This window comes from Leucoraja erinacea, chromosome 2 (genome assembly GCF_028641065.1).
Source record: "Leucoraja erinacea ecotype New England chromosome 2, Leri_hhj_1, whole genome shotgun sequence".
Classification (NCBI taxonomy): domain Eukaryota; kingdom Metazoa; phylum Chordata; class Chondrichthyes; order Rajiformes; family Rajidae; genus Leucoraja; species Leucoraja erinaceus.
Window position 1 is genome coordinate 128,773,602 of NC_073378.1, and position 72,089 is coordinate 128,845,690.

Genomic DNA, 72,089 nt, shown 5'->3' on the forward strand with positions numbered 1-72,089 from the left:
TTCAATCATTCATCCATACATTCATTCATTCATTCAATCATTCATTCATAGTGGAAGTCAGAGAGAATAGGTATAATGAGTTTGAATCAGCTGAAGGTTATAAAATAGTGGATAGCACAGGGATTATGAAATCAGAAGGTGATAAATACAGGATATTGTAGCTTGAACAACAGTGGTGCAGCTCACAGCTCCAAGGACTAGGGTTTTTTATGTGTGCAACACCATGAGAGGAAAAAATCGGGTAAACTCACAGTCTTTTGCTCAGAGCAGGGGAAATGAGAACTAGAAGACATAGGTTTAAGGTGGGGGGGGGGGGGGGGGGGGGGGGGGGGGGGGGGGGGGGGGGGGGGGGGGGGGGGGGGGGTAAAGGTTTAAGAAGGTAAAGAGGTAAAGATTTACTTTTTAACACAAAGGTTGGTGGGTGTATGGAATAAGTTGTTGCAGGAATGCAGTTGAGGCAGCTGTCACTACACTTAAGAAACATTTAGACAGGTACTGTACATGGATAGGATCGTTTTAGATGGATACAAGACAAAATCAGGCAGATGGGGCATGTTGGTTGGCATGGGCACGTTGGGCCGATGGGCCTCTTTTCAAGCTGTATGACTGTGAGTTTATAATCCTGACTCTGAGTGTTGTGTGGAGCTTCCACTAATTGCTGGTTCTCTCCGTGAGCTGTATTGTCCAGGATGCTTCATAGTTTGAGGAGCATCCCCGGCTGGCTCCGTCGCTGTAACGCAGCAACACTACCGCTGCGCCACAGTGACCGCCCTGCTGAGAAAGCTTAGGTTGGTCAAACTTGCAGCACATCCTATCTGAGACCACCTCCCACAAATCTAACTTTGCCTCCAGGACAGAGCCAGCCTTCCTGGTGAGTTAATTAATCCTATTGGCGTCCGCAGCCTTCGCCCTGCTGCCCCAGCACACTGCAGTGAAGAAGATGGCACTGGCTACCACCGATTCATGGAACATCTGCAGCATCTTACTGCAGATGTTGAAGGAGCAGAGCCTTCTCAAAAAGTACAGCCGGCTCTGTCCCTTCTTGTTCAGGGCCTCAGTGTCCCTGGACCAGTCCAGTTTACTGTCCAGGTACACTCCAAGGTATTTGCACTCTCTGGTAAACTGCACATCCACACCATTGATGGAGACAGGATGGAGAGACTGTTCCTCTCCTCCGAAAGTTCACTATTAACTCCTTAGTCCTGTCGGTGATGAGCTGCAGGTTTTCATCCCACACCACTCAACAAAGTCAACATGTGTGCATGTGAGTTGCAAGATGTAATGCCAGATCTTCAATCGCTTTTATTAATATTTTTGGATGATTGGAGCAATCTGTACGGAGTTCTCTCCGTGAGCTGCGTGGGTTTTCTCCGGGCGCTCCTGTTTCCTCCCACATTCCAAAGACGTACAGGTTTGTAGAATAATTGGCTTCGGTAAAATTGTATATTGTCCCTTGTGTGTGAAAGATAGTGCTAGTGTGCAGGAATCGCTGATTGCTGCAGACTCGGTAGGCTGTTTCCACGCTGTATCTCCAAACTAAACAAAATTTCATCACAATCATTTTGTTGACACGTTATTGTTGGAAATTAGACAGATACTACATTTTAGTTTTTAGAGATACAGCACAGAAACAGGCCCTTTGGCCCACCAGGTCCGCGCCGACCAGCGATCCCCGCACATTAACATTATCCTACACCCACTAGGGACAGTTTTTACATTTACCAAGCCAGTTATCCTGCAAACCTGTACATCTTTGGAGTGTGAGAGAAAACCAAAGATCTCAGAAAAAACCCACGCGAGTCATGGGGAGAACGCACAAACTCCATATAGACAGCACCCGCAGTCAGGATCGAACCTGCATTCGCTGTAACGCAGCAACACTACCGCTGCGCCACAGTGACCGCCCTGCTGAGAAAGCTTAGGTTGGTCAAACTTGCAGCACATCCTATCTGAGTTTGACTCTGCTTTTGCTCGATGACAACAAACAATTTACACACACACAGATTCTTTCAAGTTAGACCAGTTGGTGTGGCCTTTTGAATGAATCCAAATTTTGTAGAACAAATCCTTATATTTTTATTAATATGTTTCGTTTGTCTTTTATTATATTTATTTTAATCTTAAAATGAACGTATTTAAAATACCAAAGAGTAGAAACATAGAAACATAGAAATTAGGTGCAGGAGTAGGCCATTCGGCCCTTCGAGCCTGCACCGCCATTCAATATGATCATGGCTGATCATCCAACTCAGTATCCCGTACCTGCCTTCTCTCCATACCCCCTGATCCCCTTAGCCACAAGGGCCACATCTAACTCCCTCTTAAATATAGCCAATGAACTGGCCTCAACTACCTTCTGTGGCAGAGAGTTCCAGAGATTCACCACTCTCTGCGTGAAAAAAAAAAGTTCTTCTCATCTCGGTTTTAAAGGATTTCCCCTTTATCCTTAAGCTGTGACCCCTTGTCCTGGACTTCCCCAACATCGGGAACAATCTTCCTGCATCTAGCCTGTCCAACCCCTTAAGAATTTTGTAAGTTTCTATAAGATCCCCTCTCAATCTTCTAAATTCTAGAGAGTATAAACCAAGTCTATCCAGTCTTTCTTCATAAGACAGTCCTGACATCCCAGGAATCAGTCTGGTGAACCGTCTCTGCACTCCCTCTATGGCAATAATGTCCTTCCTCAGATTTGGAGACCAAAAACTGTACGCAATACTCCAGGTGTGGTCTCACCAAGACCCTGTACAACTGCAGTAGAACCTCTCTGCTCCTATACTCAAATCCTTTTGCAATGAAAGCTAACATACCATTCGCTTTCTTTACTGCCTGCTGCACCTGCATGCCTACCTTTAATGACTGGTGTACCATGACACCCAGGTCTCGCTGCATCTCCCCCTTTCCCAATCGGCCACCATTTAGATAATAGTCTGCTTTCCTAAAAGAAGACTCAACTAAATAATCCTCCCCGACTTACGGCCACAATTAAAACATCAGTAAGTCATGAGGGCTATTTTAACAAAATAATCTCATTTTGAAGTATATCTAATTGAAGTTTCTTGGAAACGGCCTTATTATATTACAGCTAACTTAATGCGGCATTCCAACATGAAAGGGTTCCCCACCCCTGCGTTACAGTGTATCTCAGAGCACTAAAGGTTCTGTGCAAGGGAAACTATACCTAAGAGAATAAATGGACAACTGAAGAGATGGGGTTTTAAGGTAGCGATTTTAAAACGTGTGCAAAATAACTGATGATTCCTGACACAAGATTACCCATGATGCTAGATTATTGAACAATGTGTAGGCTAAGTTAGGAGTTTCTGGTTTGTGAATATTCCTCACATAAACAACAGAGTTAGACAAAATCTGCCTCTTTAGTCTTTAGTCGGTGAGTGCAGGCAGAGGCAAAGGCAGGTCACAGATCCCAGGGCTGCTTGTCAATTCTTAAATGGACCAAACAAAGCATTTTGACAGGGAGAAACTGAGGATGCTGGTTTAAACCGAAGATAGACACAATATGCTGGAGTAACGCAGCGGGACAGGCAGCATCTCTGGAGAGAAGAAATGGGTGGTGTTTCAGGGTTGAGACCCTTCTTCAGATTGAGAGTCAGTGGACTCTCAGACCCCCCTCTCCCCTGACTCGTCACCTATTCCTTTGCTCCAGAGATGCTGCCTGTCCTGCTGAGTTACTCCAGCTTTTGGTGACTGTCTGTGGCCTTTTGTCATGTTGGCCCTGAATCTAGACTATTATCTAAATGGTGGCCGACTAGGAAAAGGGGAGATGCAGCGAGACCTGGGTGTCATGGTACACCAGTCATTGAAAGTAGGCATGCAGGTGCAGCAGGCAGTGAAGAAAGCGAATGGTATGTTAGCTTTCATAGCAAAAGGATTTGAGTATAGGAGCAGGGAGGTTCTACTGCAGTTGTACAGGGTCTTGGTGAGACCACACCTGGAGTATTGCGTACAGTTTTGGTCTCCAAATCTGAGGAAGGACATTATTGCCAAAGAGGGAGTGCAGAGAAGGTTCACCAGACTGATTCCTGGGATGTCAGGACTGTCTTATGAAGAAAGACTAGATAGACTTGGTTTATACTCTGTAGAATTTAGGAGATTGAGAGGGGATCTTATAGAAACTTACAAAATTCTTAAGGGGTTGGACAGGCTAGATGCAGGAAGATTGCTCCCGATGTCGGGGAAGTCCAGGACAAGGGGTCACAGCTTAAGGATAAGGGGAAAATCCTTTAAAACCGAGATGAGAATAACTTTTTTCACACAGACAGTGGTGAATCTCTGGAACTCTCTGCCACAGAGGGTAGTCGAGGCCAGTTCATTGGCTATATTTAAGAGGGAGTTAGATGTGGCCCTTGTGCCTAAGGGGATCAGAGGGTATGGAGAGAAGGCAGGTACGGGATACTGAGTTGGATGATCAGCCATGATCATATTGAATGGCGGTGCAGACTCGAAGGGCCGAATGGCCTACTCCTGCACCTAATTTCTATGTTTCTATGTTTCTATGTTTCTATGAATCTATTCATCAATGTCCTCTTCTCATGAGGGAATGATGAAAAGTACCTAACCATTTTGTCAGCCTGAATAGAGTCTGCCTGTTTGGAATCTGCAATGTGCTTGGTAACTTTGTATTTTGACAAGACTGAGTTTCACCAGTTCACCAGTTCACAAGTTCACAAGTTATAGGAGTAATATTGGGCCATTCAGCCCATCGAGTCTACCCCGCCATTCAATCATGACTGATCTCTGCCTCCTAATCTTATTTCTCCCCATAACCCTTGACACCCATTCTAGTCAATAATTTATCAGCCTTGATCATATTGAATGGCGGTGCAGGCTCGAAGGGCCCAATGGCCTACTCCTGCACCTATTTTCTATGTTTCTATGTTTCTAAACGCTCATCATACGCTAACCCACTGATTCCTGGAATCATTCTTGTAAACCTCCTCTGGACCTTCTCCAGAGCCAGCACATCCTTCCTCAAATATGGGGCCCAAATTAGCTCACAGTACTACAAATGAGGCCTTATACAACCTCAGCGTCACATTTCCGTTTTTGTATTCCAGTCCTCTTGATATAAATGCGAGCACCAAATCTGGCTTCCTTACCACCAGGTTTCGGGACCATAAAGGCAGAACAACAATTGTCTTCCTCTCATGAGATTTTGAGCAGCCCTTAATTTAAATGTTAACGATGCATGTTTAATCTTTCTTCAGAAAACAATAAACAGCCTGTTGGTAATATTTTTTGTGTCAGCACTGTGTAAACAGAAGTTGCCCCGCAATTACTGCTTCACTTCCTTCATTATTGCTGGAATCCAAAATAATCAGGTGGAACGCCATTGTAGCCTCAAAAACAATGCACTTCCTTCAAGCTTTCCTGCTGAATAATTACTTCCTGTGCTTATCTGCTTTCTGTTTCCCGTGGCTTATTCCCACATGTTTCTGTTACATGGGCGGAGGGTTAAGAAACCCCAGCGACGCAAGAACCAGCCACATTTTCCGCCTTCATTGCCTGATTTGTGCCGTGGCCTCCAATTCCCTTCAAATAGCAAAACTAAAAGAGAAATATCTCCATCCCAGCGCAATACATCATTTCCTCTTCCTTCTTTCAGGAAGAAGAGAACATGGATTAACAAGGATTTCACCAGGACTGGACAATTTCAGCCATGAGCAAAGGTTGTTTTCTTTGGCAGAGGGGAGCCAGTGGAGGTGGCAGGGGGGAAAACCCTGGGGGGGTCAGGGGGGACACGCTCCTCCCCCCCCCCTTTTGAGAAGTGGGGGACGAACCCCCCCAATATTTGTTATCCAGATTTTAAAACCTTTGCTTTAAATCTCTGCTTTCTGCGAGACAGTGGGGTTGGGACTGATGATCGAGGGTGCCGATTGGATGAGAGAGATGTCGGGCAGCAGGCAATGGGGGCGGGACCATGATAATTTAGCGCGTGATTGGAGGAGGGAGGTGTTGGTCAGAGGCGGAAGTAGGGGGATGGGACTTAGGATAGAGCGCGGTGATTGGAGGAGGGAGACGTCATGGTGGAGCAAAGATCATAGAGCGGAGCTTGAATTGCACGACCTGGGTCACAAGCGAAAAACACACTCGGCAGCCCTGGACTCAGACCTGCGCCTCATCCGCAGCCAGGATCGATCCCGGGCGTCCGGCGCTGTAATCGTGCCGAACCGCCACTGGACCATCCCCGTCCCCACTCGAGTGCCTCCCCCCCCCCCACCCCCACATGCCCGGGGGTGGCCAGAGACGTCGTGTGTCAGACGGGAGCGGTGCCCCCAGGCCCACAGCCAGTGCAGAGAAGGAGGGCTAAATTCAGCTCAACTCTGCCTGTCCCGCCAGGTTAACCTACAGCCCTGCCTGGACTTACGGGAACGACGGCCCAGGTTTACAGCCAGCACGGAAAAGCAGCGCTAGCTCCACGGCTCTGAACTGGTGTCCCGTCAGCCCAGGCAGAGCTATCAGTTAACCCGGTGATAAAGGCAGAGTTGAGCTGGATTTAGCGCTGCTTCTCCGTGCTGGCCGTAAGCCTGGGCCGTCATTCCCGTAATTACCATCCACAGAGCCCACGGCTGAAGCCTCTGAAGCCTTGTGTGTGTGTGTGTGAGTGCGCGCGGCCGCCAAGAAATTGTGTGTGTCCCCGCTCGCATGATCCCCCCCATGTTTAGATAGCGATTTCCGTGCCTGGGAGGTGGGGAGCGAAGGGAAGATTTAACTGAGGTGGAATAAATTTATGAGAGGCCTGCAGAGAACGGAAAGGAAGGATCTAATTCACGTAGCAGGATAGTTAAAGACACGAGGAAATAAATTAAAAGTAATTAGATAAAGGATGCGGGGGAGGTGAAAGAATGACATATTTTGCACACTTTTCAAAAAGTCCCATTGCACTTTATACACAAAATATTTTCTCTGCTCACATTTCTCTTGTCACTGGGAAGAGGCCATGCAGTCTATTGAGGATATGTTGGCTCTCGGAGAAATCCCATCAGTCCCAATCCTCCACATATTTCCCTGTTACCTCTTCTCGCTCACAGGCCTACCAACTATGTTCTGACACTCCACCCACCCATCCCCACTAGACTCATTTACAGGAGACTGTGAACCTACTAACCAGCATGCCTTGAGGAGAGGATAGAAACCATTTTATCCGGATGCATCACAGCTTGGTTTGGGAACAGCTCCATCCAAGACCGCCAGAAAATGCAGCGAATTGTGGATGCGGCCCAGACCATCACACAAGCCAACCTCCCTTCCATTGACTCCATTGACTCCATTTATACCTCACGCTGCCTCGGCAAGGCCAGCAGGACGAATCGCATCCTGGCCACTCCGTCTTCTCCCCTCTCCCATCAGGCAAAAGGTATGGAAGTGCGAAAAAGCACACCTCCAGATTCAGGGACAGTTTCTTCCCAGCTGTTATCAGGCAACTGAATCATCCTACCACAACCAGAGAGCAGTGCTGAACTACTATCTTCCTCATTGGTGACCTTCAGACTATCGTTGATCGGACTTTACTGGCTTTACCTTGCACTAAACGTTATTCCCTTATCATGTATCGATACACTGTAACTGGCTCGATTGTAATCATGAATTGTCTTTCCGCTGACTGGATAGCACACAACAAAAAGCTTTTCACTGTACGTCATTACACATGGCAATAAACTAAACTGAATTGACCTAACAGGGTGAGCATGCAAACTTCATACTGGATGACAGCTTGGTTGCTTGGGCGACACAATGGGGCAGTTAGTAGAGCCATTATCTCACGTTGCAGAGAGACAAATTTATTGCTGACCTTGGATGCTGTCTGTGGAGTTCAAATGTTCTCCCTGTGGCTTTGTGGACCCCCCCCCCCCCACCCCTCGTCTCTGTGGCATGAGGGGTTGATAGCTAATTGGTCAATGTAAATTACCTCTCATGTGAATAAAAATCCATCTAGATTCTTGATTAGTACGGGTGTCAGAGGTAATGGGGAGAAGGCAGGTTGAATGGGGTTTGGAGGGAGAGATAGATCAGCCATGATTGAATGGCAGAGTAGCCTTGATGGGCTGAATGGCCTAATTCTACATTCTACTATTCCTCGTGACCTTATGACCTTAGATTTATAATTTACTAATTTAATTATTTTTACTATCATAGTTTAAAGAGCAAGAAAAATAATTGTTTAAAAGCAAGTCAAGAATCAAGAGACAAGAGTGTTTTATCGCCATTCCCAGACAGAACAATGAAATTCCCGTGAATGATAACGATGTTTGCAAAACCCGTTGCTTGGACAACTTTATCTCTCATTGAACCTGTGAGATCGAATCCCTCATTGAATCGTGCGTTAAAAATCTATTTAACATACGATTGGTGTAAGTGGGCGGACACAAAACGCTGAGGTAACTTAGCGAAACAAGTGTCCCGCTGAGTTACCCCAACATTTTGTGTCAACCTTCGATTTAAACCAGCATCTGCAGTTGTTTCCTACACATTTTGGCTGCTCCACTGTGAAATCTCCTCAAGGTTTGCCTACTTTGAAGAAGTTCTCCTCCTCTCTCTGACGAGAGTTCTGCAACACCCTCTCTCGCTGCTCCCCCTCTGTGATTCCCCCTGCTCTCCGACTCTAGGACCACATTTTAACCCAGACTCGCTACCACAGTCACCTGTGTTTTCTCGGTGCTTGCCGCGCCTCCATCTTTTTCCTTGTGGATTCCAGCTGCTGGATATGGGGAGAAGGCAGGAGCGGGGAACTGATTGTGGATGATCAGCCATGATCACAGTGAATGGCGGTGCTGGCTCAAAGGACTGAATGGCCTACTCCTGCACCTATTGTCTATTGTCTATTATTTCCAGTTCGGACCCAACCCGGATTACAGTTTCCCACAGTTGATTTGCCATTTTTCACAACAGTTCTCATTCCGTGCCCTGCGTTCTACACGGGCCGCGATGTGCCGGCACCAGCAGGCCCTCGCTCTGACTCTCCCACAGCTCTGGACCTCACTCAACCGTACCTGCAATGGACCCCAACTGCATGAAAGACCCATTCCTTGTTTCCAGAGATGCTGCCTGTCCTGCTGAGTTACTCCAGCATTTTGGGTCAACCTTTGATTTAAACCAGCATCTGCAGTTCTTTCCTACACATAGTTTAAGTGGGTGCTTAATGGCTGGCGTGGACCCGGGGAACTAAGAGGCCAGTTTCCATGTAGTATCTCCCTATGACTCTGATAGAGTCTTTTTTTTACACAGAGATTACACATACTTTTAAACAAGTACAAATGAATCCTTTATACTCTGGTTCCAATTGTTCGTAGGTTATTTATTTCCAGGATTTATAGATTTCCTTTACATTTTTGGCAGTAAACTTGGGGAGACAGGTTGACATTTCCAATTGTAGAATTACCCATATTGCTGGATCAAATTTCACTTCGGGAAGACTGTTATAATTTACCTATGCACACACATTACAGTACTTGACTGAAGGAGTGCTGCAGTGTGATTCTTCCATCAGTCTGCAGATAAAACCCTTATTGGCCTGTCCCACTTACATGATTTTTTCGGCGACTGCCGGCACCCAATTTAGTCGCAGCAGGTCTCCGATAATTTTCAACATGTTGAAAATTCAGCGGCGATCAGAACAAGGTACGAATCTTTGGGCGAATACTCACAGGCTTCACCCCACAGCATGTCGCCAGGGTATCGCCTGTATGGTCATGAGTAGTCTCTCAGTCACCCAAAGAGTCGTAGCATCGGCCAAGCTGGCCATCCGCGAGTCACGGCGCCAGGCGGTGGAGGGCTATACCCGAGCCGGCTGCCCGCCCAATTTCCGTGGTTACGTCCGCGCCCGGGTGGGGTTAGAAAGGGAATGCGCCCTGTCCACGGGCACCCTGAGGGATTTCTGGGACCGCTAGGCACCGCAGGGTGTTGAATGCATCCTCAATAAGGATTGTAACACAGTTTTATAGTAGTTTATTTAGGATATTTGTTTGTATTGTATTATGGTGGTGGGTTCTGGTTTGTTTTATTGTAGTGTAAATATTATTTTTAAATAATTGAATACATTTAAAAAAAGAAAAAAGAGTCGTAACGTCTTTCTGGTCGACACTGAATTTTCAACGTTCAAAAATTTTTGTCGACAGTCGGTGATAATGGGTTGACGCCAATGAGCGTAGCTTGACTTCTCCTGACGTAGGTGCTGTCATAGGTTGTTGCCAGGTGACGAAGGTTTTGACTTTGGTGAATTCCATTGGTGACTATCTACGTCAACCGGCGACAGGTACAGGTTTCTAGTCGCCGCTGAATTTTCAACATGTTGAAAGTTTTGGGCGACCTATGACGGGTGCCGGCAGTCGCCGAAAAAGTTGCGTAAGTGGGACAGACCTATGAAGCCCATTGGCTTGTTCTGGTTTGGCAGAGGCTCGATAAGGGATAAAGTTATCCAAGTGTCCATGCAACTAGTGTTTCAAACATCTTACTAATTCACGAGAATGTCATCGTTCTGCCTGGGACACATGACAATAAAACACTCTTGACTCTTGATGACTTATTTTACACAATTATTATTATCTTTGCAATTTAAAAATTGATAACAAAAATAATTAAATTATTAAATTATAAATATAGATGGAATAATATTTATTTCAGTTAGCATAAATGCGGAATGAGGGGACAAAATTAGTGGATATAGTGGGATAAAATACATTTGGACAGGTGCAGTATAGGTTTAGAAAAGATTTGGATGGGTACATGGATGGGACAGGTTTCGAAAGGATATGCGCCAAATGCATGCAAGGGGGAGTAGTGTAGATGGGGCATGTTGGTTGGCGTGGGCCAGTTGGGCCAAATCGCCTGTTTCCACACTGTGTGACCCTATGACTATGTTGGGTGGATGGGTGATGTTGGGATCAGTGTCCTATCATATAGCATCCTGGTAGCTACATGTACTGTATATTCTATTGACTGCAATATTACTGAATGTTCGCCAATCTTCTTCTTCTTGCGTATGGCGTGCACAGCCTACAGTTGTAGATCAAGATTAGACATCCAGGCCAGGACAGCATCAGTTACTGGGTGGATGGCTTTGATGACTCCAGGTAAAAGCCTCGGTGGGCAGTCATTCACGATGTGTGGGATGGTCTGGTCTGGATGTCCGCAGTCACAAGCAGGGCTGTCTGTCATCACCCACTTATGCAGGTGATGGGCTGTTCTTGCATAGAGGGTGCGGATTCTGTTCAGGGTTAGCCATTGCTTGCGAAGGAGGTCAAAACCCGGTTGTATCACTGTGGGGTCTGTGAGGACATCTGTGTTGGTGTTGGCATCGTTCCAGGCTTTGCTCCACTCAGTTTTGGAGTCAATGTCTCCCAGGGATTTAATGGAAGACCAGAGGGTTTGTGGGACTTCAGGCGCATGTTGGGCAGATTGTTCAAGTCAGCATGGATGGGAAGGTCAGGGCTAGCCTTGATGGTGCACCAATCTTTCAACATCCTCTCGATTTTGCATATGCTGGGAGGGGTGATATGAGAGAGGACAGGGAGCCACTGCAAAGGTGTTGACTTAAGCATCCCCTTTGATGACCCGCATGGCAGAGTTAAGGACAGTGTCAACTTGTTTGGTGTATACAGCACAGACAGTCTGATACAACTCACTTTGTGTCACTACATCAACCCCCTTACCTCCTATGGCTTCTTTGTAGAATACTGAAGAAGGTCATGGCATTATGCTCCACACAGACATTGTGGGCCGAAGGGCCTGTTCTTGCACTGCACTGTTCTATGTTCTATGTAACCCGCTGAAAACGATCATATCTTCAATAAAATCATGGACACATTTGACCTTGGAAGAGCAGCAGACACCGGATCCATAATTCACACTCCTCCTCATACAACCATTTAACAGCCTGTGTCGGAAGGAACTGCGGACGCTTGTTTACACCGAAATAGACTCAAAATTCTGGAGTAACTCAGCGGGACAGGTAGCATCTCCATAGAGAACGTCCGAAAAAGGGTCTCTACCCAAAACGTCTCCAATTCCCATTTGCACTTGTAGTCAGAGGATGTACTAAATGGACTTTGCAACTGCATTCACGAAGGAGAAGGACATGGAGGTTAGTGAGATCAGTGTGGAGAAGACCAATGTGCAAAGATAGTCTGAGGTTAAGAGGAGATGTTGAAGCTCGTAAAGAGCATTAAGGTGCATAAATCCCACGAGACGACGGGATCTGTCCCAGGTGACTGAGAGGCAAAGAAAGGAGATTTCAGCAGTAATGGTGACATTGTTTTGTGTCTTCTCTAACCAAAGATGGGCCATTCTTTGGAAATTGAACCAAAATGTCACACACGTTACCAAATGGCATTACATAAAGTAATGCATTAAAACATTATTGTAAGAGGTAATCTTATGCATTGCTATTTTCCGGCCTACAGAACTATAATGCATGTCTGCTAAAGATATGAACATTCTAGCTTTTTAAAATTCACAAGAGTTTGCAAGATAAAACTGAGTTATGAAAAAAATGCTTCCGTGCAAGGTCACACACGTGACCAGGCATATTTGACCTCTGACCTTAAATAAACATTGTCAGCACAACATAAATATTTTACTTGATAAACTTCGAAAAAAATATGAATCATATATACAGTACAAAACCAACATACTTGTAATGCTTTCAGAATTAGAAGAGATGTATTCCATAATTGTTCATATTATTGGTCACACACATGACTAAGAATGGGACAGATGAGGTCCCAGAGGACTGGAAAGTAGCCAATGTTGTTCCTTTGTTTAAGAAGAGAAATAGTGATAAACCAGGTTTATGCATCTGGCGAGCCTCATGTCAATGGTTGGTAAGCTATTGGAGTAGATTCTTCAGGATAGAATTTACTCATTTGCAAGAGAAAGGGATAATTAGTGACATTCCGTGGGTTTGAGGAAGGGTCCAGGACCGAAACGTTACCTATCCATGTTCTTCATAAATGCTGCCTGACCTGCTGATTTACTCCAGCAATTCGTGTCCTTTTGGTAAACCAGCATCTGCAATTCCTTGTTTCTACAGTCTACATGGCTTTGTTTGTGGCAGGTCTTGATTTACTAACTTTACTAAGGTTGTGCAGTGGATGATGTCCACATGGATGTTAGAAAGGCATTTGATGAATTCCCCCTTGGTGGACTGATTCAGAAGATTAAGATGCAATGGGACCCATGGTGACTTACTCATGGAAAGCAGAGGCATGTGGTGGAGATGCATTATTCTCGCTGAAGGTCTGTGGCCAGTGGAGTTCCGCAGGGATCTGTGTTTGGACCTCTGTTAGTTGAGATATATACAAATGACTTGGATGTAAATATAGATCGGTTAGTAAGTTTGCAAGTGACATCAAAATTGATGGAGTTGCAATCTGTGAGGACGATTGTCAATGTAGACAGCAACATACAGATCAGCTGCAGAAATAAGCAAAGAAATAAGAGTTGGATTTTAATCTAAGTGTGTGGTTTGCAAGTTGGGTCGAGGGTAAGGGAAAAGTATAACATCAGCACAGTGGTGCAACGGTAGAGTTGCTGTCTTACAGCAAATGCAGCGCCGGAGATCTGGGTTCGATCCCGACTACGGGTGCTGCCTGTAAGGAGTTTGTATATTCTCCCCGTGACCTGCGTGGGTTTTCTCCGAGATCTTCGGTTTCCTCCCACTCGCCAAAGACGTACAGGTATGTAGGTAAATTGGCTTGGTAAATGTAAAAATTGTCCCTGGTGGGTGTAGGATAGTGTTAATATGTGGGGATCGCTGGTCGGCGCGGAACCAGTGGGCCGAAGGACCTGTTTCCATGCTGTATCGCTAAACTAAACTAAACTATAGAATTTTACTTCGGAGTCACGTGAGTGATTCCGTGAAGACCCCAGCTCCAGTGCGCATGCGGCATAATCGCACAGCGTGCAGAACGCGGCAGCCAGCGGGAGTCGGGCTAGCTCCCGCATCCAAGGACGAGAGGTAAGTACTTACCTTAATCGGGCCTTGTGGTTTTTGCTCCAGGGGGAGCAAAGTGAGGCATGGTGAGCGGGCCCCGTTTCGACTCCAGCGTGGGGCCGACAGTGACGGGGACAAGGTGCCACCCGGACCGCTAACGCTGCGGACCAAAGGTGCCACCCGGACCGCTAACGCTGCGGACCGCTGCAAGGAGCTGCGCCAATGCCGGTCCGCTGAACAGCTGTTCCGTACAGCCGCGGACCGGCGGGAAATTTTAAAAAACCCGACCGGCAGCCCTGCAGACTCCTGACCAGGAGAATCACCGCCCGGGAACCGCCACAACGCCGCCTGGAAAACGGCAGGCAGCCTCTACTTACAGGTAAGGGGAAATCTTACCAATTTACAGGTTCTACAGGAGCCATCTTCCTCCAAGCTGGAACAGGTTGGAGACAGCAAAAATGAGTATGTCTGTCTCCCCAAGCCAGAGGAGGTCATGAAGTTCACCTCCAGGAGAAGGACTGCCTGCCCAACTCCACACGAGGGTCCTTATCTGGGAGGCAGCCACCGGTAGCGGTGGAGCTATTTCAATGCTCCCGCTCACTCGACACCGAGCCGCTCCCTGTGCCGCCGGTGTAAAGGGGCACTGGCTGAATGCCAAGGGAGCTGACTCTTACCCCAGTGCTATTGCACTAGCCATCTCCCTTGTCGAGGGATTGATGCAACAGCGGAGTGGAGTGCTTTGCCTCCTCCCATTTAGCGCATCCTTTATGCTCCTTTTTTAAGGGCTAAGGAGGCCAGGGCTGGGCTGGCTTAAGTGCTGGGCAGGCGGACGAGAACAGCAGTATGCCAGGGGAGCAGGATCAGGAAGAGCCACTGGGTGTCGTGGGCCACTACATGGCTCCTCCACGCGACCATCTTCCCAACATAAGCCCTGCAGGAACAGGCCTTTCCAGAGGCAAATCCGCAGGCAGCTGGGTCTCGTAGACTCACAGACAAGCAGCGAATTCTACAGAAGGTCAAGATGTTACCACCTTTGCTCGCCTTTGGTGCTGACGCCTAAGATGTTCCCATATTTGGGATACTCGACTGAACGATGGTGCATATAGACCTGCCCGCAACCCCGAATATATGGGGCTATGCAAACCGCTGCTGCGGGGAAGAGGGAGCGGCTATGGGACGAGCAGGACATCACATCCAACACCCAGCTGGCAGCACCCCTCGGCATCCACCAGCAATATCAAACAAGGACTGGTGAAAGCCTGGTGACCGCTGCAGATCCCCATAGTTCTTTTTAGACGGGGCCCAGAGCGGAGCCGTGGGAAGATGCGCCGCCCCACCGACAGCACCAGCATACCAGCAAACTACGCCTTCATGAAAAACAACAAGCATGGAGGTAGGTAGTCTGGTTCCTCCCAGTTTACACTAAAACAAGGGTGTTCTACTAAACTGCATGGGGAGTGGGCTAAGCATGGGATGCTGTCACAAATAACCAAAATATACTCAACAGCATTAGAGGATAAAAACGAATTCAAATTGGGCATTTTACTGCCAGTTCAGCAATGCGCCCAAAGGGCTGTTTCTCCCTCTAAGAAAAGAGAAGTGAGAAGGCAAGCTGAACTAAACAGGCACATTACTAAACGGATTGGAATTTGTATCGAATATATTCACCAAAACTATAAAAGATGATGAATGTAGCATCATCATTGATCTAATATCACTAAATAAATCTGTTGAGTATATCCACTTTAAGATGGAGGTGGAGTTTTGTCACTGCCAGACATCTGATCTCCCTAGGATACCTATGGGGAGCATTGATATGGGAGATGCTAACTATCTTATACCATACACTAGGATCATTATAGATACCTAAATATATTTACCTGGATCATGGATATCCCGGTTAGGGCAACCATGGGAGCATATAGCATTTCATATGGTCTAAACCTCCGCCCTAAACTATTAAAAATGGCCATGAAAATATTAAGAAAACAAGCATAATCATGGCACATATTGGATGATATCCTCATATTAGGGGAAACAAAGGAATTAGCTGTGGAGCAGTTCTAGCTACGAAACAGCTCCCTAAAGCTGAGGTTCATCCCACGCCCAGATAAACCAGAATTGAAGCGTTACTACCAAGGATTATCTGGGCTTCAATAACAATTCCGTCCATATGACTGTTACTTTGCCAAGACACTTGGGTCACTATAATCAAATCATGAATGTACCCACTGAAGCTATATCACAATTAAGGTGGTGGGCAGACATATATTTGGCATAGTTTTCAGCCCTATTATCATCACCAATCCCAACTTGGTTATTTTTAAAAACCAATGCCAGTACTTTAGGCTGGGGGCAACTAAACTCCATATCCAGCACAGGTAACAGATGGACCAAGTCACACAAACATCGTTACTACACATACCGGGCATCAACTTCTTGGGATTGGTGATCGCCTATTGGGCTAAAAAGCATATGCATTTCAAATGCAGCACGTACATATGTGGTTACGGATTGATAATACTATGGTGGTGGCTTATATCAACCATATGGGGAGCATAATAATCATTATTGTGCAACAAATTGGTCAAACAAATCTGTCAATGGTGTGTCAAAAGACATTTTAACTATCAGCTGCCTATGTCCTAGGAAGCTAGAACACAGTAGGAGACACCATGTCACGGGGTACAATTTATGATTACATTGAATAGATGTCATAACCCAAAATATCTGCTAAATTTATTAAGCAGTTTGAAAGCCAGATATCAATTTGGTTGCACAAGACGGAATCACCAGTAACCCATGTATGTGACTTAGGAACCAGATTAGAGGCAGCAGCGATAGATGCATATACGCTGGAAGGGGGAATTTCTGCTTTGCCTTCCTCCCTTCTGCCTCATCAGTCGGGCACTTCGCAATACAGATGGGATCTGTCTCCGAGATATTGAACGTGCCCGACCGGCCTACAGCCATGGTTCCCAGTTCATCACGACACGGTGGGCGAGTCACCTATGGATTTCCCTAGTGGACCATGGTTGCTGACTCAACCCAGTATCAGGTATAAGCCACCCATGCCAGGGAAACATCAAACTCCTGGGTGCAGGTTTTGAATAGACCTTACCAGGGACTGGGATTATCCAAAGGAACCATTACCACCATGTCGGCATCCCTGCGAACAGTCACTAAAAGCTAACATGGGTAAAATACTGCCACGACGCAGGGACAACGAACTATTCAACCACTGACGTATTGGAGTTCCTGGAACATCTACACCATGACTAAAAGGTGAGTTACAGTGCCGTAAATACAGCATGGAGCGCCTTATCTGCTTATCTAAAACCGCATGTCAGCAGAGCATGGGATCCCATCCACTGAAGGTAAACTTATGAAGGGCAACTATAATATAAGCCCCAAACACCTAGGTATATACCCATGTATGGGATATTGGTGTGATATTGACATACCTCAGAGAATGGCACCAGCCAGATCCCTCAGCTTGCTTAATCTATGTTTTTAAAAAAGGCTCATGCTTATGGCTCTCGTACACGCTCAAAGAGTCCGGTCACTCCATAAACTAGACTGGATACATGGTGATTACCCCAGACGCATCAAGTTCATATTTAGGTCTGGTAAAATCTAACTCGCAGGTATATGGATTCGGCACGAACTAGCAGGGTCGAGATCGCCTGTGTTTTCCGTGCTGTAGTCGTTATATGGCTATATGGACCAGGAACGCCCGATTCACTGGTGGGATTCCGGGCCTACCCACCAGAGTCCAGGTTGAGTGTGGTGACCCATCTACTACTATATATAGACACAACCCACTATCTTAGAGGGAGAGGAAAGCCTATGGGTCAACCACAGTAACCCAAAACGGGGTACGAGCCAAACCACTCCAAGGTGGCTCAAACAGGTACTGAAAGCTGCCGGAATAGATAATAATACATTTAATCCCATTCCACTAGGGCAGCATTGATATCAGCGGCTGAACGAATGGACATCCCGGTTGACCACATTTTCAATACAGCAGAATGGTCAAGGGAACCGCGTTCAGAACATTTTTTATTATAAACCGTTGATAAACCTGATTTAATTGCAGGAGAATATTACAAACTGCAATATTAATTTAAGCTCAGAGGAGCTCTGTTATGTTGTTATTGTTAACAAATACCTTTCTGTTTCTTTTGAAAGCAGATCCACTGGTTGATTACGATAACACTTCCTCCCTCATAAACTTCGGCAGTGAGTGAAATAAAAACTGTTACACGGTTTGAAATCACAGACCTTTGAAGTCTTCACGGAATCACTCACGTGACTCCGAAGTAAAATAGTAAGATTAAACGAGTACTTACCAGTACGAAGTTTGATCTGTATTTTATGAGGAGTTACGGTGAGGGATTAAGTGCCCGCCGCTCCCACCCTCATTATACAGATCAAGCTAATAAACTGATGTCTCGTGATCTTTACTATCTTACTTCAAATATTGTGTCTATTCTGTGATTTCACACCGCTGCTTCGAAGTATGCCGCATGCGCACTGGAGCTGGGGTCTTCACTTAATCCCTCACCGTAACTCCTCATAAAATACAGATCAAACTTCGTACTGGTAAGTACTCGTTTAATCTTACTATTAATGGTCTGACCCAGTTCAGTTTCAGTTCACTTTAGTTTATTGTCACATGTACCGAGATACAGTAAAAAGGTTTTTGTTGTGTGCTAACCAGTCAGCAGAAAGACAATACATGATTACAATCCATGATTACCATTGATCCATTTAAAGTGCATAGCTACATGATAAGGAATGTACAAAGGGCTTTTGTGGCCAAAGTCCACAACTACCTGAAAATGACAACACAATGAGATAGACTGGTATAGAAGGCATATGGTCTGCTTGCCTTCATAAGTCGGGTATTGAGTGTAAGAGTCAGGAAGTCATATTGCAGCTTTATAGGACTTTGGTTAGACCACATTGGACTATTGTGTGCAGTTCTGATTGCTCCAATGAAGGATGTGGTAATTTTGGAAAGGGTGCTGTGGAGGTTTACTAGAGCGCTTCCTGGATTAGAGGGGATTACCTAGGAGGAGACGTTGCAGAAGGTTGGGTTATTTTCTCTAGAGCTTTGGAGGTTGAGGGGGAGACCTGATGGACGTGTATACATTATGAGAGGCCGAGACAGGGTAGACAGTTGTAACGTTTTTGCCAAGGGATAGACATGCTAGCAATTAGACATTTAAGGTGAGTGGAGCAATGTTAATGAGAGATGTGCAGGGCAGGTTTTATTTATCATAATAATAATCACAATCATACGTTATTAGCCAAGTATGTTTTGCAACATACGAGGAATTTGATTTGCCATACAGACATTCCAATAAAACGCAACAGAACACACAAGATATATTGTAACATAAACATCCACCACAGTGACTCCTCCACATTCTTCACTGTGATGGAGGCGAAAAAGTTCAATTTCTCCCTTCTTTGTCCTCCAGCGGTCAGGGGCCTCTAACCTTCCGTTGACGGGATGATCTGACTCCCGTAGCTGGCGACGGGCCTCCTCGTCAGGGCGATTAAGCTGGGGGGGAATCTCAGCTCCCCCATGCTGGGTGATCTACCCTGGATCGGGGCTAGTCGATACGTCGTGCGGTTTTGGAGCTTCCCAACGTCGGTCTCAACCCGAAACTGCGAGCTCCTTGATGTTAAAGTCCACAGGCCGTGGTTGGAGCATCGATCCTGGGCAAGGAATCTGGAATCGGCTCCGATTGTAAGTCCATGCCCCGCAGTGGGGCTCAAAGTCAGTCCTGAGCAATGCCTCCAGCTCCACGATCACATCTCTGGCAAGGTAAGAGATTTTTAAAAGGTTTCCTCCGACATCCCCGCCCATCCCCCACATAAAACAAACCAGAGTACATTTATGGGCCTGTTCCACTTAGACTATTTATTTGGGCGACTACAGTCAACTGCCGCAAATGTTTCAATATATTGAAAAATATTTCAAAATATTTCAACATGTCGCCCCGTTCATGTGCTGTACTATAGTCTCATCCCAGCTGCTTCTGTGATATGGGGTTCCACATTCTTATCCCTCTGTGAGTGAAGAAGTTCTTCTTTAATCTCTGCACAGCGTAATGCTGACTATAGCAATGTTACAAAATTTTGAGATTTAAAAAATCAAGTCTGCAATTTATCCCATCAGATAAAGCATAACAATAAGTTTAATTTGACACCAAATTCACTTTCATATCTCAAGTATTAAAAAAGTTATGACCATTTTCATACTCGGAAATTAGCATCTTGTTCCCTATTGATTTTCAATGGACATTACAAAAAAGCTGTGATCTTGGATAGTCAACAGGCCATTTCTTAAGGAAAGATTAACATTTTTAAATAGCCTAAGTGTCCAAAGATTATTCACAAATAATTCACAATATAACATGATTTTTATATCTAATTTACATTAATTTATAGGCCAAATGGAAGGAATTTAGTGTTCAATTGCTGTAAATAAATGCCCATTTAAATCGGCTTTCTAGTGGGTTCATGTGGAACGCGCCGGTTTAGAACGTTGACGTAGCGCTGGATTAGTGCCCTCAAGTGCCGAGAAAAATACTGCGGGATATAAAAAGCCCAAAATGAGCTATTCGTTATAGATAATTTGATATATAGGGTTATATATATGCCCCATTTAATGTAAAAATAAGGTACATACCTTTAATTGTTTGCTCTATAAAACCCTGGGGCTGCGAGAGGTTGCGAGATGAAACAGTAATTTTAAATCTATTAGAACTATATTATCGAGGCCTATAAAACTAATAATACCTTTTGCGACCGGGTCTTGCAGCGATTTTTCGTTAATGATTTACTAGGCTGAACATGTGCGATTAGTACAGCCTAGTAAAAATCGCGTTTTAAACCCGCCCCCTCCAAACAGCGCCAAAATCGCGGGCCTGGCTGAGGGCAGATTCCCAATGGCGATTCAGGTAGGTTTTGTAACATACCTACTGACTAGTTTAATCTTGGGAAAATTTCACAAGTGTAAAGATATTGTCCAGAAATTCATCATTAGTGGGTAATACTAAACACACCATGTTAGCGTGTTGTACTCTGCCTTTGATATTCACTCCAAAAGAATCAATGGAAATTTATTTTGGAGGCTGTATCAGTTTATACCATTATGTAATGGCGAGTGGTGGTGCCATCGAGTGTGGCTGCCTAGCCTGCAGCTGTCTGTCATTTCATTCTTTTCGTTATTTTTAGACCGTTTTAAAGTTTGTTTCTGGAGATCTTTTAGACATTTTTATGTGGGGGAGGGGAGGGGGAAACTGTTTTCTTATTCACTTCCTGATCGAGGATGCAACTATTCTCCGAGCCGCATCTTCGCCCCCTTCCTCGCGGCCTACCACCTGGATGGGCGCGGCCTTTCCTGCCGGAGACCGGCCAGAGCCTCAGCTTCAGCAGCGGCGGCGCAGCATTGGATTCCATCGCGGAACGAGCGATGCCTTTCTGGGGTCACCGTTTTGGAGCTCCACATTCATGCTGGGATTGCTGACTGCTGACACCGTGGAGCTGTGGTCTGTGGAGCTGCCAGCTGCTGGCAGCGCTGACTTTCTAGTCGTGGGCGGAGCTGACACTGGTGCTGACATAGTGGAGCCCTGGGATGTCTCACCAAGGTCGCCAGTGTTGAATCTCCGCCCAGCTCGGCCTGTGGACTTCGGAAGCCGCAGCGACTGCGGAGGCCTCAATAGGCCTCGACCACGGGTGAACTGAGGAAGAGGACTTAACTTTGGTGCCTTCCCTCACAGTGGGAAATGTTGATTCCACTCTGTGGGGAATGTTTATTATGTTTTATGTTATATCCTAAAGTGTTGTGTATATCTTATTTATGTGCTGCATGGTAACTATAATTTCACTGCATCACTTGGTGTATGTGACAATAAATGTCTTTTGTCCTTTGGTGCTTCAGGGGATAACGTTCTATCTAATATTTTGTGATTGTGTTAGAGTCATAGTTATAGTCATAGTGTGATACAGTGTGGAACAGGCCCTTCCGCCCAACTTGCACACATCGGCCAACATGTCCCAGCTACACTAGTCCCACCTGCCCACGTTTGGTCCATATCCCTCCAAACCTGTACTATCCATGTACCTGTCTTACTGTTTCTTAAACATTGGGATAGTCCCAGCCTCAATTACCTCCTCTGGCAGCTTGTTCCATACACTCACTACCCTTTGTGTGAAAAAGTTATCCCTCAGAATCTTATTACATTTTTTCCCCTTCACCTTGAACCTACTGTGTGTCCTCTGGTCCTCGATTCCCCTGCTCTCGGCAAGATATTCTGTGCATCTACCCGATTTATTCCTCTCATGATTTTGTACACAATGATTCATGTTGTATGAATACCTTTCATAACATTGCATTAACTTGAAACACTAACTTGGGTTTTCTCTTCAGAGAAGCTACTCGAACTGCAGAATATTTTCAGCATTCTATATATTTCCAGCATCTGCAGGCTATGATGTTCCAATCACTTTAAAAACCTATATTGAGCTGCCCTCCCCATCTCTCCTCATTCTACTCAACATGTCCCCAGTCCTCTCCTACAATACGGAACCTAAACCTTTTGGATTGTTCCTGCTGAGCATAGCCTCTCACCTCTGCTGAGATCTACTGATGTCATTTCAAAACAAGAGCCATTGCAAAGATAGACACAAAGTGCTGGAGTAACTCAACGGGTCAGGCAGCATGTCTGAAGAAAAAGGATGGATGATGCTTCGGGTTGAGACCTTTCTTCAGACTGAGAATCAGGGGAAAGGGAAACTGAGAGTCCCCTGACTCGCAGTCTGAAGGTGGGTCTCAACCCGAAATGTCACCAATTCCTTTTCTCCAGAGGTGCTGCCTGAACTGCTGAGTTACTCCAGCATTGTGTGTCGATCTTCGGTTTAAACCAGCATCTGCAGTTCCTCCCTGACAAAATGCTACATTTGGCCCATTTAAACATTGACAAACAGCCATGGGATCTGTGATCTGCATCTGCCTCTGCCTGGACTCCCCAACTAAAGAGGCAGATGTTGTCTAAAAATGTGCTGTTTTATAGGAGGGATATTCACAAACCAGAAACTCCTAACTTATCCTACCCAATGTTCAATGATCTAACATCATGGGCAATCACACAAAGTGCTGGAGTAACGCAACAGATCAGGCAGCACGTCTGGACAGAATGGATGGGTGATGTTTCATGTAGGGACCCTTCTTTAGACTTCTTCAGCCATTGTAAATTCTGTATGTCTTGTCTTAAAACAAGACATTTGGTTCCGCAAGTCCATGCCAGCTCCACGGGCAATCCCCCCCCCCCCCCCCCCCCCCCCCCCCCCCCCCCTATTCTCTCTCTTATGTAATATCACTTTGATTATATTTTGCCATTGACCTAAACTCAGAGATACAGTAATTTATAATAGCCAAATAACTTGCCACAATGCCTTTGGGAATTGTGAGGAAGCCATAGCAACAGAAGGGAAATCACAGAGGGTCATAGAGGGGCTGTACAAACTCTGCATTTATGGTCAAAGCTGCAGTGCCATTTTAACAGAGGTATTTGTTCACCCAGGGGACAAAGTGGACCGTGAAGAGCAGATATTAATTTGAATACACAAAAAGCTGGAGTAAATCGGGCAGCATCGCTGGAGAGAAGGAATGGGTGACGTTTCGGGTCGAGACCCTTCTGCAGACAATTAAATTGGTCTTTAGATTTATGGTCTGTACAGCTTTCAGAGATTAAAAAAAATCTCTTTAATTGAATAATTTCTTCCTTTAAATTGTGGGAAACTAAATTAGAATTTCACTAATGATTAATTTGAAATCAATGAAATATTTTTCAAAAATATTATTTTTAATCAATTAATTCTTAATTCTTCCCTAATCCATTAGTTTCCAGGAATTTTAAGTTCTGTCTGTCCCGCTGAGTTACTCCAGCTTTGTGCATCTATCTTTGGTTTAAACCAGCATCTGCAGTTCCTTCCCACACATAGTAATTAATTTGTATCTCTGAAAAATAAATGAATGGAAAAAAAAATGAAGATTTTAGTTTAGAGCGATACACCGCCTCAACAGTTAAACAAGAGGGTGGTGAATCTGTGGAATTCTTTGCCACAGAAGGCTGTGGAGGCCAAGGGTGCATATTTTTAAGGCTGAGATAGATAGATTTTTGATTAGTACTAGTACAGGTGTCAGAGGTCATGGGGAGAAGGCAGGAGAATGGGGTTAGGAAAGAAAGATAGATCAGCCATGATTGAATGGCAGAGTAGCCTTGATCAGCCGATAGACCTAATTCTACTGCTATAACTAATGACTTATGAATAGGCCCTTCAGCCACCAAATCCACACCGACCAGCGATCCTGCACATTAGCACTATCTTACACACACTCGGGCCAATTTTACATTTATAACCAAGCCAATTAACCTACAAACCTGTACGTCTTTGCAGTGTGGGAGGAAACCGAAGAAAGTCAGAGAAAACCCATGCAGGTCACGGAGAGAATAACCGTACAAACTCTGTACAGACAGCACCTGAAGTTGGGATCGAACCCGGGTCTCTGGCGCTGCAAGCGCTGTAAGGCAGCGACTCTACCGCTGCGCCACCGTGCCGCCCGAATCTGCCTGAACTTTTCTGTCCCTGGTGTACAGTGGTCAGGAAAAGAGATTTGGGTAACGAGTGGACAGCCAAACCTCTGCTTCCTGTCTATGACCACCAAGAGGGATTTTTTTTTTCCTCCCTAGGCTTCCTTACAGTCTGTTGCTTCACGGTTCGCAATGATGTAACTGAGGCTTGCTTCTTGATGGAGTCAATCAATTTGAGTTTGCATGGCAATTTTGTTTTCAAGCCTGATTCACATTTGAACATTCCCGCAGAGGCCCTTGAACTCAGTTTTAACCACAGTGATGAGTGATCTCCACTGGAAAGTGCTGACAGTGCATATTGCTCCAGGGGTAACAATTACCTGAAAGAAATGTGGACACCTCCCTTGGCAATCAAAGAACATTGTCTGTAATTACTCTCCTGTCAACGCTCATGTGGTTTCACCAGTATCAATTTGTCACCCTTTAACCATGGCACATCCTTCAGTTATGATGTTTCACCTTAATTGGCAACTTGTCCATTGAGCTAGCGTTGTCACCCGATTAAACATGTTGGGTTTCTAATACTGTGTGTCAGAAAGTAATCCATGTGGAAAAACGAATCAGTCAAGGATAGGCTCGGGTTACTTTTCTGGAATGTTGCCCCCACAGTATCCTTCAGTGTGCGGAGAAGCCGAAATAAATTGCCTCTTGATTATGTCGTCAATTGGTTTATAATTTATTTTGCAAAAGGGGGTTTTCTGCTGCCCGCATCCTTTCAAACACCCAGCTGTGTTTTATGTGCTATTTCCTCTTTGTTGGTTGCAATTGAGATAAGTGTCAAATTAGATTTGAATGCAATTGGAAGTCCAGTTTGATTTTTGTTTGTTAATAATGGTAGTTGGCAGCCTTTCATAACTGTGTCCCAAGATTAAAATCACCCGCAGTTACAAGAACAGGAAAGTTCTCTACTTATTGAACGGCGGAAGGAATTGCAATTTAATTTTACTTGTGGACAATTGACCATGTGTATCGTATTTTGAATTAACAAGGTGTAGCTGTTTCTGTGATTAAATGGCCTTTATTTATGACCTTGCATTTATCAATGGTTCTGGCTGAATATTATTTTCTAATTTCCTTGAAGATCAGTGAGTTCCGTAAGTACTAATATGGAATTAGTATTGGTATCGGTTCAGTTTGGCATGTGTATCGAAATACAGTGAAATACTTTGTTTGCAAGCTATCTAGTCAAATCAGTGAGTCTGAAGAAGGGTCTCGACCTGAAACATCACCCATTCCTTCTCTCCAGAGATGCTGCCTGTCCTGCTGAGTTACTCCAGCATTTTGCGTCTATCTTTATTCAAATCTTATGGTGCACCTGTACAATCAAGCCAAACACAAGTACATCAGCTAGTGCAAAGAGAAAAATACCTGTGTGAGGAATACAGTGTTACTGCATTTATGGAGAAAACACAGATAAAAAGAGCTGCAATGAGGTGCTTGGAAGATCGGGACTCCACACTTATCTTATGAAAGATCCATTCAATAGACTGATCACAGTGTCTTATGTTCTGAGCTCATGAAAGGTGCTTTTAAAACACAAGCTGTATTTTAAGAAGACAATTTGGTGCTTGATAATTGGAGGAGGCAGACCACTGTAGGAATGCCCACAATAGAAAGAATGCATCTCATATTTCGCTTGGGCAGCTTACAACCTAGCGATATGCATATTGATTGCTCTAACTTCAAGTAACCCTTGCATCCCCTCTCTCTCCACCCCCATCCCCCCACCCAAGTCATTGTACTAGATTCAAAGTCATCTTGTTTGAGTCTCATTGTCTGTAACTCATTTTCACCCATCCCACAGATAGAAATGGCCGGTTTCCTTTATCACCATTCCATTTTTTGCATGTCTTTCATTCATTTGTTCTATACCTGGTGAACCTTCTCCGTACCTTAGGAAAAGGGGAGATGCAACGAGACCTGGGTGTCATGGTACACCAGTCATTGAACGTAGGCATACAGGTGCAGCACGCTGTGAAGAAAGCGAATGGTATGTTAACATTCATAGCAAAAGGATTTGAGTATAGGAGCAGGGAGGTTCTATTGCAGTTGTACAGGGTCTTGGTGAGAACACACCTGGAGTATTGCGTACAGTTTTGGTCTCCTAATCTGAGGAAATACATTCTTGCCATAGAGGGAGTACAGAGAAGGTTCACCAGACTGATTCCTGGGATGTCAGGACTTTCATATGAAGAAAGACTGGATAGACTCGGCTTGTACTCGCTAGAATTTAGAAGATTGAGGGGGGATCTTACAGAAACTTACAAAATTCTTAAGGGGTTGGACAGGCTAGATGCAGGAAGATTGTTCCCGATGTTGGGGAAGTCCAGAACAAGAGGTCACAGTTTAAGGATAAGGGGGAATTCTTTTAGGACCGAGATGAGAAAAACATTTTTCACACAGAGTGGTGAATCTCTGGAATTCTCTGCCACAGAAGGTAGTTGAGACCAGTTCATTGGCTATATTTAAGAGGGAGTTAGATGTGGCCCTTGTGGCTAAAGGGATCAGGGGGTATGGAGAGCAGGCAGGTACAGGATACTGGGTTGGATGATCAGCCATGATCGCAATGAATGGCGGTGCAGGCTCGAAGGGCCGAATGGCCTACTCCTGCACCTATTTTCTATGTTTCTATCTCTCTATATCACCATCTATATTTATGTTTAGTGCAAGATAAAGTCTAGTAAAGTCCGATTAAAGATAGTCTGAGTCACATCTTAGAATAAAGGGGAGGCCATTTAAGACTGAGGTGAGAAAAAACGTTTTTACCCAGAGAGTTGTGAATTTATGGAATTCCCTGCCACAGAGGGCAATGGAGGCCAAATCACTGGATGGATTTAAGAGAGAGTTAGATAGAGCTCTAGGGGCTAGTGGAATCAAGGAATATGGGGAGAAGGCAGGCACAGGTTATTGATTCGGGATGATCAGCCATGATATCGCAATGAATGGTGGTGCTGGCTTGAAGGGCCGAATGGCCGCCTCCCGCACCTATTTTCTATGTTTCTATAAATCATTTCCTTGAAAAAAGTTTTTAGCTCTTTAAAGGTAACAAAACAGAGTTAGTGTATTGTAGCGCCTGGAATCACACAAAGGAAAAGTGCGAATTGTAACATCTTGTTTCTTGTTTAGATTTCCAGACACAAATCTGTGACTTACATTGAGCTCATTTTCCCAAACTACATGCAGGCACTTCACGTTATATGCGGGGGTTCCGTTCTTGAAAAGCAGCACATATTTCAAAAACGCGTAAATTAAATCTACAATGCCAGGCGTAAACTTGAGTGCGTCATTATAAAAATACGGGAGCATAAATTAAGTAGGAAAGAGCTGCAGATGCTGGTTTAAATTGAAGATAGACACAAAATGCCGGAGTAGCTCAGAGGGACAGGCAGCTTCTCTGGAGAGAAGGAATCGGTGACATTTCGGGTCGAGACCCTTCTTCCAACTTAATGCATAAATTAGGGTTTGGTGTTAATTAAACAAGCTCGTTATAGCATAAAGGCATTAATCCAACGTAAACGAGACGTGCCTGCACTCATGCTTGCCGACGGGCACAATGTGTACTCAATAAATGGAATATAGTGCTTAAATATAAATAATGCTGATATTCAAAATCCAGAGTGGAGCCACAATGCTGGAAATATCAACACATTTCCATAACATATGTGGATGCAGAAAAGATTATTTGGTGACCTTTTATCAGAACATGAGAAGAAGCAGATGAAAACCAAAGTCAATATCTGAAGTAGAGTTGCATCTTGTGGACTTGGCTGTAGTAATTCCTCTTAATGCTGAGGTGTTGAGGTTTAGCTATGGAGATTTCCTGTTTCATCAGCTGCACGATAAGGTTGAAGCTGGATTCAGATGTGCCCAATTAGTTGTCCAATGTGCCCAATTAGACCTGTCTTGGTCTCAATGTTATGTCCATGTGCCATCTCACTATATCGTGACTTTAGTTTAGATCCACATTTTCATAACTGGATCCTGTTCGTCATTTGCCCTCTCCACAGCTCAGACTATGATTTAGCATGGTGCTATCTTCTCTTTACTTGTCATAGAGTTAGAGTCATAGATTGATACAGTGTGGAAATGGGCCCTTTGGCCCAACTTGCCCACACTGGCCCAGCTACACTAGTCCCACCTGCCTGCATTTCGCCCATATCCCTCCAAACCTGTCCTATCCATGTACCTGTCCAACTGTTGCTTAAATGTTGTGATTCTCCCTGTCTCAACTAGCTCTTCTGGAAGCTTGTTCCATACACCCACCACCCTTTGTGTGAAAAACGTACACCTCAAATTCCTATTAAATCTTCTCTCCTTCACCTTAAACCTCTGGTCCTCGATGCCCCTACTCTGAGCAAGAGACTGTGCATCTACTCAATCTATTCCTCTCATGATTATATACACATCTATAGGATCATTCCTTATCCTCCTGGGCTCCAAGGAATAGAATCTGAGCCTACTCAACCTCACCCTATAGCTCAGACCCTCACTTCCTGGCAACTTCCTCATAAGTGTATCGATCAATTGCTGCAGATAGACACAAAGTGATAAAGTAACTCAGCGAGTCAGGCAGCATCTATGGAGAAAATGGTTGGGTGACGTTTCAGGCCGGAAACCTCCATCAGAGAATTTCTCCTCAGTCAATTGTTGCCTTTTTCCTTCCTGATCTTTCGGTTGATGTACTTTATTTTCTGAATTCATCTTTGACACATGTCTTTATGTTTTTAAAGATTTTAGTTCTCTGTACAGTTGTTCTAAGTTTAGATGTGTATTTAGAATTTATCGCTACTTAGGGGACTTTTTAGGCGACTGCCGGCGAATGTCATAGTCGTAGCAGATTGCTGAAAAGCCAATGTCTGGACCCCCCCTACGACAATGGCTAGGACAATATCTGTGACAAGCTACAGCAACCTACCACCTAGTCGACGTCAAGCTACGGCAAGCTACCGACAACCGGCGACCCATTAGGACGTCCACCTACAACAACTTACGTCCACCCGTGACGAGCTATGACCCTGTCGGCGACAACTGAAGACAATGGCTATGACCATATCTATGACAAGCTACAACAACCAACCACCTAGTCAACGTCAAGCTACGGTAATCTACCGACAACCATCGTCGGTTGACGTAGGTTGACGTAGGTAGTCGTCAATGGAATTCACCAAAGTCAGCACCGGCGACAACCTATGTCACCTGGCAACAACCTACGTCATTGGCATCTACCTACGACAGCATCTATGTCAGGAGAAGTTAAGCCACGCTCATTAGATGCAATGGCATCAAGCCCACTGTCGCCAACATAGTCGCTGAAAATCACGAGGTGATGCCTGTACGGTCGTGAGTAGTCGCCCAAAGAGTCATACCTTTTTCTGGTCACCAATGGATTTTCAACATTTTTAAATTTTTCGGCGAGCTGCTGCGACTATGACAGGTGCCGGCAAGTCATTAAAAAAATCGCACGTGGGACAGGCCCTTAAGGCAGCAACTCTACCGCTGCACCACCGTGCCGCCGTTGCATTTCCATGCCTCTGCTCCTCTCATTATTCTTCGATTATATTCCACTATAAATTTCACCTACACTTCAGTGATTTCCGAATGAATTTCTGTCCCAAAATTCAAAGTCAGTCATATTTCTGTAAATAAAACATTCAAGACATTGATGGTGTAATCAGTTGCTCGGGCTGGGATTTCTCTGCAGAGCAGAGCTATTAAAACCTCAGGACAATGGGAGTGAATTTCCCAGGCAAAGTTGCCAAACAGATTTACACTGTGAATAATGAGTTTGCTCGAAGATCTGACATTGAACTTGTACCATCAATGTAAGAGTGCTTCACCCATGGAAATACCCGAACAAATCTCCAGAATGGCGTGGCGTGATAAGGTCCAGAATTTATTACTAATGAGTTCCACTTCAGAAAGAGCTGACTTTCATAAGAAGGGTCTCGACCCGAAACATCTCCCATTCCTTCTCTGCAGAGATGCTGCCTATCCCGCTGAGTTACTCCAGCTTTTTGTGTCTATTTTTGACTTTCATAAACGCTGATTGTTCCGTAAGTTTTAAGATAGCAATGGATAAATAGACTGGATCTTGGGGTAAAATGCTAACTCTAGCTAATCAGAACAGCATTAGGCAGGAGCTGGATGGAATAGATTGGGAGCAGCAGTTATTGGGGCAGGTCTACATCTGACATGGGATTTGTGTGAAGGCCAGCTGGTCAGAATACAGGACCGATATGTTCCTGTGAGAGGGAAAGGCAAAGATGGCAAGGTTCAGGATCCTTGGATGATGAATAAATTGTCAATAAGAACAAGGAAGCATTTGTCAGGTTTAGGAAGCTGAAAATCAGATAGGGGCCTTAAGGAATATAAAAGGATGTAGGAATGAACATCTACAGGGAATCAAGAGAGCTAAAAAGGGCTATGAATGACATAGACAAGTAGGATTAAGGAAAATCCCAAGGCAATTAATGTGTACATTAAAAAGAAGAGAGTAGCTATTGAGAATGGAAAACCACTCAAAGTAAAGGGGGTGAATTATGCCTGGAGCTGGAGAAAGAGGGCAAGGTACTAGAAAAGATATTTCCATCAGTATTCACCAAAGAGAAGAATATATAGAGTCATAGACATACAGTGATACAGTGTGGACACAGGCCCTTCGGCCCAACTCGCCCACACCGCCCAACAATGTCCCAGCTATACTAGTCCCACTTGACTGTGCGTGGTCCAAAACCCTCCAAACCTGTCCTATCCATGTACCTGTCCAACTGGTTCTTAAATGATGGGATAGTCCCAGCCTCAACTACCTCCTCTGGCAGCTTGTACCATCCACCCACCACTCTCTGTGTGAAAACATTACCCCTTGGATTCCTATTAAATCTTTTCCCCTTCACCTTGAACGTATGCCCTCTGGTCCTCGATTCCCCTATTCTGGGTAAAAGACTGTGCATCTACCTGATCTATTCCTCTCATGATTTTGTACACCTCTATAAGATTTCCCCTCATCCTCCTACACTCCATGGCATAGAGACCCAGCATACTCAACCTCTCCCTATAGCTCACACCCTCTAGTCCTGGCAACATCCTCGTAAATCTTTTCTGAACCCTTTCAAGCTTGACAATATCTTTCTTGTAACATGGTGCCCAGAACTGAACATAATATTCCAAAGTCTGAAGAAGGGTTTCGGCCCAAAACATTGCCTATTTCCTTCGCTCCATAGTGCTGCCGCACCCGCCTGAGTTTCTCCAGCATTTTTGTCTACCTACAATATTCTAAAGACGCTCACCAACATCTTATAAAACTGCAACATGACCTCCAGGGCTGGATTTACCTATAAACTAGACAAGCTTAAGCTTAGGGCCTCGAGGTCTAGGGGGGGCCTCGCAGAGCCAGATTTACCACTGGGTTTCATAGGCTGAAGTCTAGGGCCTCGAAATCTAGGGGGCCTCCAGCCAAGGCAGGACACCTACCGTTCAACTCTGGGCGGGCCCCCCTCTCTATCTCTCTCTCTCCATCTCCCCCCGCTATCCGTGTCCGGGCCGCCGGGCTCGGCTCGCTCCTCATCTGCCGGCACGGCAGGCCACCTTGCACATGCGCATTCCTGCGGCCTGCACGTCCTCCCCCCTGCACATGCGCACAACCACGGCCAGCACATCATCGGCCGCCCTACGCATGCGCACTGTAACGGCAACTGGTCGGCACTGGGCACTTTCTTCCTCGCTTTGAATTGTGGGAAATTTGGCCTCCATGGCTGTCCGGCCGCTGCCTCGCCGCCAGCGCTGAAAACCAACACGGAGGGGGCTCACAAGTGGAACAACTCAATGCTCTGACTGATGAAGGCCAAAGTGCCAAAATCCTTTTTGACCACCTTATCTACCTGCGACTCGAATATGAAGGATAGTGAGATCACTATGGGGTATATTGATATTCAAGGGCATGTTGCTATCAACGAGAATCCTCTTGATGAACATTGTTGGATAAGACTCCTGTGTCTGATGTAGTCTATCCTTGATTATTTAAAGATGCAAGGCAGGAGATTGCTGGGATTTTGTCAATGGTTTGTTGTGTCCTCTCTACCGAGGTCCTAGAGGATGGGAGAAACCTTTGTTTAACAAAGACAAACCAGGGAATTATAAGCCAGTGGGCCTTACATCACTGGCAGGAAAACTATTGCCGATAAAGCGCATCTGGAAAAGTATCGACTCATTAGGGATAATCACCATGTACAGTGGAGGTTGGCTTAAGGACTTGAATGAGTTTTTTGCGAGGATTATGAAGATTATTGAGGAGAATAGACCAGTGGACGTTGTATACCTGGAACTTTGAAAGGCATTTAATGTCTCTCATGGTTAGCTGATTCTAGATTAAGGCACATTGGATCCAAGGTGACTTAGATTTAGAATTTGCTATAAAAAAGACAGAGCAGCAGCATTGGTGGAGGGATGTTATTTCATTGGGAGACCTGTGACTAGTGTTGCTTTATAGTTCACAATTTCACGTTCACAAGTGATAGGAGCAGAACTAGGGCATTCGGCCCATTAATTCTCCTCCGCCATTCAAACATGGCTGATCTGTCTCTCCCTCCTAACCTCATTCTCCTGCCTTCTCCCAACAACCCCTGAAACCTGTACTAATCAAGTCTATCTATCTCTTCCTTAAAAATATCCATTGACGGCCTCCACAAGCTATCTGCACTGCTACGATTTGGATGAAAACATGAAATAGACACAAAATGCTGGAGTAACTCAGCAGTTCAGGCAGCATCTATGGAGAAAAGGAATAGGTGACGTTTCAGTTTGAGACCCTTTTTCAGACATAAATGGGCTGATATGAGATGACACAAAAATCGGCAGTGTTGTAGACGGTAAGGAATATTTCCTAAAGATGCAGGAGGATATAGATTAGTTGGAAGTAAGGATGGAGAAATGGACGATGAAGTTTAATCTGGACAAGTGTGAGGTGTGGAGAGATCAAATGTAAGAGGAAACTATACAGTCAATGGCATGACTCTTGGGAACATTAATGTACTGTTGGATCTTGGGGTATAAATACACAACTACCTGAAAGTGGCAACACAAATGGATAGGATGGTAAAGAAGGTGTACAGCATATTTGAATTCTGGTCACCTCATTAAAGGAAGGATATGGAGGTTTTGGATAGGGTGCAATAGAGGTTCACAAGACAGTTGCCTGAGTATAAGGACAAACTTTGATTGTTATTTTCTGGAATGCCAGTGGGTGAAGGGGAACCAGATAAAAGTAAATAAAATTATGATAAACATAGGTAAGCCAGACTAGGGTAAACGTTATTCCCTTATCATGTATCTATACACTGTAAATGGGTCAATTGTGATCATGTATTGTCTTTCTGCCGACTGGTTAGCATGCAACCAAAGCTTTTTACTGTACCTCGGACACACGTGACAATGAACTAAACTGAACTGAACTGAACTGAACTGAGAAATACTGGAGGGAAGAGGTTTAAGGTGGGAGGGGAAAGGTTTTAAGGAGATTTACAAGACAGGTTTTTAACACAGAGAGTAGTAAGTGCCTGGAACGTGCTGCCAAGGGAAGTGGTGAAAGCAGAAGCAAAAGCAATGTTGAAGAGGTATTTTGAAAGATACATTAACAGGCATGGAATGGAAGAATATGGATCATACGGAGGTAGATGGGATGAGTTTGAATTGGTCTCATGGTGGGAAAAGACCATGTGAGATAAAGGACTTGTTCCTGTGCTGTACTGTTCTATGTTCTTTATACAATGGGTAATAATTGTTGAATCATGGCATTCCCACATACTTGCTGCTTATTACTGTCTAGATTTTTGGGCGGCACAGTGGCACAGCGGTATAGTTGCTGCCTTACAGCAGCAGCAGACTCGGGTTCGATTCTACGGAGTTTGTATGTTCTCCCCGTGACCACGTGGGTTTTCTCCGAGATCTTCGGTTTCCTCCCACTTTCCAAAGACATACAGGTTTGTAGTTTCATTGGCTTGGTACTTGTAAATTGTCCCTAGAGCATGTAGGATAGTGCTAATGTGCGGTAATCGCTGGTCGGCACGGTCTGGGTGGGCCTGTTTCCACAATGTATCGCTAAACTAAACTAAACAAAAGATGGTAGGGATTGCAATTTGAATGGGCTATCAAAGGAGCTGTGGCAAGTTGCTTACAGATAGAACAAACTGCAGCTGGGGTTTGTTGATGGGAGTCGGAATGAATATTTAATATGATGAATGGAGAACTTGGGCTTTGTACTGGGTTGTATTGAACATCCTGAGGGTTGTTGGAGGCGTTCCGATCAAAGCAAGAAGGGAGAATTTCAACACATTCGTCACCTGTCTGGGACAACAGGATGTAAGCTAATCACCCCGATGACCCAAATAGTATCTTGTTCATGCAGCTACAGGAAATGTGTTTAATCGGGTATAGACAGAAAATGCTGGAGCAACTCAGCGGGACAGGCAGCATCTCTGGAGAGAAGGAATAGGTGACGTTTCAATTTGAGACCCTTTTTCAGACATAAATGGGCTGATATGAGATGACACAAAAATCGGCAGTGTTGTAGATGGTAAGGAATATTTCGTAAGGATGCAGGAGGATATAGATTAGTTGGAAGTAAGGATGGAGAAATGGACGATGAAGTTTAATCTGGACAAGGTGTCGAGAGATCAAATGTAAGAGGAAACTATACAGTCAATGGCATGACTCTTGGGAACATTCATGTACTGTTGGATCTTGGGGTATAAATACACAACTACCTGAAAGTGGCAACGCAAATGGATAGGATGGTATAGAAGGTGTACAGCATATTTGAATTCTGGTCACCCCATTAAAGGAAGGATATGGAGGTTTTGGATTGGGTGCAATAGAGCTTCACAAGACAGTTGCCTGAGTATAAGGACAAACTTTGATTGTTATTTTCTGGAATGCCAGTGGCTGAAGGGGAACCAGATATAAGTAAATAAAATTATGAGAAACATAGGTACGACAGACTAGGGTAAACGTTATTCCCTTATCATGTATCTATACACTGTAAATGGGTCAGTTGTGATCATGTATTGTCTTTCTGCCGACTGGTTAGCACGCAACCAAAGCTTTTTACTGTACCTCGGTACACATGACAATGAACTAAACTGAACTGAACTGAACTGAACTGAGAAATACTGGAGGGAAGAGGTTTAAGGTGGGAGGGGAAAGGTTTTAAGGAGATTTACAAGGCAGGTTTTTAACACAGAGAGTTGTAAGTGCCTGGAACGTTCTGCCAAGGGAAGTAGTGAAAGCAGAAGCAAAAGCAATGTTGAAGAGGTATTTTGAAAGATACATTAACAGGCATGGAATGGAAGAATATGGATCATAAGGAGGTAGATGGGATGAGTTTGAATTGGTCTCATGGTGGGAAAAGACCATGTGAGATAAAGGACTTGTTCCTGTGCTGTACTGTTCTATGTTCTTTATACAATGGGTAATAATTGTTGAACAATGGCATTCCCACATACTTGCTGCTTATTACTGTCTAGATTTTTGGGCGGCACAGTGGCACAGCGGTATAGTTGCTGCCTTACAGCGGCAGCAGACTCGGGTTCGATTCTACGGAGTTTGTATGTTCTCCCCGTGACCACGTGGGTTTTCTCCGAGATCTTCGGTTTCCTCCCACTTTCCAAAGACTTACAGGTTTGTAGTTTCATTGGCTTGGTACTTGTAAATTGTCCCTAGAGCATGTAGGATAGTGCTAATGTGCGGTAATCGCTGGTCGGCACGGTCTGGGTGGGCCTGTTTCCACAATGTATCGCTAAACTAAACTAAACAAAAGATGGTAGGGATTGCAATTTGAATGGGCTATCAAAGGAGCTGTGGCAAGTTGCTTACAGATAGAACAAACTGCAGCTGGGGTTTGTTGATGGGAGTCAGAATTAATATTTAATATGATGAATGGAGAACTTGGGCTTTGTACTGGGTTGTATTGAACATCCTGAGGGTTGTTGGAGGCATTCCGATCAAAGCAAGAAGGGAGAATTTCAACACATTCGTCACCTGTCTGGGACAACAGGATGTAAGCTAATCACCCCGATGACCCAAATAGTATCTTGCTCATGCAGCTACAGGAAATGTGTTTAATCGGGTATAGACAGAAAATGCTGGAGCAACTCAGCGGGACTGGCAGCATCTCTGGAGAGAAGGAATGGGTGACGTTTTGCATCGAGACCCTTCTTCAAACTGGAGATGTCTGAAGTCTCCATTCTGAAGAAGGGTCTCGACCCAAAACGTTGCCCATTCTTTTTCTCCAGCGATGTTGCCTGTTACTCCAGTTACTCCTAAGTTACTCCAGCATTTTGTGTCGATCTCCGGTTTTTCCCACTGAGAGTAGGGAAGATTCAAACAAGGGGACATGACATGAGAATTAAGGGACTGAAGTTTAGGGGTAACATGAGGGGGAACTTCTTTACTCAGAGAGTGGTAGCTGTGTGGAATGAGCTTCCAGTGAAGGTGGTGGAGGCAGGTTCGTTTTTATCATTTAAAAATAAATTGGATAGTTATATGGATGGGAAGGGAATGGAGGGTTATGGTCTGAGCGCAGGTATATAGGACTAGGGGAGATTATGTGTTCTGCACGGACTAGAAGGGTCGAGATGGCCTGTTTCCGTGCTGTAATTGTTATATGGTTATATGTTATATGGTTAAACCAGCAACTGCAGTTCCTTCCTGCACATGTTTAATTGTCATGTCAAAATGTGGATTCAACAGTAGACAACGATTATTGTATGAGGAACCCAGGCTGAAATGTCTTGGAACTGAGATGATTAACCTGCAAGGACTTGGTGCCTGAAGGGTCTGTTTCTGTTGTGTATTCCTAAAACTAAAGCTTAAAAAACTAAAAACTGGAAGCGCTCAACAAGGCTAACTTTGGACTTGAGGACCTCAAGACTACAGCCAGACTACTGCCAGAATCTATTGACTTGGTGCATCAAATATTTCCTATGAAGCAAATGGGATTGATGGTGACTAGTTTTGATTATGATGGAAACTCCAGGAACGTCAGAAACATGCATGCCCATTGACAGCACAACATGCACCGGTGGAATCAACACAACATTCTTTAAGGACCTGTCCCACTTGGGATACCTCTACCACGAGTTCTGGTGAGTTTGTCCTCGACTCATACTCGCAGCATGGTCACCACAAGGTTGTAGGAGGTCTTCGTAACTCTCCTCCATGTTCGAGAGTGGTCTCCACATACTCGAGGTTTCAGCTAAGTCGCGCGCTTTTTACAAAATGTTAAAAAAATGCCCGTGAGTAAAAAAGGCCGCCATGGAAAAAAATCGAAACTTTTTTACTCATAGGTTTAGTCGTAGTAGGTCGTAGTAGGTCGGCATGTTAGTCGTGGGTAAACTAAGGTAGTAGAGGGTAGTCAAAGCTAGTCATAGGTGGTCTTCATCATAGTCGAAGGGAGGTCGAAGGGAAGTCGAAGGAGATCGAAGGAGGTCTTCTTCACTCTTCACTGTTCGGTGTCCAATTTTCCCAAAGTTAGTCATAGCTAGTCGAAACTGGTCTTCAACATAGTCGAAGGAGGTCTTCTACATAGTCAAAGGAGGTCTTCAACATGACATTTTTTCAAACTCTCCTAAGCTCTTCTAAACTCGCCAATTAGGTCGCCCAAGTGGGACAGCCCCTTTACCTGTTACATTCATTCCATTATTTCATCAGTTTCAGTTTAGTTTCATTTTCAGTTTATTGCCATGTGTACCGAGGTACAGTGAAAAGTTTTTGCTGCGTGCTAACCAGTCAGCAGAAAGACAATACATTCAATACATTCAAACAAGAGGACATGACTTCAGAATTAAGGGACAGAAGTTTAGGGGTAACATGAGGGGGAACTTCTTTACTCAGAGAGTGGTAGCGGTGTGGAATGAGCTTCCAGTGGAAGTGGTGGAGGCAGGTTCATTGGTATCATTTAAAAATAAATTGGATAGGCATATGGATGAGAAGGGAATGGAGGGTTATGGTATGAGTGCAGGCAGGTGAGACTAAGGGAAAAAAGGTTGTTCGGCATGGACTTGTAGGGCCGAGATGGCCTATTTCTGTGCTGTAATTGTTATATGGTTATATGGTTAATACATGAATACAATCCAGCCATACACAGTGTACAGACACACGATAAAGGGAATAATGCTTAGTGCAAGATAAAGCCAGTAAAGTCCGAGCAAAGATAGTCCGAGGTTCACCAATGACACTAAACGGACAATGCAGAAACATTCAGTGTGGCAATGATAGCTAATTTGATGGATTTTTGCATTTTACATTGTTGAAACTAGCGAAAAATGTGTGCAATTTGTAAAATAAAAAACCTTCTTTTATTAATTAAAATTATTTTGACCCTGCGATATAAAGGTTCTAGAGTGCACTAGTAATCAGGCAAAGAAATGTAAAACACAACCACCATGAAAGCAAAATCAAAGACATGTCAAATATCAAATACTAGGGTGATAACAAAATAAAAAATGTTACTCAATCTATCGGCTTTTACTAACAATTGCTATTGAAATGAATGATATTGGTATTCCAGATGGAATCCCAATGAAAGACCCACCTGTGTATTGCCATGGTTTTACGCACTCGCTCTTTCTCAGGGTTTCCCGATGTCAATTGTGTTTGGAACTTTGGCCATGTTTCCGATGTGGCAATGCTGCACTGGGCACCATCTGCAATTTGAACCACAACTCCTCATTGAGGCTTCTGAAAAAACATCTTAACTGAGCACTTCTGCTATTGAGCAGGCCAATGGCAATATATTTGGCAAAATATGGCAATATATGGCAACCACAGCGTGTGCAGTTCTGATCGCTCCATTTCAGGAAAGATGTGGTGGTTTTGTTAAGGGTGGTGTGAAGGTTCACTAGAATGCTTCCTGGATTAGCGGGTATTATCTGGGAGGGGAGTAGTCGAGGAAGGAACTGCAGATGCTGGTTTACAAGAAAGACAGAAAATGCTGGCGTAATTCAGCGGGACAATCAGCATCTCTGGAGAGAAGGAATGGGTGACGTTTCAGGTCGAGACCCTTCCTCAGACTGGGGGTCAAGCGAGAGGGAGACATAGAGATATAAAGGGCAAGATGTGAAAATGATTGTTCTTCATTGTTGTCGGCTCTATTCTTGAAATATCTACCGAACAACATGGTGGGACTACCTCCATCGGGCAAACACAAACAGTTTAAATGACAGCCAGAGACATTGACCACACATCCTATATTTCTGATCTTCCTTGGAGTCAGTCTGGGCATACTCGCCCTTGAGTGTAATCTTACACCTACATGCCTATTGGAGTGCATTGACCTCTAATCTTGGAAGGTAGACATTATACTTTGGTTAGGACTCACCAAAGTGCCATCAAGTGATATTGATGAGACACCAGTGAATAATTCTTCACAGCATCTTTGATCTTCAGAGCCACAGGCAAAATTGCCCGACACAGAAGAAAGCTACAGGTCATGAGCTACCCATTTGACAGTTTAATTAGGAAACCTGTAATGTTTCAACTGTCTTGAGAAACTCTTGATAAACCTTTGCAGCGTCCACTTCACCAGCCACGTGACAACTCAGACCAGATCAAACCTTTTTACCTTCAATTTGCATTTACTTTCTACATTTATATGTACTGTAGTTTTGTACTCAATAAAATAGATTGAGGAGAACCAATCAACATTTACACCTGGAATCTTGTACAATATAAACTCTTTAAGGTGGGTGGCATGGTGACGCAGCAGTAGGGTTGCTGCCTTACTGTGCCAGAGATACAGGTTCGATCCTAACTACGGGTGCTTGTCTGTACGGAGTTTGTATGTTCTCATTGTGACCTTGTGGGCTTTCCCCGGGTGCACCGGTTTCCTCCCACACTCCAAAGATGTGCAGGTTTGTAGGTTAATTGATTTTGGTAAAGATTGTAAATTGTCCCCCGTGTGTGTAGGATAGTGTCAGAGTATGGGGATCGCTGGTCGGCGCGGACTCGGTGGGCCGAAGGACCTGTTTCCGCACTGTATCTCTGAACTGAACTAAACTAAAATTTATGAATTATTGGGGCTCATCTTTCTGATTGGAGTGGGAGTCTGGACAAGGAACCACTGGAATTTTCTTCAGCACCAATTTGTTAAATCTACCTTGAAGTCCTATTGAAGCCTTTACCATAACTTTTCAATCATCTTCGAGCCATAGTTTCATAGTTGTACACCATGGAAGCGGGCCCTTCAGCCCAACTCGGGACTTTAAACCAAGAGGCATGAGAGTACACAGCAGCCAATAAACCAATTTGAGATGTAGGAGGAGCGTTGGGGATGTTGAAGATAATGAAGGTGGCCAGATGGGATCTATGCCAGGTTATTGAGAGAAGCATGGGATGAGATTGCTGGACCCTTAATGAAGATCCGTGCATCTTCTCTAGCTGCAGGTAGGGACCCAGTGGACTGGCGTGTTGCTAACATTGCCTCTTTGTTTAACAAGGGAAGTAGAGAGAATCCAGGGAGCGAGCCTCCTGTCTGTGGAAGGGAAGTTATTCAGGAAGACTTCAGGATAGGAGCTACTCCCATTTGGAAGAGAATGGGTTGATTGGGGACAGTCAGCATGACTTTAAATGTGGCAGGTCATACCTTACTAGTTGGATCAAATTTGTTGAGGATATGACAAAGGTGATCGATGAGGGTAGTGTGGTGGATATTTATCTACCTAGATTTTAGTTAAGGTTTTGATTAAAATCATCTATTGAAAACTGATCCAGAGGATTATGAGGCATGGGATTAAGAGTGCCTTGGTCATATGAATTCAGAACTGGCTTACTGATGGAAGTCAGAGGATTGTGGTGGAAGGACTATATTCAGGCTGGTGGCCTGTGACATGTGGAGCTCTGCAGGGATTTGTGCTGGGACCCTTGTTTGGGATGTTGTATATAAATGACTTGGATGTAAACGTAGATGGATTGGTTCATAAATTTACAGATGACACCTTGATTGCTTGGGTAGCAGTCTGTGAGGAAGACTTTAGGGGTTGTCCCACTGTACGAGGTAATTCAAGAGTACTCCCGATTTTCCCGTGATTCAAATTCGGAGAATTACGGTAATAGCCGCTCGTCGGTACTCGGGGCTGTCGTGGGCATTTTTCAACATGGTGAAAAATCTTCACGAGTCTTCACGAGTTTACCGCATTTCCTGAGTACCTGCTGTTAGCGTTACGAGCCACTAATAGACGTCCCGAGCTCCGACATACCCGCTACGTACATTCTACGTGTTTAGCACGAGTTTGATTTTTTTTTAAACTCGGGTGAGCTCGTGAATTACCTCGTACAGTGGGACAGGCCCTTTTCAAAGTAGATAGTGGGATATAGATCGGATACTGAAATGGCAGATGGAGATTAAACTGAGCAAGTGTAAGGTGTTGCACTTCGGGAGGTCGAAGGTAAGGTACAAATATACAACTAATGGCAAGATCCTTAACAACATGGATGCACAGGGGGAAAATGCAGTTCAAGTCCATAACTCCCTGTAAGTGGTGATGCAAATAGTTAGAATAGTAAAGAAAGTACAAGGTACTTAATGCATGCTTGTCTTCATGACAATGACAATTAAAATTGAATCTGGGTATGCTTGCCTTCATTGGGGCAATAAGTAGAAGAGGCAGGAAGCCATGATGCAGCTTTATGGGACTTTGGTTCAGCCGCATCTGGAATATCGCATGCAGTTCTACACAAAATAGCTTCCAAGATGCTGCCTAACCCAGGTGGCTATTTGCACGCTGGCCACAGAAGCAGATCTACAATCACATATTTTACTTCGGACGCATGTGAGTGACTACGTGAAGACCCCGTCCAGCATGCATGCATGACATAGCGTCTCACGCAGTGCACAGCGACGGACGGGAGTACGAGCTCTCCCGCAACAATTTGGAAACGGACCAAAAGGTAAGTAAACTTACTCTGAGGACATGGTGTTTTCGAAACCTTGTTCTGTACTGTACTGCTAGACTCAACAACAACTTCATCAACAAGTTCGCTGACGACACAACAGTGGTGGGTCTCATCAGTGACAATGATGAGTCGGCGTACAGGATGGAGGTGGAGCTGCTCACAGGATGGTGCAAATCCCACAACCTCATTCTCAACGTGGGAAAAACTAAGGAGATGGTGGTTGACTTCAGGAGGGCGGGAAAACAACACCATACACCTCTGCACATCAATGGAGCTGATGTGGAAAGGGTCAGCAGCGTGAAGTTCCTAGGACTCCACCTGTCAGATGACCTGACGTCCACGACCAACACCACAGCACTGGTCAAGAGAGCCCAGCAGCGACTACACCCTCTCCGAAGACTACGGAAAGCAGGTCTCCCCACTACACACCTACGAACTTTTTATAGGGGGACAATCGAGAGCACATTAACCTACGGCATCACTTCCTGGTTCGGGAGCTGCAAGGCGTACGAACGGCACCAACTAGACAGGATTGTGAAGACCGCCAGCAGGATTATTGGTGCTCCACCCCCTTTCCTGCTGGACATATACAGGAAGAGATGTATCAGCAGAGCCATCTCCATCATCAAAGACCCTTACCACCCATCGCATCACATATTCTCCATCCTGCCATCTGGGAAGAGGTACAGGAGCATTAGCTGCAAAACCAGCAGGATGCTCCTCAGCTTCTTCCCGCAGGCTATAAGACTGATAAACGGACTTTGCCCCCTGCCAAAGTATCGCGCACCAACCACCAACCTGGACACACTGCAGCAGAGCCACTGTTGTGCCGCTGCCGATCGGAACGCCTGTTGATTGTTAGTAGAGTTTAAATTGTTCATGATATATGTATTTTTATTTCTATTTATTTTTTACTGCACACTGAATGGACACTGGTTGAGCAACGTTTTTTTGTTTCCTCTGGGTATGTGAGTACTCAGGAAAATGACAATAAAGATATACTATACTATACTATTAAAGATAATGGATGTACAGGGGGAACCAAACTACGGTGCTTGTGAAATAGGATGAACGTTTTCCTTGTTTCTTCATATCAGGGAACCACAAGATCCAAAGGTAAATATCAGCTGGAATTCTAGATCAGCTGCATGTTAATTTAAATTGTAGAAAGGGGACTTTGATGTGGAAACCGATATCTGGATAATCGTTTTGTAGATAGGAATGATTGTGCAAATCCTCCACGATGCTGTAAACTTGATAGCTTTAATTATTACTAAGAGAACCTTCACAATGTTGTGTATATGTTTTGTGATCAATTGCCTCACTGCTAATAAGATATTTAAAAGAGAACAGAATCAGCTTCAGCGACCAGGAAGGAACTGCAGATGCTGGCTTACACCAAAGCTAGACAGAAAATGTAGGAGTAACTCAATGGGACAGGCAGCATCTCTGGAGAGAAGGAATGGGTGACGTTTCGGGTCAAGACCTGGGTGGACTGGGCTTTGGACTTTGGAAATGGCGCCAAAACATGGTGGTGCCTGCATGTGTAAATATGCAAAAATAATTTCACTGTGCAATTGCATATGTGACATCTTGGAACCATTGATTTATTTTTCGCAAAATATTCCAACTGCAGAGATTTTACATATCCTTCATTTGTTCTATATCTCTCTACATCATTGTCTATATCTGTAATTTCCCTTTCTCCTGACTTTCAGTCTGACGAATGTTCTCGACCCCAAACGTCACCCATTCCTTCTATCCAGAGATGCTGCCTGGCCCGCTGAGTTACTCCAGCATTTTGTGACTGTCTTCAGCTTAAGGGTCTGGCAGCTGGTGGTTTGGATTCTTTCAGCGAATAGAGTCACGTTTGGTTTCTGGAACCAGATAGGAGCCGATAAACCAACAGGGAGCAAAGAAACAGTAAACTTACCTCATTCTCACTTCCACAGAGAACCCGAAGAGAAATGCCAAGATGAAATGAGGGAATTGGGCGGCACAGTAGCGCAACGATGGAGTTGCTGCCTTACAGCGCTTGCAGCACCAGAGACCCGGGTTCGATCCCAACTACGGGTGCACGGAGTTTATGTTCTCCCCTTGACCTGCGTGGGTTTTCTCCAAGATCTTCGGTTTCCCACACTCCAAATACGTAGGCTAACTGGCTTGGTATAAGTGTAAATTGTCCCTGGTGTGTGTAGGGTATTGTTAATGTGTGGGGGCCGCTGGTCTGTGCGGACTCGGTGGGCCGAAGAGCCTGTTTCCACGCTGTGTCTCTAAACTCTAAAGCTTACTGAAGGAAGAAATCATTTCACTTTCTAATAATACCATATGCCCCGTATTATCAGCACTGTTAACAAATACGTGTTAATGAGATTTTTAGCAAAAAACGAGATAACATATGTTTTGTTCCGTATGTCTTTCATATTTGAAACATATGTGCATATTCATGGATGATCTAGATAAGATAATTGGTGAATGTTTCAAAGGCCAGGTGTAATTTAAAATATTGAGTAAAAGATATGAAGAAAAACATTTATTTCTGCGCAGAAAATATTTATGATCTGGAATTCATGTGTGGTGGAAACTGAATCAAACCGTTCCTTCAAAAGGTTTCAAGGTCAGTGTTTTGTCACGTGTACCAGTTAAGGTACAGTGAAATCTGAGTTACCATACAGCCATACTAAGTGAAAAGCAACAAGACACACAACCACATAAAAGTTATCATAAACATCCACCACAGTGGATTCCACAATCCTCACTGTGATGGAAGGCAATAAAATTCAATCTTCTTCCACTTGTTCTCCCGGGGTCGGGGCAGTCAAATCATCCACAGTCGGGGCGATCAAAGTCCCCGTAGTCGACGATCGAAGCCCCCGTCGGGATGATTGAAACTCTCGCGTTGTGGCGGTTGAAACTCTCTCCGCCGCTTGGAGCTCCCGGATCGGCCTCTTCTTACCAGAGACTGCGGGCTTCACAATGTTAAAGTCACCAGGCTCTGCGGTTGGAATTTCGATCCCCGGCAAGCTCCGCGGTGTTAAAGTCCGACAGACGCCCGCAGCTTGGAGCGCCCGTCTGTCTCCTCGATGTTATGCCGCGGTGGGGCTGGCGGTACAAAAACAAATTGCATCTCTGTTGAGGTAAGAGATGGAAAAAAAAGTCCCCCCCCCCCACATAAAACAAACCAAGGAACAATAAAACATACTTTTAACACATACAGGTGCACAACCTTTTATCCGAAAGCCTTGGGACCAGACACTTGTCGGATTTCGGACATTTTCGGATTTCAGAATGGAAGATTTTTAGCGTAGATTAGGTAGGTAGCGCGGGCGGCTTGAAAAGTCTGGAGCAGCTGCCTCCTCCCCGGAGACCGGGAGAATCATTGCATAAATGTTAGTCAGTTAGTTTGGAGGGATTTTATGTGGTGGTGGTGGTGTAGGGGTGAAGGGGGAAACTTTAATTCTTAGTCCCCTACCTACCTGGTCGGCGACTCCCAACCTCGCGGAGCTGGGGGCTCCGTCCGGCCGCGGGCGGCGCCGGTTGTAGCTCCGACCCCGGCAACTCTACCCCTGGCTGCGAGGCGCTCCAAATCCAGCGCGGCCCGCGGCCGGACGTCCCAGCTCCGGGAATGTCGGGAGTCGGCGGCGTCGCAGCGCTGGGATACCAGCGGGGAGCGAGCAATGCCTTACCGGGTCGCCGTGCGGCAAGCTCCGGAGCGCTGTGGCCGCCTTCTTCCAACATTCGCGGAGCATCGCTGGATTTGGAGCCGTGGAGCTGGGGGCTCCGTCCGGCCGCGGGCGGCGCCGGTTGGAGCTCCGACCCCGGCAACTCTACCCCTGGCTGCGCGGCTCCAAATCCAGCGACGCTCCGCGATGTTGTGTGTCGGCGGTCACAGCGCTCCGGGGCTTGCCGCACGGCGACCCGGTAAGGCATTGCCCGCACCCCGCTGGTATCCTAGCGCTGCGACGCCGCCGACTCCCGACATTCGCGGAGCTGGGGCGTCCGGCCGCGGGCCGCGCTGGATTTGGAGTGCCTCGCAGCCAGGGGTAGAGTTGCCGGGGTCGGAGCTACAACCGGCGCCGCCCGCGGCCCCACCGGCCACAGCGCTGCGGAGCTTACTGCACGGCGACCCGGTAAGGCATTGACCGCTCCCCGCCTCTCCGACCAGGTAGGGGACTAAGAATTAAAGTTTACCCCTTCACCCCCCTTCACATAAAAGCCCTCCAAACTAACTGACTAACATTTAAGCAATGATTTACAGATGTTTAAGCGTCTCCCGGTCTCCAGGGAGGAGGCAGCCGCTACAGTAGTACAGACCTGGGTTGACCGTGGGTCGTTTCGGGTCAAGTTTGGCGCCAAACGCAAGCTTTGGTGCGCAGACGACATCTGGAAAAAATGGCCGGTTTTCGGAGCTTTTCGGTTTCTGGAACTCCGGATAAAAGGTTGTGCACCTGTACTAAGTAACAAAAAAGAAGGACAGGCAGATTGTTGGCGAGGCAGCCACTGCTGGTGGCGCCACCCGGTGGGCAATTGAAAGTGAATAATTTGTAAGGTCTAAGAGTAAAGGACTGTTGGGTATCACCTGCAAGGAGTCAGGATACACTTGATGGGTGGTATAGCCTGCATCTGTACCAGAATAATTCTATGATTCTATTAAAAGTACGGGGCTGTATATCACCCAAAGCAGGAGCAGAACAAGTCTGAAACTCAAAATGGGATATTATATTACAGAAGTACAAAAGTTCTTAATTGATAGGAGAATAATTAGGCCATTCGGCCTATCCAGTCTATTCAGCCATCCAATCATGTTTGAACTATCTCTCTCTCCTAACCCCATTCTCCTGCCTTCTCCCCATAACCCCTGACACACATACTAATCGAGAATCTATCTATCTATCTCTGCCTTAAATATATCCGCTAATTTTGCCTCCGCAGCCTTCTGTGGCAAAGAATTCCACAGGTTCACCACCCGCTGACTAACATCACATTACATTCAAAGACAAAATTGCTAATGTGGCACTGGGAGATTTATAAACCATTTTCGTAACTTGATTTGGAGTTTATATTCCCTTCAGTTTTCATCCACAGTGTAACCGCACAATTGCCTAAAACATTTTTTCTTTGGCCACACCTCTCAGGAAGTTACAGTGGTCGAAAGTCTGAAGAAATGTACAATGACAGATCCTTTTTGGTCTAGTGCAAGAGAAGGACCATTTTTATGTTTTATTCTTAATTGTTGTAAATGACATTTGCATCAAGGGCGTTACCGTTGTTTTTGCTAGACACAGGGATTTACATCAAGCTAGACAAGCTTAAGCTTAGGGCCTCGAGATCTAGGGGGGCCTACTCACCTCGCTGCCTCACTGACAATCCACCCACCGGGACCTCCTACTCTTTGCCCGCTGACCCTCACCACTCCACGCCTTACCTGCAGCCTGGACTCAGCACCGGGCCTGAAGTTTCCACGCTGCAGATTCCCACTCCCCTGGGTTTGACTGCACTGGGTCTTAGTGCTAGGCCCCCTAACCCTGGTAACCTCAGTGGCTGTTCCACTGGGTCTTCCCCATTCCCCTCAAACCATGTGACCCCAGCTCTTCCCCACCCACACTACAGTCCTCATACCCCCCTCCCCCCTGACCACTCACCAACCCCTCCACCAGACATTGCCTCGGCCTCAGTCCACTCACCTGCCTTCCTCCGGCCCCAACCCCCATCCCTGCCACAGTCCCATCACTCCAGCTTCAAACGGCGATCCAGGTAAGGCATCGTCCACTCCGCAGTGAATCTAATACGTATTTTAAAACCAACTGTTTAATTACAACATACAGTAGGATCTAAAAGTGTCACATTGCCACTGTCAGGTAGTCATGGTCTTCTAGTAGTGGGGGTGGGGGATTGGGAGGGGGGCTCACAAATGAAATAACTCTTCATCTAAATCTGGCCCTGACTAGACAAGAAATACTGTCACAGACTAATCAACCTAAAATTACTTGATGCATTCGGGAGAGTGTTCACTTTGTGAAATATTTTGAGTCTTGGAAATGTTATAAGCTATTATGGAAGTACAAGAACACAAATGCTAACATCCTAAGCCAATCTGCCTCTGGCAGTAAATATTTTCTAGAACAATCGTGAAGAAGTGATTTAAAAAAAAAATGATTGCGTAAAATCTTGAATTTATTCATGCCAACATAGTCGCAGACAGATTGCTGTTGGCCTGAAACCCTTTGTGACATGGAGCCAAATTGTTATAATGCAGCAGGCTCCTCAATTTGTGTTTGCAAGCAGATGCTGGCAGTTATTTAACATGAACCTGGAGCTTGTCCACAAAATAAGTACAGCTGATCAACAAAGATAATGGGAACATGAAGAAACATAGAAATATAGAAAACAGGTGCAGGAGTAGGACAATGACATTCTTGCTTTGCTTCAGCACACAGAACATAATAGGCATGGACTACAAAACACATGAATAAACAAACTGATAAAGTGCAAATAACAAATAATGGATTATTAATGTTCAGAGTTTTGTCCGAGCCAGGTTTAATAGCCTGATGGCTGTGGGGAAGTAGCTATTCCTGAACCTGGTTGTTGCAGTCTTCAGGCTCCTGTACCTTCTACCTGAAGGTAGCAGGGAGATGAGTGTGTGGCCAGGATGGTGTGGGTCTTTGATGATACTGCCAGCCTTTTTGAGGCAGCAACTGCGATAAATCCCCTCGATGGAAGGAAGGTCAGAGCCGATGATGGACTGGGCAGTTTTTACTACTGTTTGTAGTCTCTTCTTCTCCAGGGCGCTCAAGTTGCTGAACCAAGCCACGATGCAACCGGTCAGCATGCTCTCTACTGTGCACCTGTAGAAGTTAGACAGAGTCCTCCTTGACAAACCGACTCTCCGTAATCTTCTCAGGAAGTAGAGGCGCTGATGTGCTTTCTTGATAATTGCATCAGTGTTCTCGGACCAGGAAAGATCTTCAGAGATATGCACGGCCAGAAATTTGAAGCTCTTGACCCTTTCAACCATTGACCCGTTGATATAAACGGGGCTGTGGGTCCCCATCCTATTCCTTCCAAAGTCCACAATCAGTTCCTTGGTTTTGCTGGTGTTGAGGCCCAGGTTATTGCGCTGGCACCATATGGACAGTTGCTCGATCTCTCTTCTATACTCTGACTCATCCCCATCAGTGATACGTCCCACAACAGTGGTGTCATCAGCGAACTTGATGATGGAGTTCGCACTGTGACTGACTACGCAGTCATGAGTATAGAGTGAGTACAGCATGGAGCTGAGCACGCAGCCTTGAGGTGCTCCCGTGCTGATTGTTATCGAATCTGACACATTTCCACCAATACGAACAGACTGTGGTCTGTGGAAGAGGATGTCGAGGATCCAATTGCAGAGGGATGCCCAGAGACCCAGTTCTGCGAGTTTGGTAACTAGCTTGGTGGGGATGATAGTATTAAATGCCGAGCTGTAATCGATGAATAACAGCCTGACATATGAGTTTTTGTTGTCCAAGTGGTCCAGTGCGGAGTGGAGGGCCAGCGAGATCGCATCCATCGTTGATCTGTTGTGGCGGTAAGCGAACTGCAGTGGGTTCAGGTTTTTGTCGAGGTAGGAATGGATATTCGCCATGATCAGCCTCTTAAAGCACTTAATCACCACAGGCGTTAGTGCTACAGGTCGGTAGCCATTGAGGCACGTCACCTTACTCTTCTTGGGCACTGGTATAATTGATGCCCTTTTGAAGCAGGTGGGGACCTCAGACCTCAGTAGTGACAGGTTGAAAATGTCCGTAAAAACTACAGCCAGTTGGTCCGCACAGGTTTTTAGAACACGACCGGGTATATCATCAGGTCCAGGTGCTTTTCGGGGGTTCACCACTCTGTGACTGAGACTGAAATACCATCACAGCGAATGGGGGCTTGGAAAGGCACATCAGTATTCTCACTATCAAAGCATGCATAAAACGCATTGAGCTCGTCAGGGAGTGATGTTTCGCCGACATTCGAGCTGACTCCTGGTTTCGCCTTGTAGGGGGTGATTGCATTCAGGCCCCGCCACAGCTGCCGAACATCTGTCTCATCCTCCAGCTTGGAGCAGAAGTCCCTTTTAGCCTTCTTGATGGCCTTTCCAAGGTCGTATCTGGACTTCTTGTAGACCACTGTATCATCAGACATGAATGCCTGGTGTCTGGTCTTCAGAAGAGTGCGGATCTCCAAGTTAATCCAAGGTTTCTGATTGGGAAACACTCGGAAGGTTTTGATGGGGATGCAGTCCTCCACACATTTCTTATTGAAGTCTGTAACGACTGTGGCGTATTTGTTCAAGTCCGTTGCCGAGTCCTTGAACATTTCCCAGTCTTCAGACTCCAAACAATCCTGGAGTTGTTCCTTGTCGAGGGTGTTAGGTCCTCTGGTGCAGCAGGAGACATGTTGGTAGAAGTTGGGGAGTGATTTCTTGAGGCTCGCCTTATTGAAGTCCCCAGCAATGGTGGTAAATGCCTCGGGGTAAGACGTCTGGTGTTTGTTGACCACGGCATGCAGCTCCTCCAGTGCCAGACAGATGTCTGCCTGGGGTGGGATGTAGACCGCGGTCAGGATGATGGAGGTGAATTCCCTTGGGAGGTAGAAGGGACGGCACTTCACCACCAGATGTTCCAGGTGTGGAGAGCAGGAGTTGGACAGGAGTGCCACGTCTGAGCACCACGCAGAGATGACCATGAGGCAGACGCCCCCTCCTCTCCCTTTCCCAGATGCCTGCGTACGGTCCATACGCTGGATGGAGAAACTTTAGGCTGGACCGCTGAGTCTGGGAGCTGGGGGTGAGCCATGTCTCTGTGAAACAGAACACAGAGCATTCCCTCAGCTCCCTTTGATAAAGCAGCCTTGCCCTTAAGTCCTCCACTTTGTTTTCAAGGGACTGTACATTAGCCAGTAGGATAGTAGGGAGAGGAAGCCGAAGTCCCCTGCGCTTCATTCTGACCTGGTCCTGCCCGTCGGCCACGTTTCCAGACACAATGGAGGCCTCCCTGTAGTTTCCAGGTACTGTACTTGCTGTACCTGCTGTTTCTGCGGACCTGCGCTGGAACGGGGATTCCCTCACAGATGGCAGCTCCAGCTCCTTCAAAGTCGGCAGCTGCAGCTCCAGCTTCATTTATCCTGGAAGATTCAGCCCGTCGGCTCTGCGTGTCATCCCGGGGTCTCCAGGTACCGTACCTGGGATCCTCAGTCGGGTCGGGTGATTTCCAGCCAGCGTGGGAAAATTTAAAGTCCGGGGCTCCCGCAGCTGCGAGAGCTTTGAGGTGCTCAAGCAGCTTGTCTGAAACTGCACCGTTTTCTGACGTTTTCCTGATCCAGGTGAGTTGATTGAAGTTGTATCTAAGCCTTTTAGGTTCTGGAGCTCCGCAAAAGTCGCCGCAGGCAGGCGCCATCTTGGGAATGGCTGATCATTCAAAATCAGTGCCCCGTCCCTGTTTCTCCCCATGTCCCTTGATTCCGTTAGCGCTAAGATCTTAATCTTCAAGTTCAAGTTCACATTTGTTGTCACATGGTTCAGTGAAATTTGAGTTACCATACAGCCATATGAATAAAAAGAACACACTACACAATAGGATTTAACATAAACATCCACCACAGTGGAATCAACATTCCTCACTGTAATGGAAGGCAATAAAGGTCAGTCATCTTCCTCTTTGTTCACCCGTGGTCAGGGCACAGAACCCTCCGCAGTCGCCGCTACAGACGACACGATGTACAGGACCCCTCGCTGGGATGATCGAACTCCGACGTCGGGACGTATCGGAACAAGCTTGAAGTTCCCCAATCGACTGCAGCTTCCGAGACCACAGGCGCCGCTGGATGGGGCTCCAACACTGGCGATCCTCGGCAAAAGATCCCGGCATGTTAAAGTCAGCGCCATGCCCGCAGCTAGAAGGTCCGCAGACCACAGCTCCACGATGTTAAAGTCAGCAGGCCCCAGTGGATGGAGCTCCAACACAGGTGATCGTCAACAAGGATCCCAGGCTCCGCGATGGTAATTCCGCGCTGCGCCTTCTGCTGAAGCTCTGGGCCGGTCTCCGGTGTGAAAGGCCGCGCCAATCCAGTAAAGTCACAGCACGGCCCCCACTGGACGGGCTCCAAACAACGATCGTCAACAAGGATACCCAGGCTCCGCGACGTAATTCCGCGCTGTCCGTTGAAAGGCACGCCGCCATACCAGTTAGTAGGCCACGAGGGGGGGGGGGGAAGGGCGAATATGCGACATGGAGAAAAGATGCAGCTCCGTCCAGGTAACTGACTGAGAACGGTTGCTGCTATTCCCCCCCACATAAAATATACTAAGAAACATTAAAACATGCCTTTAGACGCACTAAAAATAACAAAAAAGCTGAAAGGACTGACGAGCTGCTGGCATTTTGGTTTGGAATCCTTCTTTAGACTGACTGCCAGGGGTGGGGTGAGGACAAAACATTAACTCAGGCAATGGGGGTGGTTTGCTAGGGCAGGGTGTAAGGTAGTCAAGTTGCTCCAGAGACCCAGATTCAATCCTGACTGCGGGTCCTGTCTGTGTGGTGTTTCCAAGTTCTCCCTCTGAGGCCTTTGGCCCACTACATCCATGCCAACTATTATGACCATCTACACTGTTCCCATTTTCCTTCAATAGCTCCTAATCCTTCCATGCCTTGCCTATACAAATGCCTCTAAAATGTATTTAATATAGTTGACATCACCAATATATCAGCAAGTCTCCGTGTAAAAAATAATTCCCCTCAGATTCCTTTTCTATCTTACTCCACTCACCTTAAACCTATGCCCTCTTGCTCAGTTCAGTTTAGTTTATTGAGATCCAGGTTCGATCCCGACTATGGGTGCTGTCTGTATGGAGTTTGTACGTTCTCCCCGTGACCTGCGTGGGTTTTCTCTGAGATCTTCGGTTTCCTCCCACACTCCAAAGATGAACAGGTTTGTAGTTTAATTGGCTTGGTAAATGTAAAAATTGTCCCTAGTGGGTGTAGAATAGTGTTAATGTGCAGGGATCGCTGGCCAGCGTGGACCCGGTGGGCCGAAGGGCCTGTTTCCGTGCTGTATCTCTAAACTAAACTAAACCTTTATCTGGTGACCTGCCGTCCTCCTTTGCTGCAGGAATAATCAGCAATGCTGAACCAATCTCCCCTTGTGAACAACATATTTTAAACCAGGCAACATCTTGGTGAATCTTCTCCTCCTGGGACCCCAGGGATTCGGAGGCTCCAACCGCAGGTCTGGTGGACAGTGACACCGGGAGCCCGCGGGTTCCTGCTGGGAGACCGCTTTTCGGGGCTTCCGCAACGGCAACTTCTCCCGCCCAAGTTGCGGGGTTGAAAATTACCTGGAGCGCGGCCTTGCATCGCCCGGCACGGCTTTAACGGCTGCGGGACACTTAACATCGCCCGCCGGGGGCTTTGAATCTGACATCGGGAAGGAGAATGAGGTGTGCAGGGGAGAGATAAGACTTTGCCTTCCATCACAGTGAGGAGGAGATTCACTGTGATGGATGTCTGTGTAAATTGTGTTGCGTCTTGGTTCTTTTTCTTGTGTGTATGACTGCAGAAACCAAATTTCGTTTGAACCTCAATGAGGTTCAAATGACACAAATAAATTGCATTGTATTGTATTGTATCCTCCACTCGCTCTCTCTCTCTCCAGTGGAATCACATCCTTCCCATGGTGAGCTCACCGTGAAGGAGGATGGACCGGGGGGCCACCGAGAAGGAAGACCCATGGCCACGTTTGGCGGCAGCCCTGGTTCACCGCCGCGGAGAAGGCTGCTGCCTGCCGGGGGAGCTCGGAAGAGTGGAGAGTCGAGGAGGGAGCTGCTAACGGCGATGTACGCAAGGAGTGGGCCGGCCGTTGAGGGGCCGGCGTATTGCCTCCAGCACCTTCATGGTTGGCTGCGGTAGACACCCCCCAGGACACAGAGATGCTCAACAGAGGAGAGGGACGTCGGGTCTCCGGGTCCTGGGGCTTATTGGATGTGGACTGGATTTTACAAGTTCACAAGTTACAGGAGTAGAATTAGGCCATTCGGCCCATTGAGTCCACTCTGCCATTCAATCATGGCTCATCTCTGCCTCCAAATCCCATTTTCCTGCCTTCTCCCCATAACCCTTGACACCCGCTCTAATCACAAATGTGTCTATCTCTGATTTTTTTTATCTCTGAAAGTTTAGACTTTGGACTTGTTTTTCCCCTTTGTAAACGCCGCCAAAAAATATGGTGACTGGGCATTTGTGGTTGTGCAAAAGAATGTCAGTGTGCTGTACATACCCAACAATAAAGAACCATTGAACCATGGTGTGGTGACCAGGACTGCACACGGTACTCGAATCAGTGTTTTGTAAAGTTGCGAAATAATCTCCCATCTGTCATATTCTATGCCCCAACCTATGAAGGCAAGAATGCTACAAGCCTTCCGCATCATTTGTGTTGTCACCTTCAGTGAGCTGTGTACTCAATGTACTTCTCTACATTAACATTACTCAGTGTTCTGTTACTTATTGTGTATGGCCAATTCCTAATTGATTCCCGTTAAATACACCCCCTTTCAATGTCAAGTTTGGATTCCATCTGTCAATGCAATGTGTAGGAAGGGACTGTGGACACTTACTATGGAAACCCTCGGCAGTCGGGAGTAGGGTCACATGACTGGGTAATGGCGGGAAGGAGTGGTCATGAGGTATAGGGGTGTGCCCTAGTATATATAATGCACCCTGGGTCAACCTTCGCCCATTTTGTGTGTGTGTGTTGTTCTCTTTGTTTTGACAATAAAGATCTCTTTGATTCACCATGGGTGGCTTGCTTATTCACCCGCCAAAGGACTGCAGATCTTTGGTGATCAAAGATAGACACAAAATGCTGGAGTAACACAGCAGGACAGGCAGCATCTCTGGAGAGAAGGAATGGGTGACGTTTCGGGTCGACACCCTTCTTCAGGACTGGTTCCTCAGTCAATCAGAGTAAAATTCATCAGGCAAAGATTAATTGAACACAAAAGCCAATTTCTTTGTAAATTTGTAATGCTAAGAAAGTCGAAGTAGTGGAAGTGTATAGAGCGCTGATCGGCATCTAAAACAAGAGACCTGTTGACATTCCAGGTGCAATTATTTTCTAATGAAGTGGTCCACTTAGAATGTTAACCTATGTTTCTCCCTCCAACACCAAGTGAGGTCGTGCATTCCCAACATTTTTTTTGTTGTTATTTTAGTTAAGGCTGAAATAATTTGATTGACGATAAGGTCCCTTAAGGGGCCAGTCTCCTTCCTCAGGCAACGCGTTACACCAGCAAGAAACTCCCAATCTAGGCTAGGAACACTTTCTTGGACTGAATGACGAGATGATTTATTACCGGTGAAGGCTGCTACTTCCTGACCTTTGGGAGAATGATTAGTGATGACAGGTCTGACCTTTATACTTGGTTTTGTTCATGCAGTTGGGTGGGTTAAAACCTCAAGAGGCAAGGTTGCAATTACAGAACAAATGTGAGGCCCATTTTTGCTTAAAAAAATAATAATATGCTGTTTCTCTGCAGAAAACTGCAGCGCCATGATGTTTAGAAAAGCTGTAAGCTTTGGTTCTCTGAAATGAAAAACATACCACTGAAGTTAACATTTGACTTTGTCATCCTTAGTTTTTAAGCATTTGATCCAATAATTTGTCACGCACCTATTCTCAGATATTCACTCCAATGTTCGAGCAGCAATGGAAGAATTGACAGATCATAATTATTGGGACATGCTTGATGATGAATGAATGGATCAATTGGGCGTATATTCTCTGGAATCTAGAAGAATGAGAGGGGATTTTATGGAAACGTACAACTCTTCAGGGGTCGGACCGGCTAGATGCAAGAAAAATATTCCTGATGTTGGGGGAGTCCAGAACTAGGGGTCATAGTTTAAGAATAAGGGGTAGGCCATTTGGGTCTGAAATGAGGAAAAACATTTTCACCCAGAGAGTTGTGAATCTGTGGAATTATCTGCCACAGAAGGCAGTGGAGGTCAATTCACTGAAGTGAGAGTTAGATATAGTTAGATAATAGAGTTGATATAGCTCTTGAGGCTAACGGAATCAAGGGATATGGGGAGAAAGCAGGAACGGGGTACTGATTTAGGATGATCAGCCATATTGAATGGCAGTGCTGGCTCGAAGGGCCAAATGGCCTATTTTCTATGTTTCGATGTTTTTATGATGACCAGCAGTGATAGGGCAGTCACTTAGCCAGGTTATTTACAGTTCCACTGCACAATTACCAGCAAGTGGTGTATGTTGGACATTATCTGAGCATCTGCATCATGGGCAATTGGTGGTGACAATTCATTGAAATCAACACTTGGCATGACTCAACCCTTGGCAAACTCATAAACGTTAGCAATCAGCAGTTAAATAAATAAAGAAATCACATCACAAGCAAAAATAGTTGTGAGACAAAATTAAGCACATTCATAAAGCATATTCCATCAAGCAATAATTAACATGATTACACTTGTTTCTTTGCCATTTTCGTAACATTATGCTGTTCATTTGTGCAGAATATGTTGAATGCACAAAGCACAACTTTCACACTGTGATATTATTGATGACTCTACTTGTATGAGCTCAGATTTCAACGTGGTTTGTGATGTTTAGTGTGGTTTAGAGATACAGCACAGAAACAGGCCCTTCGGCCCACCATGTCCATGCCGACCAGCGATTCCCCCACATTAACACTATCCTACACCAACTAGGGGCAAGTTTTACATTGACCAAGCCAATTAACATACGAACCTCTACGCCTTTGAAGTGTGGGAGGAAACCAAAGATCTCGGAGAAAACCATCGCAGGTCACGGGGAGAGCGCACAAACTCCGTACAGACAGTACCCGTTGTCGGGATCGAACCCGAGTCTCTAGTGCTGCAAGCACTGTAAGGCAGCAACTCTATCGCTGAGCCACCGTGCTGCCATGTTGGAGATACTCCAGTCCTCATGTGTAACGTCAGGCACTGAGTCTGAACACTGACCCATCTCTTCGGCACATCACTGCTCAACTAAATTGATTTTTTTCGTTTCACCCTATAGTACAAACGTCATGGGCATGCAGCACATTAAGCAGCAGATAGCCAGCAGCTCTCAGTAGCACCACCAACAAAAGGCAGATAAGGGATAAGCCGGCATTAAAGGTTTGATGCAGTTTGACATTTCCGTCAATACTGCTCGGTATTTGAGGGCAGGAGATGGCAAAAAGACCTCTTCTGAAATCTGAGACAAGCAATTAGCAAAGAGGATAAAGGTTTAGGTTTAGGTTTGTTGTTGACATGAGTACCAAGGTGGAATTCAAAGCTTTGTTTTGATTAGTTTAGAGTTATAGCGCGGAAACAGGCCCTTCGGCCCACCTAGTCCCCTCCGACCAGCGATCCCCGCACATTAACACTATACTACACACACACCAGGGACAATTTTACATTTATACCAAGCCAATTAACGTACAAACCTGAACGTCTTTGGAGTGTGGGAGGAAACCGAAGATCTTGGAGAAAACCCACGCAGGCCACGTGGAGAACGTACAAACTCCATACAGACAGCACCCGTAGTCAGGATCGAATCCAGGTGTCTGGCGTTGCAAGCATTATAAGGCAGAAACTCTACTGCTGCGCCACGGAGCCACCCACTGCGCCACCATGTCGCCGACATATTTTTTGCATGCTCTCCAATCTGATCAGATAATACTCTACATAGATTAAATCAAGTTAAACTCAAGTACAATCGATAGAGCAAAGGGAATGATATAGTGCAGAATATAGTTCTCAGCATTATCGCGTATCAATTCCATAGACAGTGTCCAATGTCCGCAATGGGGTGGAGGATACAGGATTAAAAGGGGAATCATTCTCCAAAAATTGACTGCCATAACGATAATAAATTAGATAGACACAAAAAGCTGGGGTAACTCAGCGGGACAGGCAGTGTCTCTGGAGAGAAGGAACGAGCGACGTTTCAGGTCGAGGCCCTACTTAAATAAGTGCCGAACTACTGCCTACCTCATTGGTGACCATAGAAACATAGAAACATAGAAAATAGGTGCAGGAGTAGGCCATTCGGCCCTTCGAGCCTGCACCGCCATTCAATATGATCATGGCTGATCATCCAACTCAGTATCCCGTACCTGCCTTCTCTCCATACCCCCTGATCCCCTTAGCCACAAGGGCCACATCTAACTCCCTCTTAAATATAGCCAATGAACTGGCCTCAACTACCCTCTGTGGCAGAGAGTTCCAGAGATTCACCACCCTCGGATTATCCCCGATCGGACTTTGTTGGCTTTATCGTGCACTAAACATTATTCCCTTATCATGTATCTAAACACTGTAATGGCTCGAAGAAGGGTTTTCGGCCCGAAACTTTGCCTCTTTGCTTTGCTCCATAGATGTTGCTGCACCCGCTGAGTTTCTCCAGCATTTTCGTGTACCTTCGATTTTCCAGCATCTGCAGTTCCTTCTTAAACACTGTAATGGCTCGATTGTAATTATGTACTGTCTTCCTGCTGACTGGATAGCACGCAACTAAACCTTTTCACTCCACCTCAGTACACATGACAATAAACTAAACTGAAACTGAACTGAAAACCAAAACTCACAAATTGGCTGAATTACAGAAGTTTTTAAAATCTTGGTAACCTAGGCAGACAAAGCCACAGGTGATTACAGCTGCATTATATTCAAGTCATCTTTAACTGGAGTTCGATTTACAATTGAAAGACTGATTTCAAGTCTGTTTCACTTTTTTCAATACCTTCTGCTCATTCGATGAAGGAACTCTGATATGATACACAAGCTCAGGAGAAATGCAGTATGTTTAGAGCTAGCAATGATGGATATGATGCCCGCTCGACCCCCGTTTATAAATAAACCATTTATCCTGGCTGTAAATGTTTATTATTTCTGTGCATCAGCCAAGTGGAAAATAAAACTCACAAGTTTTAAAAATCTGGGTAAAAAGGGTGACATGGTGGCGCAGTAGAAGAGTTATGAAGTCCCAGAGTCATAGAGTGATACAGTGTGGAAACTAGTCCTTCAGCCCACTTGCCCGCACCGGCCAACACTAGTCCCAGCTACACTAGTCCCACCTGCCTGCATTTGGTCTATATCCCTCCAAAGTTGCTGCCTTACAGTGGCAGAGGCCCAGGTTCGATCCTGACTACAGGTGCTGTCAGTACGGAGTTTGTATGTTCTTCCCAAATACTTCCCTTGTTGTAAATAATTCCCTTGTTGTATGTTTGTATGGTGGATTTTCTCCAAAATCTTCGGTTTCCTCCCACACCAAAAGATGTACAGGTTTGTAGGTTAATTGGCTTGGTGTCAATGTAAATTTGTCCCTAGTGTGTGTGCAGGGTAGTTAGTGTGTGGGGATCGCTGGTCGGCACGGACTCGGTGGGCCAAAGGTGCCTGGTTCTGCGCTGTATCTCCAAACTAAACTATAGTGCATCCAGGTTGATCAGCTAGGGAGAAAAATGTTACTAACTGCTTGCCATTTATCATGAGTCTGTGCTGCCCCATTTCCAGTCAGGCATTGTGTCGACTTCTAGCATGTTTCATCTGTTTTAAATTACATTTCTATTATTGGCTATGCACTTGCCCCTGCATTTGAAGAATATCAGAAGCAGGTTTGTGTGGAGGTGGAGAAAATAATTACACAAACTCCTACAAAGGAGATTAAATAATTCTTAAAATGCATTCGAGCAGCTTTCAGTTGTCTTTGTTGCTTTATAAATTGTTGCCATTGAATTCCAGATAGAGCACAGGATACGACATATGGATTTTTATGTGTAGGAAGGAACTGCAGATGCTGGTTTACTCCGAAGATAGGCACAAAATGCTGGAGGAACTCAGCGGGACAGGCAGCATCTCTGGAGAGAAGGAATGGCTGACGTTTCAGGTCGAGACCTTTCTTCAGACTGCGATTCAGGGGAGAGGGAGTCTAGAGATATGGAAGGGCAAGGTGTGAATAAGATGACAGATGCGATGTAAGGAAAAATAGGGCCATTATTTCTACGCTGCATCTCTTCCCGATCGTGGCTGAGCAAGATATCTGTGTAATGGTAGATTATTAAAATATTACTAACACATCCCTTATTACCCTGTCGATTCAGGTTAGTTTGCTTGTCAGTATTGTGTGCCAAAGACTTCTGTCCACCATGTATTTCTGGATTTGTGCTCTGGACTCCTCCAGGCTTTTCATAGTTAGACCACTTTGACATCTGTACTATTTCTTCCACTTTCTGTCTTTGCTGCCCATTGATATCAGTAACCTTAACCCTTGACAATCCTGTACAAACAAACATACTCCCAAGCTGTCTGACTGAGTTCTTAATGTTTACCAATGCAAGAAGTTCAGTTCAGAAAGAGTCTATTGAATCATTTACATGGGGAGATCAAGGTTCTGATTGAAATGGGATGATGGATGTTTTCTACTTTTATCTGACAAATTATCATAGTTTTTTCTATGATCTTTAATGTTTTAGCTTTAGGTGCAAAATAGGTCTAACCAACCAAGATCAAGAGGGGAAGGTAGTTGAGTCAGGTACAATCACAAAGGTTAAGGAACATTTAGACAGGTACATTTTCAGGACAGGTTTAGAGAGATATGGGCCAAATGCAAGCAAGTGGGACTAATTTAGATGGGACATGTTGGTCGGTGTGGGCAAGTTGGGCCGAAGGACTTGTTTCCACTGTATCACTCTGATTCAATGACTCTACAAAGATCACCTTTGACCAACTGATGGTAATCGACAGGGCAATAAGCGACATAGGCGGCGCGACTCTCGTCAGCAGCGGCCTCTGCAGCGTCTTTTTTATTTTTTTTTTTATAGTTTATATGTAGTTTTTACAGCATAGAAATGGGGGGGGGTGTGGGGGGGGGGGGGGGGGGGGGGGGGGGGGGGGGGCACACCTGGGGGTGGGGTGGGGAGGGAGGGGGGGGTAACTTTTTAAATCTCTCCCTGCACTGGAGACCCATTTTTTCTTGTCGGGTCTCCGTTGTCGTTGGGGCTGCAATGAGGAGCAGCCTCCAACAGAAGAAGCCGGGGACTCTGGTGCCGACTCACCTCACCGTCGCGGAGCTGGCTGAGTCCAGAGCGGGTGGAGCGGTGGTGGAGCGCTGCTGCTGCTGCTGCTGCTGCTGCTGCTGCTGCTGCTGATGATGATTCGGAGGCTGCAACTGCGGGTCTGCGGACGGCGGTACCGGGAGCCCGCGGGTACCTGGAGGGAGACCGCTTTTCAGGGCTCCTGCAACGGCGACTTCTCCCGCCCGAGTTGCGGGGTCGAAGAGCTCCTGGAGCGGGGCCTAACATCACTGCCCCGCGCGGCTTGGAATGGCTGCGGGACTCTGCGAGCGCACGCCGGGGGCTCCAACATCAAGACCCGGTGTGCGACCTCGCTCCACCCGGCGTGGCTTTAATGGCCGTGGGACAATCGCCATCGCCAGCTGGGGGCTTTGACTTTGACTCTGTCATCGGGGGAGGGGGGAGAGTGCAGTGGAGAGATAAGTTTTTTTTTTGGCCTTCCATCACAGCAATGTGATGGATGTTTATGTAAAATTGTAAATTATGTTGTGTCTGGGGTCTATTTGTTTGTAATGTATGGCTGCAGAAACGACATTTTGTTTGGACCTCAAGGGGTCCAAATGACAATTAAATTGACTCTCTTGACTCTTGACTCTCTTGACTCTTGTAAGCATCCGGTGATCGTGGCATTCTATGCAGCACAGTGAAGCTGCTCTTTCTTGTTTAGTTTAGTTTAGGGATACAGCATAGAAATAGGCCCTTTGGCCCACTGGGCACACCTGGCCCATGCTGACCATTGATATAATTTGATTGATATAATTTAATTGCCACACAACCAGGGTCGGTGGAATTTGGGTTGCCAGCAGCGGTACAGTAATAAAGAACACACAACCACAATAAAAATTTTACACAAACATCCACCACAGCATTCATCACTGTGGTGGAAGGCACAGAACGTGGCCGGTCCTCTGCCCAGATCGCCTGTTCTTGATTCCACACTTATGAATCCATTGTTAATTAAATTAAAAAAGATGTCTATTCTAATCTTCAGACCTATGCTTTCTTACCTCCTCTTCATTTATATTCTTGCCACGGGCAAGTTAATGCTGGAGCATCTTCCATATCTCTGCTGATAATGGGCAGACTCTCTCCTCCAATTTCCCACCCATCTCTGCGATGCTCCACCATTTGCAGGCTTCTTCCTTGACATCCAGCCCTGGATTCACTGCTATTTTCTCCGGCTGAAAGCTGGAAGGACTTGTATTGCACGCCCACCATGAAATCTACACTGATTTCATCTCCTTCCTCAGAATCAGGAAGTAATCTATTGACTAACTCAGCATCCTGGTAACCTCAAACTGAAAAATACACAAAGTCATGGTGTAATTTTGGGTCAGGCAGCATCTCTGGAGAACATGGGTGGGTGGCGTTTCAGGTTTGGATCCTTCTTTTAGCCTCAAGTTATGCCTACTTTGAAGATGTTCACCTCCCCTCAAAGGAAACCATAAGCAGCACTTGCATTCCTTATCTTCAACCTTCCTTTAAAATTCCTCAGAGCTCTAGTGCCCGGAATTGTGTTGTGTTGCTGTTCCCTGAGGAAAATTGCTAGCAACTTAGAAATTAATTGGATACCAACAAGACCTTGGATGTAATAGACATTCAACATCAGTGGAGGCTGTTACACCAAAGGTATCCCATGAGATGCAGTTCAAACGTTCGTGGTATGCACCAACAATCATATTTGCTAAAGCATCCTTATCCTTCTCTAAGTCTATAACCTTTCCCATTCTACAATCTCTCTAGTTTTAGCTTTAGCCTTTGTATTAGACTTATGGCTTGGAAACAGGCCCACTGAGTTCGCACTCAGAGATCGCCCTGTAACACTATCCTGCACACCTGTATGTCTTTGGTGTGTGGGAGGAAACCGGAGCACCCGGAGACAACCCACGCATGTCAAGGGGAGAACGTAAATCTCCTTACAGACATACAGTTATATCCAACACACTAGGGACAATTTACAGAAGCCAATAAACCTACAAATTGGCACATCTTTGGAATGTGGGAGAAAACCGGAACACCTGGAGAAAACCCACGCGGTCACAGGGAGAATGTACAAACTCTGTACAGCCAGCACCTGTTGTTGGGATCGAACCTGGGTCTGTGGTGCTGTTAGGCAGCAACTCTACCGCTGCGCCACCGTGCTTCTCTGACTTTTATGACTTTGCTTCTCCTTTTCCTCCACCACACTTTCATACAATGTGTTCCAGACCCCATCACTCTCCGGTTGATTTTAGTTTTGCTTCAGCTTGCCTCTAATCTTTTTTACTAATTAATGTAAGTCTCCGTCCCCTACCTGATTTGCTCTTGCCCTTCCGTTCTCCTAACATGACATCTAATTGCAAACGTTTACACTATCCCATCCTTTAGCCATCTTATTGCTTTCACTATCCATGGTCAATGCATTCTAAAAGCCTCAGGACATGACACGCAACTTGAACCCAAGGCTATTCTTCTCCCTTTCCTTCCTCACCGACCACTTTCTCATCCCCTTGACCATAAGAAAACAGAAGCTCAGGAGTCTGTGAAGACGGAGAGGAAGAAAGATAATAATGATCCTAGGCAATGTTTTATATCCCCAGGATGTTAGGATGCACTGCACAACCTTGAGAGTAACACAAGTATATGTTCCCACATCTCTAACTGCTTTATGTGTTTTTCGAACTTTTACCTGTGTCTCCTGGATCCATTGGTAGTTGCCTCATCCATCACAGTATCTTTCAGTACATAGTGTACTGGTACAAAGGGTTTGTTTGACCAGCAACGTACAGGTGTTCATCTGTACCTTAACCCTGCTGTGGGAACACAATGCCATGTCAGATCTGGGAGCATTATCAATGCATGATAACTTTCTCCATTATTTACCGTGAAAATGTAGCATCGGGTTGTGTAGGTAGAAGAAAGGTAAGGGACAATAGCAAATTTAACTTTCTTTAGTGTGCAAAGCCACAGTTTGGACATGATTGATGCTGTTTTTAGTCATTCATATGACATGATTTGTCCATTCTTTCACTGCTGGCATTAGTTAGTTAGTTGAGGATGGCGCGAAAACAGGCCTTCCGGCCCACCGAATCCGTACCGACCAGCGATCCCCACACACTACCTACACACATGAGGGGCAATTTACAATTATACCAAGCCAATTAACCCACAAACCTTTGGAGTGTGGGAGGAAACCGAAGATCTCGGAGAAAACCCACGCGGGTCACGGGGAGAACGTGCATACTCCATACAGACAGCGCCCGTAGTCAGGATCGAAGTCGGGTCTCACTGGTGCGCTGTAAAGCAGCAACTCTACCCTAAAGGGCCTGTCCCACTCTCACGACCTAATTCACGACCTCTGCCGAATTTGCATTTGACTCATACTCGCAGCATGGTCGTCACGAGGTCGTAAGAGGTTGTAGGAGGTCGCAGGTAGGTCGTAGCAGGCCGTGGTGCTAGTCGTAGGTACTTGTGGCATCAAGTAGGTCGGGGCGTTTTTTTTCTAGCCTGATGAAAAAAGTCCACGATTAAAAAAGGTTGTGAATTAGGTTGTGAAAGTGGGACAGGCCCTTAATGCCGCCCCGTAATAATCCATTCAAAATAAAAAAGATGGTTTAATGTGCTCTCATCATAAGTGCCAACACCGTTTTGCATTGCCTGGATCACAAAACAATATTCTCCATCAACACAAGGGCTGGGAGTTAATTCCGGGAAGCTGGACTGTGCTTAGTCTAACCACATCTGCCTTCCTTCCAAAATAAAAAGCACTTAAGTGCTGCCCCTAATTGGAATAACTGCTGGTGGGCCATTTTAGAATAGAATAGAATACAATACAATACAATTTATTGTCATTCAAACCTAGGTTTGAACGAAATATCATTTCTACAGTTTTTTTACATTACAAAACAATCCAAGACCCACACTTAACACAGTTTATGTAAACATCCATCACAGTGAGTCTCCAACACCTCCTCACTGTGATGGAAGGCAAAGTCTTTATCTCTTCCCTTTGTTCCTTCTCCCATGGTCCAGCAGTCCAACTGCAGTGTCGAGGCGAACTGGGGCTCCGATGTTAAAGCCCCCGGCGGGCGATGGTAAGTCCTGAGGCCGTTTAAGCCACGCCGGGCGATGTTAGGCCCCGGCTCCATGTCCTTAAACCCGCGATTCCAGCGGGAGAAGTCGCCGTTGCGGAGCTCGGAAAAGCGGTCTCCCACCAGGGACCTGCGAGCTCCCGATGTTCCCGTCCACCGGGTCTGCGGCCGGTGCCTCCGAACTCCAAAAGTCTGGTCGTAGCTGCACGCCACCACAGCTCTTCCCGCTCCGAAGTTGGCCAGCTCCGCGATGTCAGTTCCGCAGGTTCTGCAACTGGAGCCTCCAGGTTAGTCCCTGCCGGAGGTCGCCGCCGGCTCAACGATGTTAGGCCCAACGACATCCGAGACCCGACAGGGAATAATCCCCGCACAGGAAAATATTTAAAACGGTTTCCCCCACAGCCCCCCCCACCACCCCCCACATATACACAGCTAAAAAAATAATAAAAACGAACTCAAGACATACATTTAACAAGACAAAAATAAAAAAATACAGACGACTGTAGTCGAGCCGCTGCCATTAGGCGCCACCACCGTAATATCTTGTGGTGTTCTCCTCCATCAGTCAACACAATCATCACCTTTATTGAGCAAAATTGGGTGAATCTGGCAGGATTATGTATGTTGTGGCTGAAGCTTGTGGGAAGGTAGATCTTTGAAATCTCCAATCAATTCACCTGCATTTCGAACAATTAGGCTCAGGTGTTAAGCATCTGGGAGGGGTAGAGATACCTTGATGGTTTCAGAATAAGCCACACATCTTTGATGAGGTTTGGGATTTGCTTTAGATAATGGCCAGGGAGAGCAGAACATGACCATGCACATGGAGGATATGAAGATGTGGAATATAATGGTGCAGGAGTCTCAGCTTTGGGTCTTATCCAACATGTACGCTGTTGTCTGTAGACATTTGCAGCACAGATTTACAGTGCCGAGAGGTATAGATCAGGTAGACAGTCGCAACCTTCCTCCTGGGGTGGAAATATCAAAGACTGGAGGGCACATTTGAGGTCGGAGGGTGAAAGTTTCAAGAAGATGCGGGAGGACAAGCTTTTGCACAGAGCGGTGGGTGCCAGGGGTGGTAGTGGAAGCAGGTACAAGAGTGGCTTTTAGGAAGCTCTAAGATAAACACATAGATATGCAGGGAATGGATAGATATAGATCAAGTGCAAGGAAAGGGGATTACCTTGACAGCATTTTTGGCATGGACATTTATGGACATCAGGGACAGTTTCTTCCCAACTGTGGTCAGGCAACTGAATCATCCTACCACAACTAGAGAGCAGTCCAGAACTACTATCTACCTCGTTGGTGACCCTCAAACTATCTTTGATCGGACTTTACTGGCTTTACCTTGCACTAAACGTTATTCCCTTATCAGCGAGACAGGCAGCATCTCTGGAGAGAAGGAATGGGTCGACGTTTCTAGTCGAGACCCTTCTTCAGACTGATGTCAGGGGAGTGGGCAGGACAAATATAGAATGTAGTCAGAGACAGTAAGACTGGTGGGAGAACTGGGAAGGGGAGGGGATGGAGAGAGAGGGAAAGCAAGGGGTATTTGAAGTAATGAACTTCAAAGAGTTACTCCAGCATTTTGTGTCTACCTTCGATTTAAACCAGCATCTGGAATTCTTTCCTACATGTTATTCCCTTATCATTTATTTATACACTGTAAATGGCTCGATTGTAATCATGCTTTGTCTTTCCACTGACTGGTTAGCATGCAACAAAAAGCTTTTCACGGTACCTCGGTACCCGAGACGACAAACTAAACTGAAACTGATACTGAAAGGCCTGTTCCAGTGTTGAACTGTTTTTATTTAATGACATTTTAGTGAATAAATTCTGTGATTTATTTTGCCATGAATCTATAGTTGGGTTGATTCCCAGCAGACGATAAACTTCCCGGCACAGTGTTGGAGTAAACAGGATCAGTTGGAGAAAATCCCATGTGGACATGGAAGACACAATGCAAACACTGCAAAGATAGAAAGCGGGTTGTAGATTGAATCTGGTCCCCAGAGTGTGGGGCAGCAGAACTTGCTGCTTCTCCACCACGCTGCTGTAATATTCATGCTGTCAAGTTTACAACTGCGGAGGCAGCGGTGGGGCAGCGAGGAGGTTGCAAGGAGAATTGAATTGAATTCAATTGAATTGAATACTTTATTGTCAAGTGTGACAAGTCACAGTGAAATTCTTTGCTTGCTTACCCAAAGTATGCAAATAGTCGCCACATAAAGGGTGCTGACAAAGTTACGAAGTATCGCCACACCAAGTCCACCTTTATTCCCCCCCCCCCCACACCTCCCGGCCAGGACCATTGTTCCCGGTGGCGGGACCTCCGACTCCCACGTGGCCCATCCTCGACCACTGGCAACCTCATCGACCTCATCGACCTCATCGTGGAAGGGGACCATACTGACCTCCTCCACAATTGGCACCGGGTCCCTTCCTGTGCCTCCGCGGCACCAACCCAAGCCCCAACCACGGGCTCTGTCGACTGTGAGCTCCACCAACTCACGAGGCTTGTCGACCCACGAGGCTCCGGCTCCAACTATGACCCCCGAGGCTACACCGACCCGCGAGGCTCCACCGACCCGCGAGGCTCCACCGCCCGGATTCTGAGCGGTCTCCCGCGAGGCGTTCTCCCGAGAGGAATTCTACGGAGTTTATTATCCCCCTGGTGAGCTTAAGTCATTCCCATTCTCGTGAGCACCCATGAGCAGGCGCAAGCTCAGTCAGAAAACTGCAGAAAATAAGACAAAGATAGAAGAAGGTGGATTTATCAATCACTATAGAAATCCCGTTGAAATTTACAGACCTATTTTGCAAGTGTCTTCACTGCAGTAAATAGAAAATCCACAGAATTCCAAAAAGAGCCAATGTGATAATCACTGGATCACGAGGGTTTCTCCACAACATTGATTGAGAGGTAAATATTGGCCAGAACATCCATGGGATGACTTCTGACCTTTGTCAAAATAATGTATATCTTCATGTCTCTTTGAGTGATAAATGAGCTCCATCTTTAACATCTCTCTACGTTTCAACTGCACTCTAGTGCCACGTATGTGCTCAGTTCTCCAAATTTAGACAGTGTGCCTCCAAGTTTCTGACTCAGAGACAAGAACAATCAGGGTGGCACGGTGGCGCAGCGGTACTGCCTTACAGCGCCAGAGACCAGGGTTCGATCCTGACTATGGGTGCTGTCTGGACGGAGTTTGTACGTTCTTCCCGTGACCTGCGTGGCTTTTCCCCGAGATCTTCGGTTTTCTCCCACACTCCAAAGACGTGCAGGTTTGTAGGTTAATTGGCTTCGGTAAAAAATTGGCAAGGGGGCTGTTTCCGTGCTAAATCTCTAAAGTTTAAAGCTGATGCCAGTTTTTTCCCACGGTTTCTGTGACGTTTCCATGAACATTATTGCAAATGAGCATGAATCAATAGTTACTCTTATTCACCCACTGAAGAAGTTAGAATATAGAACAGTATGGCACAACATTCTGTCCAAAATGTCTTTTAAATAAACCAAATAAAACTGTTGATTTTGTAAGAAGGGACTGCAGATGCTGGTTTACACCAAAGATAGACACAAAATGCGAGAGTAACTCAACGGAACATGCAGCATCTCTGGAGAGAAGGAATGGGTGACGTTTTGGGTTGAGATTTCTTCAGTCTGAGAGTCAGTGTAGAAGGAGATATGGAAGGGTCTAAATGGAAGGAACTATATCTGTATGTATGCACCTCATCCAAGTTTCATTTACTTTGCCATCCTAATGCCCCTGTCCCACTTGGGAAACCTGAATGGAAACCTCTGGAGACTTTGCGCCCCACCCAAGGTTTCCGTGCGGTTCCCGGAGGTTCCCAGAGGTTTTTGACAGTCTCCCTACCTGCTTCCACTACCTGCAACCTCCGGTAACCACCTGCAAACTCCGGGAACCGCACGGAAACCTTGGGTGGGGCGTAAAGTCTCCAAGTAGAGGTTTCCATTCAGGTTTCCTAAGTGGGACAGGGGCATAACCCCCCAGTGGGATTAAATTACATTAACAACACATTTCACCCAGCGTGGACATGGCATGTTGAATGGACTCTTTCTATATCAATGAGTTTGATGGTTCTTTTCCACGTTGTCCTGATGACATAGAAACTAGGCCATTCTGTTCACTGTCACATTTTGGGCGGAATATCTGAGGAATGATGTGCTGGCTCTGGAGAGGGTCCAGAGGAGGTTTACAGGAATGATCCCAGGAATGAGTAGTTTAACCTAGATGAACGCTTGTCAGCACTGGGCTTGTACTCACTGGAGTTTAGAAGAATGAGGGGGGACCTCAGTGAAACGTACCGAATAGTAAAAGGCTTGGATCGTCTGGATGTGGAGAGGATGTTTCCACTAATGGGAGAGTCTAGGGCTAGAGGTCATAGCCTCAGAATTAAAAGACGTTCTTTTAGGAAAGAGATGAAGGAAACTTTATTTTGTCAGAAGGTGGTGAATCTGTGGATTTCTTTGCCACTGAAGGCTATGGAGGCCAAGTCAGTGGATATTTTTAAGGCAGAGATAGATAGATTCTTGATTAGTACAGGTGTCAGGGGATATGGGGAGAAGGCAGGAGAATGGGGTTCGGAGGGAGAGATAGATCAACCATGATTGAATGGCGGAGTAGACTTGATGGGCCGAATGGCCTAATTCTACTTATGACCTAATGACTGAGTCTCTGCTGGCTCCCAGAGCAATCTCATTCCCCCATTAATTTCCTCTTTAACTTATTCCTCTTTATTTTCGTCATTTCTGATATCTATGTGACACCATTTGCAATTTACATTGTCCAAACAGTCAACCAACACTCATGTCATTGAGATGTGAGAGGAAACCAGAACACTTGAAGGAAATCCTCCTCATCATAGGAGAAAACATAAATTCCACATGGACAGCACGAGAGGTCATCTGGGTTACCGTGAGGGGGCAGATCTACTGCTGCACCACTGTTTCATTTAAAGGGGCACTCCCACTGCGGTGACCTGCGGCAAGTTCAGAAGAGTGTCTTTGACCTTTAAGCTCGAGAGCACTCGCCTGGAAAACCTCGAGCTGGATCGACCGTCAGCATTAAAGCCGCAAGCTGCAACACACACACACACACACACACACACACACACACACACACACACACACACACACACACACACACACACACACACACACACACACACACACACACACACACACACACACACACACACACACACACACAACCAAATAATAGTTTAGTTTTGTTTAGAGATACAACACGGAATCAGGCCCTTCAGCCCATCGGGTCTGCACTAATCAGCGATCCCCCACACACTAACACTGTCCTACACACTCTAGGGACAATTTATATTTATACCAAGCCAATTAACCTACAAACCTGTACGTCTTTGGAGTGTGGGAGGAAACCAAAAATCTTGGAGAAAACCCACGCAGGTCACAGGGAGAACGTACAAACACTAGACAGGATCGAACCCGCGCCTCTGGCGCTGTAAGGCAGTAACTCCACCGCTGCGCCATCGCGCCACCATGCCGGTTATTCAATAATTAATAGAGTGACCAATGCCACTCTTGACTCTTGGTGAAAAGCCTCCATTCTCCTCCCCACTCCCCCCACCACCACCTCCCATTATCAACTCCATCAATACTTCACGTTGCCTTTGGAAAATACCCAACATGATCAAGGATCAATTACACACCAGTCATCCCCTCTTCTTTCCTCTGCTGTCAGGCAAAGGATACAAAAGCACCACCAGAGGTTTAGGAACAACTTCTTCGCTGTTTTCAGACTACTGAATGGACCTCTCATATGCTAAAGTATATTCCAAATCCCCCAACCTATCTCACTGCTGCCTTTGCACTTAAAAAAAACATCTGCACTTTGTCTGTAACTGCAGCCCTATAATGGTGTAAAACTATATTCTCCACTCTGGTATTATTGTCTCTTTGAACCAGATGTTGTACTTGTGCGAGGCTTGATAGTATTTGCCTCTGGAATTATATAAACATAGAAACATGGAAAATGGGTCAGGAGTAGGCCATTCGGCCGTTCGAGCCTGCACCGCCATTCAATATGATCATGGCTGATCATCCAACTCAGTATCCTGTACCTGCCTTCTCTCCATACCCCCTGATCCCTTTAGCCACAAGGGCCACATCTAACTCCCTCTTAAATATAGCCAATGAACTGGCCTCAACTACATTCTGTGGCAGTGAATTCCAGAGATTCACCACTCTCTGTGTGAAAAATGTTCTTCTCATCTCATTCCTAAAAGATTTCCCCTTTATCCTTAAACTGTGACCCCTT